General features: G+C 38.7%; 1 protein-coding gene across 1 annotated transcript; it reads left to right on the top strand.

Annotated features, from left to right (window-relative positions):
* Positions 1–23,584: 23,584 nt before the first annotated feature.
* LOC143581668 (uncharacterized) lies at positions 23,585–52,042 on the top strand. Its single transcript, XM_077064403.1, has 4 exons — positions 23,585–24,110; positions 24,935–25,467; positions 50,458–50,521; positions 51,520–52,042. The coding sequence occupies exons 1-4, from the start codon at positions 24,050–24,052 to the stop codon at positions 51,933–51,935; spliced, it is 1,074 nt and encodes a 357-aa protein (XP_076920518.1). The 5' UTR covers positions 23,585–24,049; the 3' UTR covers positions 51,936–52,042.
* The last annotated feature ends 20,047 nt before the right edge of the window (positions 52,043–72,089 follow it).

The raw sequence follows: 72,089 nt of genomic DNA, 5'->3' as shown, positions 1-72,089 counted from the left end.
ACAACTCATGTACTTGCTGGATGTAAGTTGAAACTGTCAGGTCATACTTTTGATATCGACCTCATACCTTTTACGCTTGGTAGTTTCGATGTCGTTGTCGACATGGACTGGTTATCTGAGAACTGAGCGGAGATTATATGTCACGACAAGATAGTCCACATCACTACCCCTTCCGGCGAGAACATTTCGGTCCAGGGTGAGAAGCGTGGCATGACCACCAGCGTCATCACCCTCATGAAGGCGCAGAAGTATCTACAAAAGGGTCATCCGGCAATTTTAGCGCATATTGTCGAGAAACCCGCGGAGGAGAAGCAAATCGAAGACATACCGATTGTGCGAGATTTTCCGGAAGTCTTCCCGGAGGATTTGCCTGGACTCCCTCCTATTCGACAAGTCGAATTCCAAATCGAATTGACCCCCGGTGCAGCACCCATAGCACGAGCCCCATATCGGCTTGCACCGGCGGAGCTTCAGGAGTTGTCCACTCAATTGCAAGATTTGTTGGATAAGGGTTTTATCCGACCTAGCTCATCACCATGGGGAGCCCCTGTCTTATTTGTCCGATAGAAGGACGGGACTTTCCGCATGTGCATCGACTACAGAGAACTGAACAAGGTGACGATCAAGAACCGTTATCCCTTACCCCGAATTGATGATCTGTTCGACTAGCTTCAAGGATCGAGTTACTACTCGAAGATCGATCTGAGATCTGGTTACCATCAATTAAGAGTGCGCGAAGTATTTCAAAGACGGCTTTCAGAACTCGGTATGGTCACTACGAGTTTTCGGTTATGCCTTTTGGCTTAACCAACGCACCAGCCGTTTTTATGGATCTCATGAATCGAGTATGCAAGGCGTACCTCGACAAGTTTGTGATTGTTTTTATTGATGATATCCTCGTCTACTCCAAGGACAAGACCGACCACGAAGAACACTTGAGGTTAATTCTGGAGTTACTAAAGAAAGAACAACTGTACGCTAAACTCTCGAAATGCGAATTTTGGCTTCGCGAGGTTCACTTCTTAGGACATGTGATCAACGAGAATGGTATCCATGTCGATCCCGGTAAAGTAGAGGCCATCAAAAACTGGGAAGCACCTAAGACTCCGACTGAGGTGCGACAATTCCTAGGACTGGCCGGCTACTACCGGCGTTTTATCGAGGGATTTTCAAAGATTGCTCAACCCCTCACCGCTTTGACTCACAAGGGTACTAAGTACAATTGAGGTGACGCGCAAGAATTCGCTTTTCAACTGTTGAAAACCAAACTCTGTAGCGCCCCTATTCTAGCCCTTCCCGAGGGAGCGGAGAATTTTGAGGTGCATTGTGACGCATCGATACAAGGTCTCGGTTGCGTGTTGATGCAACTCGAGAAGGTTATAGCCTATGCCTCTCGACAACTAAGGATTCACGAGAAGAACTACACGACCCATGACTTGGAACTCGGAGCTGTGGTATTTGCTCTTAAGATATGGAGGCATTACTTGTACGGTACCAAGTTTACCATTTACACCGACCACAAGAGTCTCCAACATATCTACGATCAGAAGGAGCTGAACATGCGACAGCGTCGTTGGGTCGAGCTGCTTAAGGATTATGATTGTGCCATCAAGTACCACCCTGGAAAGGCCAATGTAGTGGCCGACGCTCTCAGCAGAAAAGAAAACGATAAACCCAGGTGAGTGCGAGCATTGCAACTCACGATTCATGCCAACTTACCCGATTAGATTCGCGATGCGCAACTCGAAGCTTTGAAAGATGATAATCTTCCATCAGAACTCATGCGGGGCATGAACAAGCGACTCGAAACCAAATCGGACGGGGTCCGATATTTTGAGAACCGGATTTGGGTTCCACGATACGGAGAGTTGAGAACTCTAGTGATGGACGAAGCACACAAGTCCCGATATTCTATCCACCCTGGCTCCGATAAAATGTACCATGACTTAAAGGCACTTTACTGGTGGCCAAACATGAAAGCCGACATTGCCACCTACGTGAGCAAATGCTTGACTTGTGCAAGAGTCAAAATAGAATATCAGAAACCATCCGGCCTGCTACAGCAACCGGAACTTCCAATGTGGAAATGGGAACACATTTCAATGGATTTCATCACGGGATTACATAAAACACCGACGGGATGCGATACCATCTGGGTGATCGTTGACCGATTGACTAAGTCTGCACACTTCTTAGCGATTAAGGAATCGGACAAAACGGAAAGACTGACTCGCATCTACATGAAGGAAGTAGTGTCTAGACACGGAGTGCCTGTCTCAATCATTTCTGATCAAGATTCTCGTTTCACTTCGCACTTTTGGAAGTCACTACAAAGCGCACTAGGTACCCGCCTGGATATGAGTACAGCATACCATCCTCAGACGGATGGGCAAAGTGAGCGCACTATTCAGACCTTGGAGGACATGTTGCGTGCATGCGTGTTGGATTTCAGAAAAAGTTGGGAACCTCACTTACCTTTGGTAGAGTTTTCGTATAATAACAGCTACGACGCAAGTATTAAAGCAGCGCCATTTGAAGCGCTGTACGGACGAAAGTGTCGATCACCTCTCTGCTGGGCAGAGGTGGGTGACAGCCAAATCACTGGTCCAGAACTGGTACTTGAAACCTCTGAAAAGATTGTTCAAACCCGAAACCGCATGGCAGCAGCACGAGATCGCCAAAAGAGTTACGCCGACAAGCGCCGAAAGCCTCTCGAATTTCAAGTGAACGACCAAGTATTACTCAAAGTCTCACCTTGGAAAGGTGTGGTTCGCTTCGGGAAGCGAAACAAACTCAACCCACTGTACGTTGGTCCCTACCGGATAACCGAGCGCATTGGTCCGGTGGCGTACCGACTGGATTTACCAACAGAACTCAGTGGCGTACACAATGTATTCCATGTATCCAATTTAAAGAAATGCCTATCCGATGAAACCCAAGCAGTCCCTTTGGACGAATTGCAAGTTGATGAACAGCTACGCTTCATTGAAGAACCAGTCGAAGTTTTGGATTGGGAAACCAAAACACTCAAGCACAGCAAAATTCCAATCGTTAAGGTTTGTTGGAACTCGAGACGTGGACCGGAATTCAGGTGGGAACGCGAGGATCAAATGACAAAAAAGTATCCCCACCTTTTTGAAGGATTGACTAAACACCGAAAACCGCGAAACCCGGCAAACCGTCAGAAATCACCGGAGGTATGAATTAAATTTCGGGACGAAATTTCTTTCTACTAGGGGATGATATGACAAACTGAAAATTTGTCTTACTTTTTCAGACACTCATCACGACTTGACTCAAATTTTCGGGACGAAAATTCTTTAACATGGGAATGATGTGGCACTCGTCAATTTCAGGTTAACTCCGTTAACTCAAACTCCGTCAATTCAAACTTAAGATCACGGGATCTATAACGCACATCTCATTACATTTAAAATAAGGTTTTAAATGACGCTTGACAAATTACTACATGTGTAGTCTTTCGGGATTGCACCGAAACGCAAACGAGTTGACGCAAACCATTGGTGAATAAACGAAATACAACAAAACAATAATTATGTGATAATTATGTGTTAGACTTATGTGTTATGTGATAACATTGTATGAAACGTTAACTCAAGATGCAAACAAGTTACTTTAGGCTAGAAAAGTAATAATTAGAAGTTGAGGGGGCCTTGATGTAACATATTATTATTAATAATATTAAAAACCCTAACCCCTCCCTCTCTCCCTCTAACCCGATCGGCCAGCCCCCCCCCCCCTCCTCTCTTTGCGATCGGCAGCCCACACACACACATATCACCTTGTTTTGATCTTGTTCTTCATAATCGGAGCATCCTACACTCGTTTCTAAGCATCTCTCACGTTTCCCTTGGTTGTTTCTGCGTTTTTAAGGTATAAACATGAAACCCTAACTTTGTTAATCATGTATTTAGTGTTTGCATGTGTAATTTTGATTAGATGATGATTGATTATGTGTTAGTTATTGATATTGATGATCATATGTGATTTTGAACGGTGAAAGATTATTGAATCATTGATGGTTTGTAAACCCTAGAGAGTTACTACTGATTTTTGTGATTAATTATGCTCGTTACATGTTTTGAGATATTTCATATGCTTAGGATGCATGTTAGACGATTGTTTGTGCTTGCTGAGTTTTGGACAGCAGAGATTGTTAAACTTGAACGACATGTAACTTGTTGAATATAAAAGTAAACTGAGCTATTTATGAGTCTACAAGGTAGTACTCTGAGTCTAGTTTTCAGAAAGTCCAACCACGCCTAATTTGGAGGTGTTTTGGTTGCTCAAACGATTTAAATATGATTAAAGGTCAAAACTGGTACTGGACAGATTGTAAATTAAGTTTAGGCAAATGTAACTAATTGTTAATGTGGGAATTGGTTAAGGTTGTTAACACTACAGGGTACTATAATGAGTCTAGTTTCTATAAAGTCTAAGTTTGTAATTTTTGGACGAGTAAAAGTTAATCTTTATGATTTTACAAAACAGAAGTGCAAATCTGAGTTGTGAGACCTGCTGTTAAGTTGTTTTGTAATTAGCATATCTCATGAACTACAATACCAAATGGGTTGGTTCTACTTCTGGGAGTTAACTTGTTGAGTTAAGAACCTAACCCAATTAGTTTTACATTAATTGGATGTTTCATTTAACGGGGATAACAAATAATATTCTGTTGCGCATGAATTTGACTGCTGTGAGTTTGTTGTAATGTTTTGATCATTATGAGTAAACTATGTAGAATAAAAATACAATAAAATATGTTCTGGAAACCTAACTCATGTATGCTTTTGTGACAATTTTTGGTAAATTAATTGAGATGCTATGATCTGTTGGATAGAATAATCTTTCAAGTAGAATTCTGTCTTGATGAAACTAGCTGCTAAACTTTGTGAAAATAGATGAAACGTGCTAATTGCTAGATAATTGTTATGTTTTGACCAAATTGCCCTTGCGGGGAATAATTGCTATTAATGTACACCATTAACACTTGACACGTAAATAGTTGTTCACACACGTAACGTATCACTAATGTGCTTGTTGAGACACACACGATTCACAAACGAAACACGAAACGTATCTTGTGCATAGGTATTATGTGCCGAGTCTAGAGACTCGATAATAGTTCCGACACTTAGAAAATCTCCTTGTTGTATTAGAACGCTAGCGAGAGTTTTTCTGTGACGCGCATCACTTGGGTGACTTGTTTTTGGAATTCTTCGCAAACAGTGAGTTTCACATTTCCCCTTTTTAACTCTTTTAAACGCTTTTCACATGGGGGAGAATACATACTCCGAAACGCTTTTAGATTTTGTTATTAGATTATATATCACTTGTAAAGGCTAAGTGGCAAACGAAACAACGGAAGTCCTTCACACATCGAACCGTTTAGTATTGGATAATAGCGAGTCACTGTTGAGTAGTACTACTGGGTTTGACAAACCCCACCCAATGCTAAGCTCGACTGGAGGTCGAGTGGGTGTAATCTTGGCTAAACACATTACCATGGTCGGGATAGACCTGGTGGCAAGGCACATGATAAACAGTCAGCTTCGGTGTCGAACACTTAGTAATACTTGCTTTATAGGCTAGCTACCTATAGATATATAATTGATTTAACACTATCTGGTAACGCTAAACGCTTTATTTTATATAAACTTGTGAACTCACCAACCTCGTGTTGACACTTTTAGTATGTTATTCTCAGGTAGCCGAGGCGGGGGCGCGGTATAGGATCATGCATTAATTTGAACGTTACTGTTTATGCAAACTTGTTTTAAACTATTGTTATTGGGTTTTAAGTCGTCCTGCGTGACGCAACGCTTGGCTTATGGTTTTTACGCTTCCGTACTTATTTACACTTAAATGTTTTCGTGTTTTGAAAACTTTATTTATGGTTTGATTGTAACTAATGATTCCGATCCTGTTAGTTCACACCCTCTGACGGTAAAACTCCGTTAGTGGATTTTGAGGGCGTGACAAATATTGATTTGGAGTTCCATAACCAACTCTTTATTTGCAATCTCCAATTCGTTTTTCTTCTTTAACAACCCAAGAATTATGTCGGTTGATCTTGAACACATCTTTGGATCAAACCAGCCAATCCATTGACATTTTGATCCCTGTTATACCATTAAAGTGATTTATGTTGCGAAAAATAAGAAGTAATTCACCACCAACATTCCTTAATCGGCGGCTCATTGTTGTAGACGAAGGTAAACACTTTTTGTTCTTTATTTCTTGTAAACATGTATTAATCACCACTGATGCATCCTTGTTCCTTAATTTTGTACCATTCTCTATTCTTAATTTTTTGATATTTGCTTCATATAAAAAAAATGATGAAGTATGACAACAAGCTGAGATGATTAAACAAATTGAATGTGCTCCTCAACTTTATTTTTTCAAAAAAGTTATTAAAATTAAACTTTTGGTTTTGAGAAAAAAAAACAGAGAAAAAGAAAGAAAGGAATGCTTAAGGCTAAATTGGTTATGATGTGGGGTATGTGTACATATCTCCATATTATGATTTCTCTGTTTTTGTCTATTAGTTAGTTAGGTTTTTGTTTTTTTCCCATATCATTGTTTAATTAACTAAAAATTTTCATTATCGGGTATAAACACAAGCTGGTGTGCTGGAATAGGTTTTAGTTAGTTTGACCCATTTTTCTACTGTAGGAATATATTTTATTTTGAGTTTATACAAGTTGAAATTATAGTGTAATATATATGATATAAGTATTTTCAAAATTAAATAGAACTAAACTATACGGTTCAGTTTTATACGGTTGGTTTTCGGTATAAACCGTAAACCAAATCATTCTCTACGGTTAAAAGTTTTTGAAACCTATCGGCCGAAAAAAAGAAAAAAAAGTGAGTTATGAACTTATGAACACCTCTATTATGAACAACACATTGGTAGGTTGGCTTGGAAATTTTTGTTATGAACTTGTGAGTTAGTAGTAATAGCTATTTTGTGCTTTTATTTGGCAACTTCCATTTATTAATGTGTAACAGTAGTAGCTATTTTTAGGGATAGCTTGTTAGCCCGTTTATTAAAGCCCGTCCCAAATCCGTCTCAAACCCGTCGGGTATTTATCGGGTATTTACTCGTCGGGTTTCGAGGATACCCATCGAGTTCGGGTATTTCATTAATATAACCGATAAAATGTCTTTGGTTCTAAAATACATAACTAATTTTAAAAATATACATAACTAATTTTTTTATGTAACTTATAGTTTAGCATATTACTATTTGATTGTTTCTCTAAAGTTAAAATTAATAACTTCAATTTTAATCTAATTACTTTATGTAATTTATAATTTAGCAGGTTACTATGTCGGAAGATGAAAGTTTGGACGGTGATGATGTTATTTATGAGACCCACAAGTATTTACTGTTTCCCGCGGGAACTGAGGACCATCGCAGACTTCGTCGGTTTGTAGACATGAAAATGACTAACCCTATCTCGATTAATTGGGATCTTTTACGGGATGTAGGAGAGATTGAGAGGGCCGAGGGGATTCTAGGTGTGGGTACACCATGGAGACATCTTATAGATCTTGCTAGCCTCCCTTGTTATCGGGAGTTTACTTTAGAGTTTTTGTCCACATTTCGTTTTACCCCTCCAAACAATATGCATGCAGATAACAGCGTGGTGTTCCGTTTATTTGGCCAGAATCATGGGATGACATTACCCATGTTTGCTGTTGCATCAGGGTTGTACACAGAGGAGCAGGTTCTTTGTCCGGAGTTCGAGGAGGGTATATTTATGGAGAACGACCAAACTGTGACACAGTTTTGGGCTCAGATTGGTGTCGGCCCATTTAAGATAAAGGCAAGGTCGAGTTCGATTATAGATCCTCTTCATCGATACCTACACAAGGTCATCGCGTGTTCTATTACTGGTCGTGGGAATAGTAGGGATTGGTGCACCTCACCTGATCTGTTTTATTTATATTGTTTGTTGACGCCGGTTAATTGTAACCTTGCATGGTGTATGGCTTCTTACTTTGCTACTCTTCATAGCAAAAGGCAGGATGGTGAGATTATTTGTGGACCTTTTATTACATCCATTGGGCGCAATTTAGGTTTGCTCAACCCGGATTCTGTTCGTGGCATGCATGTAAAAAAGGCGAGGAGTTTAGATAAAAATACAGTGAAACGTGTGAACATTGCTACGGAGTTCCAAAACTTGGGTTTACGTTTCTCTGTGGTGCTTGGAGTTGTTTGGCAGCCTCAACAGCATGAGCATGTTCAGGACCAGCCCTCACCATGACCATCACATTCAGGACCAATACAATGACCCCGCTCAACAGCATCATCAATATCACCACAAACATGTTGTTAGAGGTCCGGCAGTGCCACACTAACTTATTCAGGATATCTAACATATTCAAGCGAGTCAGCTTTGGTTTCAAGAATGGATGGTTTAATGGGTCAGATCACAGGGTTTTAACCCCCATCCTACTCCTCAGCACCCGGGTCAGCAGTACCATCCATCTCAGTCTTCGGGTCAGCAGCACCATCCATCTCAGTCTTCGGGTCATCAACACCAGCCATCTCAGTCTTCAGGTCAGCAGCACCATCCCGCTGGGCACCCACCTCCACCAGCATAGGGTTTTCATTGGGCAACTTGTTTGTTTATGTGGACTTGTTTTTGTGTTCTCGGTTATGCTTTTATGGTTGTGATGTACTTGATTATGGATGTTCGTAGGGTGAACTCTTATTTTGTATTTATGTGGTATGCTATGTTATGTGGTATTGTTACTTCTATTACTATGTGATTTGTATGTGTAATTATAGATTTAAAATAATATAGTTAAACATGATAACATAATATAAATTGAAGATTAATATTACAAGTAACACATTCAAATGACACAACTTACAACTAATTTTGGATAACATAAAATAAATAGAGGTACAATATGATGCCAATACAACAAACGCTAAACAAGGTCGGGTTCCACGCGCCACTTATATAATTCATGAGCCATATGACGTCGGTAGTTAACACATACCTCATCAACGTTATATAAATTAATACCACTCATCTACAAATTTATCTCGTATAGTTCGTGTAACTCGTATGGGGCATGGTCGTATAGGCAGTCTCAAAAAATGTGTCATGGCAGAAAGTAGGAAGCTGTCATGTCATAAGAAAATTCAAATAATCTCGTATGGCCCATACTACTCGTATGGGGGGGGGGTTACCCGTATAAACATTCTCGTATTATATGGTCAACGGCGTCTGACATAAAGCTGACATCTATACTACTCATATAAGCTATACGAGTAGTATAGGTAGGGCAGGGTGTATAGATAGCAAATTCGACGTATGAACAGAGAAAGCCATTAATTTTTTTGTAAGACCAAAGTCCAATATTTATCTGATGTATTACTAATTTGGTGAAGCAGTGACACTGCTACGCGCGCCACATAAGATATGATGATACATTACATGTTGTGTCATGTGAGTGGATGGAGCCTTTATGAGAGCATTTTGTGTCATGTGGCGTCACGTCGTCATATGGCTTTTTAGCTAAAATGGTTGTAATGGATGGAGCCCCTTCCAATTATTACGTTGTTATTATTATTTTTTATTTTTTTCAAATAATGAAAATACCATTTCATTACTAAATAACTGAATTTCACATTAAAATTAAAAGCGACTGGAAATTACTCGTCTTCGTCTTCACCTTCTACGAACTCGTCTTCACTTTCCTTGTCTCCTTCTCCGTCATCTACGCTTGATACGTTTTCACTTTTGCCTCGAATTAGCCGAACCGACCAAGAATGTTGGACTAAATCCGCTGTAAGCGACTTATGGATCTCACTTGAACGCATTTGTTACACATTTTTCATCCACTCCTCCATAGTTGCTTGAGTTTGTTGTTGGACATTCCCTAGTATATAATGTTGACATATTGCTCTCCCATCGTCTTCTATAATCATGTTATGAAATATGATACATGTATACATAGCATATCTCATTTTTTTCCAATGTCCATGCACGACATGGATTTTTCACGTAATGGTAACGTTGGCGAAGAACGTCCCCAAAACACCTCTTGATGTCCTTTCGCGAAAACTCTTGTACTTTCTTAAAAATAGTCTCTCTTTTCATCCATTGGGTCTCTAAAGTTTTTGACAATAATAGAGTATTTCGGATATATCTCATCTCCCAAATAGTATCTGTGTTGGTAACAGTTATCGTTAACCCAAAACGATGCGAGTGGTGCCGTAGAGGATATGTAATCTTCTACCACGGGCGACACTCCAAAATGTTTATGTCGTTGTTAGACCCTGGGCTGCCAAAGTAGGCCGACCAAACCCAAAGGTCATACGAAGCAACTGCTTGAAGACTCACCGTAAGTACTTTCTGATCACTGCGTGCATATTGACATCGGTATGCAGGACAATTAGACCATTTCCAGTGCATACAATCTATACTCCCACTCATGCGGGGTATACCATGTTCTCTTTCATGCACCGAGTAAATCTGTTGCAAGTCATGCCAGGCGGGTCCTCAAATATTAAATAAACAGATTTAAAATAAATTTAAGTTAGATAATTTTTTTTATAAAATTAATAAATACCTTGACAAAAATACTCCAAGGTGTCTCATGTCTATTTCTATGACATTCGTGCAAAACACGGTATACCTTATTTATTACGTAGCGAGTTCACAGTTAATTGGCTATTTCCTATCGAGTAAACAATTAACCGAAAGATACTGATTATGACCCGGATATATCAGGGGGAATATACTAGTGGTATATGTATTATACTAACTAACATATTGATATTATATCCCTCGTATGTGCAAAATCGTTTACACGAAAAGATTTTCGTTTAACAACACGTTGTGATCTTAAACCCAAAAGCAAGTACCAAAACAAGCATTGTATCATCCGTTAAGCCGAAGAAAACTTCATCATCATCATCATCATCATCATCATCATCATCATCGTCATCATCGTACTCAGTATATCCCACCAATAGCAAAGCTATGATAGGGTCTGAGGAGGGTAAGATGTAGACAGCCTACCTCTACCCCATAGGGATAGAGAGGCTGCTTCCGATGAGACCCCCGGCTCGATAGTAGTTTTGCATCAAGCCTTGGACATAAGGCACATAACACTCAATCATCGGGACACCGGCTGATCGTTGCATGTACCCTTGTCTTTCGGCTATCAACGCCACCACATGATGCCTGATTAACTTTCCGCCACTTTTAACGTTATTTTCACAAGACTAGTAAAATAACGTTAAAATTAGTGCAATTTCACTTTTGCCCACCCAAGGGTTCACACATATATATACATTATATGCCCGCACAACACTAATTTGATATGTTTTAAGCAACTCGTGAAAATATTTTTGATTTTTACAACGAGTAAGTACGTTTTTCTTAATTTACAAAAATTAGTCGAAAAACACTCGTTTTTTACGTTGTTTGTCAAATCCGAACTATTTTTATCATCAAAAACCAAACCTGAACTAAATTTGGACTTGGGTTTCACATTGAGCATGCAAAACGATAGTGGCCAAAAGAGGGGCCTAACTTGATGGAGGCTGCAAACAAGTGGGGTCCACCCCTTGTTGTATCTTCTCGTATAAGCTTATTCCTTAATGTTTTTCACACTTTATCACAAACCAACTCAGCCTACTTCTACTACTCTTCAAATCCGACCCGAAACCTAAGGTAAAGATCCATTTTCAAAGAGTTTTATACATGTTTAATCATGATTTAAACCTAAAAATTCAAGTTTAATTAAAGAAAACCATGTTTAATCATATAAGATCTTTCAAAATGGTATTTGATCCTAAACATGGTTATAAATCAGAATCATACACATTTTTGGTCAAAAACATGGATTAGGAGGTTTATATAGTGTTTTTACGGTTTAAAAACTTGATTTCAAATCCTAATAGAAACCTTATGTTACAAGGCTGGATGATTGATATTTTATGCTTGGTTTTGTTGTACTTGATCTGTAAATACTTTATATAGCTAACCAAGGAACCGTAAACTTGAAAATATGGCTTAACCGATCGAAAATCGTAAAGGTATTAACCGAAAACCCAATAGTTTAGGGGCTTCTTAGGATTAGATTGTTACGTGTTTGTTGTTAGTATATGAAACTTTGCAGGGACATCATCGATCATATGAATTAGCCGATGTTCAAATTTGGTAATTTTTCGATAAACGGAGAATATTTGGCAATTTTATTACCGTTTATTGATAATTTATTGGGGAAAATAGCAAAGCAGTTTTGAAAATTATGATCTTTTGTAAAGAACTCAGAAATTTATTCTTAGATCACACATGAAATTTGGGATCCACTAGAGAATCCTAGATATGGTTTCTAGATTCTCGTTTAATCGAGTTTTAATAGCCAAATTATGCGCAAAACATTATTTAGCTAAAGAGTTAGTTTTTTTTGGGATTTTTTCAGGAAATATATGAAGATATTTGACCATTGAGAAAAATTATTGGATTTTTCCGGGTATCGTTTGGTATAAACGGAAGATTTATCGGTTAAGAATAACATATAAAATGAATTTTTATAAATAAATAGTTAGTTTAATAATTCTGAAAATAAGTTTATAAAAATCTACACATTTTAATTAGTAAATAAAAAATTCTCATAATTTAATCTCATTTATTTAAAAAGTTATAATAATTTAAAGGTTTAATAATTTTTGATAAAACCGGCGGCGTTATGTTTAACAAACTGACTGGTATATCAAAACAAAGTGGTCAATTATCATAGTTTTGAACAAATTAAGTAAAAAAAATGAACCTTTTACAAGATTTCCGGACGATTCGGGCGAATTGTATGCGTTTTGTACAATCAAATCCGTATAAAAATGAAAACGAACCCTGTAGCAAATCTGGACATCTAAACCCTAAATTTCATTTATAAATCGAATCATTTTATCAAACCGTACATTTTATATGTTTTACCTATATAACCTTCTATCCAGGTAAAATATCTAGAATTAGAATACAAAGGAAACCTTAGTGACCTGATTATAACAAAACATGTTGTGAGTGACCTGATTAGAACAGTTTCTAAACTTGGTTATTATTCTATTGAGTAAGATTGTTGTAAAGTTTGTATAGAGTGTTTAAAGTGTGAGGATTTTTGTAGATTTGGTGATTATATAAGAAAAATAATTGATTTTTTTAAAAAGTAGCTGTTAACCAAAGGCTAGTGGCACCATGACACCAACACATCGACGCTTTGTGGGAAACGCCCCCCCCCCTTCCAAAGCACCCAAAAGCCCCCGAGGGCGGTGTTCTTGGTGCTTTGCGGGCGGGAAGTGCCCCACTACGATTGGTCTAACAATATCATATTAAAGGTTTGCTTTGTTTTTTTTGTTTTTTTTATAACCCAACAAGATAAAATAAAATATGAGTTAAAAAAAGATAAATTTTTTTACTATACTAATAACTCTATTAGAATATATGGGTAAAGATATTGTACAATAATGTCTTAACGTACGATAGGTACGCGAGACGCTCAAAAGCAAAAAAAACAAAGGCAAAAGTACTAAAACGCTCAACCAAACCCTAAAACACTCATCCAAAAAACTAAAACGCTCAAACACGGTTTTAGTGAAAAAAAAGTAAAAAAATTGATCAATTAACCATCCAGAACTGTTTTTTTCGATTAACCAATGATTAATTGGATATGTATTGACGATTCCGAGATGCTGAGATATGATTTCAGGGATCAATTTCATGAAAAAGGGGATGCACGTACCTATTGTATGTTAGGATCCAATAAAATAATACATTAAGTATAATAGGTACACGAATCCCCTTTTTCATAAAATTGATCCATGAAATCGCATCTCAACATCTCGGAATCGTCAATACATATCCAATTAATCGTTGGTTCACCGAAAACACAGTTCTGGATGGTTAATCGATCAATTTTTTACTTGTTTTTCACGAAAACCGTTTTTGAGCGTTTTAGGGTTTGGTTGAGCGTTTTTGAACTTTTGCCTTTGAGAGTCTCGCATACCTATCGTACGTTAAGGCATTATTGTACAGTATCTTTTCGATACTGTACAATAATGCCTTAACGTACGATAAGTACGCAAGACACTCAAAGGTAAAAAGCAAAGGCAAAATGATGTGTTGCAAAACACATAGCGTTTTATCCCGTTTTTGTATTGTTTTGTGCTTAAACGTTAACGAATATAACTTGTTATTGAATGAAATTAAATTTATTATTTATTGTAGGTCCCATGGTTGAAGAGGGAGATAAAGCGAGTTAAATGTAGAAAGAATTAGCTAAAACGGAGTTCAGATGAAGCCGGTACGCATAAGCGAAGTTTAAACGAGTCAGCAGTCGATAAACGAAGACCCAAATGACACGGCCACGCCGTGCGACCACCTAGGCCTTGGTGGCCACATAGCACGGAGCCATAGGGGTGTTTCATGGCTGCCAAATGAATCAACACGACTATTTTGTCTTATATCGGCTTATATGGGCTTGTTTGGACATAGTTTGGCTTGTTTATCAAGTTTAATGATATATTTAAGAACCCTAAACCCTAAAAACGATTTGACCACCCTTCCAGCCACCAAAGATCTGTTCCAAAAGAAATACCAAGGAGGAGCAGCCGGTTCGTTATTTCAGCACCCAGTTGTCGGTTTTGAGTAAACGATTGTGAGTTCGTTTTGAGTTTTAGACATTCAAACAAGTTGTAATCAGATTCTAATGAACACGTTTATCATATTTATCTATTTTATCTGCTTTTCATTTTGTATGCTTGGCTAAACTTGTTTGAATCACCTAGGTTTGATGTTTAACAGTTGATTTATCAGATTTCGGGTGCTAATTTCGTGTTTGATTGTTTAGTTATTGTAAAGTTCATAATTTGTGATATTATTCCATGAACCTTGCTGCCATTAGATGTATTTTATGTTGCATGAGCCCTGGGTAGTTGATTATTGCATGAATTTGTTTCGTGTAGTCGTTAATTGCTAATTCGGTTAATACCGAGTGTGTTGATTGATTGTGGTTGACGCGTGCCACTAGGGTTTGTGTTTCTTTAATCATTTAGGTCAGTAGGATCATAACCTTTGAGTTGGACCAAAACCTTAGGGGTTAGTTTATCTCTTTGCCTTAGTTGATTTAGTTACCCGTTGCGAGATCACTTGCGGGTTTCTAGCTATCGACTAGGTTAGTTTGTAAGTTGAGTTATATTATCCTTATTATATAATTACCCCTCTCTTCCTAGGTTGGTAATTAGCTCAAGCCTTAGTGAGGATTGTGATTTTGATACGAACCAAGTAATAAATCATTAGGGTACGTAAATAAACAACCGTGAATTAAAAGCTAAGTAGACGTTATTAGGGTTTTCTGGTAAAACTGACCGTGGGGACCCAGTTGCTTTGATTGCATCTATCTTAATTCATCTTTAGAATCCGGTTTCAAACACTTGTTAGCACCTGATCTATCCTATACCCGTTAAGTCATCTTACCTAGGTAGTTCGTTTTCTTATTATCGTTAGTTTCGTTAAGTTTCACCGTTAGTTAAGTTAAGATAGTTAAGTTAATTTTAAATAAATAAGATAAAGAAATATATTATTCAGGCAGGACTTAGATTAGGGTTGATTATCTGAGCCGTTCTCACGTGTCTTTGTGTTTGACATCCGAGCTTCCATTAGACCGTGCTGCTACGCGACCGGTACACTTGCCTTTTGTGTGAAGCTTAGTTAGGATTGTTTGGTTTTATAAATCTAAGACTTAGTGTTGAATTGCGAGAATTAGTTATTAATATTTATATGTAGATTTCTGCACATCAAGTTTTTGGCGCCGTTGCCGGGGATACGGTCTAAGGTGATTGGAGAACGACCCGAGTTGAGGACTTGCTTTTTATAGTTTTGTATATATATTCAGATTAATATAGTTTATTTTAGTTTTCTTTTAAATAGTTTAATTTTAATTATTTTTCGTCCACTACTATCTGGTGCCCGTGATCCGTTTCTGTTTAAGTGTGCAGTAATGGAGACTTGCGGGAATGGTTTCAAAGAACAACAACGTTACACCATTTGGCAGATGAAGATAAAGAGGATTATAGATTGCAAAGAGAAAAATCGAGTGAAACCCCGGTTACGCTTGATGTTTGATTTAAAATCTTCTTCGTTATGAAAACTCATCCGGTGAATTCATTGAGCAAATACCAGATCCGGATGAGGTAGTGTTTGATTGGTTGCGCATCATTTATGATACAAATCCAAATGCCCCATTTCCGACCCAACAACCTTTAAATGAAATTCGCCTTGGTTTAATGAGTCAGTCACAACTTATTGAGCCGATTATCGAATTTGAGAATTTGGGGATGAAAAAGCAGCTAGAGGAGTATGTTCCCTCTTGGGAGGAAGAATTTAAGGATGAGTTTGGTGAACAGTTGGTGGACTTTGCCATTACGGATGAAGGCGAGTTTGACCCACTTGGTGATCTAAAGCTTCTTGAAGATTTAATATATAGCGAGCCAAGTGTGGGGATCGAGAATGAGCTTTGTAAGGAGAGCCATGAAGTAGTTAGTGATTCGGTCCTTCCGACACTTCACCTCGTTTGTGATAAACCAAAACACGAACCGTACTCAATCTCCATTCGGGACGTGTTAAGGTTTAAAAACTTGGCTAAAATAATTAGAAGGAGGATTTTTGGGCGAAGAAATCGTAGTGTGATGAAGAGATTCACTTCCCCGTTTCACTTCATTGAAACATTTTTGGGGGAATTCAAGAGTTGGTGGGCCGAGTTTAGTTCATATGGTCGGGCCCATGAGAGTTGTGCAATTGGTTTCTTAATGACCAATTGTAAAAGGAGAGTGTTGAGGAGCATCGATGGGAAGAGGATAAAGGAGAAGCCTCCAGATTGAGGTTTCGGGAGTGAGTCCGGCTGAAGACTATTCAATAAACTTAGCGCTTCCCAGGAGGCCACCCGGTAATATCTTTCCTTATTACATTATTTTCATTTTTATTTTTATTTCTGATACTCCAGTTGCTTCTTCTCTTACTTGCAGGTTATTCCTTGGTTGGCTGATGATGGTTGATGAGCTGGAGTTTTAAACAAGTGTGGTAATGCAATTTGCTTAAGGATTTCCGCTTTCGTTCGTTAGTGATAGCTTGATAGAGAGCACTGGAGTTTTATGCTTTCGTTCGAATAGGAGGGCGAGAAACATGATTCACCGCACTGCATCATCACATATACCAGGGGAGTCTGTTCCACTTTATTTTTCTTTATGTTTAGTTTTATCTTTTCCTTGTCTCACGTTGAGGACAATGTGAAATTTAAGTGTGGGGATGGCGAACTGACGTTTTCATTTTTAAGAAAAATTAAAGAATATTGAAAATCTTGAGAGTTAATATTAAAAAAGAAATTTTAGAAAATGTCCCTTAAAATTTGTTTTTCTTCTACGTCAAGCAAGAAATGATATTATTACTGTTGTGTTAACAAGCTCTCGGAATTTCTGAAAAATATAATATAATAATAAAAGAAGAGATGGTTTGCATATCTGATTTGGGATGTGTCGGTAGGCCCAACTAGCTTTGATAGTCCTCTACTCCTCTTTAGCAAATTTTATATATAATAATTTGAAAAACGGTGAAACCGAATTTCGATGCTTAGGGAGGATTACCATAATCTAAAAACTTTGAGATGGTAAGACTTAGATGCACTAAAACCAGCACACCACCACATGTCCATCTTTTTACGAGCTTAGAAATAGTTATATACTTTAGGGTGATATAAAAAAATGAAAAAAAATATGTTATGAAAGTTATGAGTATTCCGAAAAGTTGTATAAAAAAGAAAATGATTGTGAGAAAGTTAAGTATTGTAAAATGCCAAAGAAGCATTCTCAAAGTTAGTAAAAGAGGCCAAAGATGCACATACTAGACGGGACTTAGAGTTTACGTGTTACCAAGGAGATAGTGACTCTGCGGATACACTATTGGGGCTCAGAGGTTCTTAGTCAATAAATATCAAATTAGGAATTTATAGGACAAAGTCCAATAATATTTAGGAATAGCTCATACGACCTCCACATGACCATTCATCCATCAAATTTCACCGAGTGCATCTAATTAGTACCATCAACGAGTCCTTGGCTTATGGTGATTTGTCGAGCCGGTCTACTTCGACTCTAGTTCTTCTAGCTCTCTTTGTTTAAGATGGGGTAGGTGTAGCCTTGATTTTTGGACTTAAAACGCTTAATGCAACTGGGGGCTTGATTGGTTAGTGACTGGGTTTAAGTGGACAACAATGCCGGCAATCGCGGTCAATATGTCGAGATGTTTCTTGTGCTAAAATAATATAATAAACCGAGAGTTGTTATTTTCTTCTTGGGTATGATTCTGTGCAGTTTACTTTTTTAGGGACGAAAAAGGTTCAAGTGTGGTGATATTTGATGTGTTGCAAAACACATAGCGTTTTATCCCGTTTTTTTGTTGTTTTGTGCTTAAACGTTAACGAATATAACTTGTTATTGCATTAAATTAAATTTATTGTTTATTGTAGGTCCCATGATTGAAGAGGGCGAGAAAACGAGTTAAATGGAGAAAGAATCAGCTAAAACGGGGTTCAGATGAAGTCGGTACGCACAAACGAAGTTTAAACGAGTCAGCAGTCGATAAACGAAGACCCAAAAGACACGGCCACGCCGAGCGACCATCTAGGCCTTGGTGGACACATAGCGCGGCACCCTAGGGGTGTTTCATGGCTGCCCAAATGCATCAACACGACTATTTTGTCTTATATGGGCTTATATGGGCTTGTTTGGACCTAGTTTGGCTTGTTTATCAAGTTTAATGATATATTTAAGAACCCTAAACCCTTAAAACGATTTGACTACCCTTCCAGCCACCAAAGATCTGTTCCAAACGAAATACCAAGGAGGAGGAGGAGCTGGTTCGTAAATTCATCACCCGGTTGTCGGTTTTGAGTATTTTAACGATTGTGAGTTTGTTTTTGAGTTTTAGACATTCAAACAAGTTGTAATCAGATTCTAATGAACACGTTTATCATATTTATCTATTTTATCTGCTGTTCATTTTGTATGCTTGGCTAAACTTGTTTGAATCACCTAGGTTTGATGTTTAACAGTTGATTTATCAGATTTCGGGTGCTAATTTCGTGTTTGATTGTTTAGTTATTGTAAAGTTCATAATTTGTGATATTATTCCATGAACCTTGCTGCCATTAGATGTATTTTATGTTGCATGAGCCCCGGGTAGTTGATTATTGCATGAATTTGTTTCGTGTAGTTGTTAATTGCTAGTTCGGTTAATACCGAGTGTGTTGATTGATTATGGTTGACGGGTGCCATTAGGGTTTGTGTTTCTTGAATCATTTAGGTCAGTAGGATCATACCCTTGCTTAGTTTATCTCTCTGCCTTAGTTGATTTAGTTACCCGTTGCGAGACCCGTGCGGGTTTCTAGCTATCGACTAGGTTAGTTTGTAAGTTGAGTTATATTATCCTTATTATTGAATTACCCCTCTCTTCCTTATGAGTAATAAATCATTAGGGTACGTAAATAAACAACCGTGAATTAAAAGCTAAGTAGACGTTGTTAGGGTTTTCTGGTAAAACTGACCGTGGGGACCCAGTTGCTTTGATTGCATCTATCTTAGTTCATCTTCAGAAGCCGGTTTCAAACACTTGTTAGTACCTGATCCATCCTATACCTATTAAGTCATCTTACCTAGGTGGTTCGTTTTCTTATTATCGTTAGTTCCGTTAAGTTTCACCGTTTGTTAAGTTAAGATAGTTAAGTTAGTTTTAAATAAATAAGATAAAGAAATATATTATTCAGGCAGGACTTAGATTAGGGTTGATTATATGAGCTGTTGTCACGTGTCTTTGTGTCCGACATCCGGGCTTCCATTAGACCGTGCTGCTACGCGACCGATACACTTGCCGTTGGGTAAAGCCTAGTTAGGATTGTTTGGTTTTATAAATTTAAGACTTAGTGTTGAATTGCGAGAATTAGTTATTAATATTTATATATAGCTTTCCGCACATCAAAAAAGTACTAAAACGCTCAACCAAAACCCTAAAATGCTCAGCCAAAACACTAAAACGCTCGAAAACGGTTTTCATGATAAATAGTAAAAAATTGATCGATTAACCATCCAAAAATGTTTTTTTCGGTGAACCAATGATTAATTGGATATGTATTGACGATTCCGAGATGTTGGGATGTGATTTCATTGATCAAAATCATGAAAAAAGGGGATTCGCGTACCTATTGTACGTTAAGGTATTATTGTATTAGATCTTTTTCATATATATAAGAATATAAGAGTAGAAATGTAAAATCATTTTAAATTTAAAGAAAAACATTTATTAATTTTAGGGGCTATATGATAAATCTTTGAAAGGTCGAAAAAGAAAAATGCATATTGTTTAATGAAAATTATTACGTTCACGGTTCGTATGATAATTTTACTAAAGTCTAGGGTTTAGGAATGTAAATTGGTAAACGAAAAATTGGTCCACTAACAAAGGATTTGATGCCACGTGGCCCGTTCATGAATTACAACTATTCACGTATTAAGGTTCAAGGTTCGTATGATAACTTTAGTAAAGTCCAAGGTTTAGGAATGTAAATTAGTAAACGAAAAAAATTGGTCCACTAAAAAGGCGCCATGTGACGCCACGTGAACCAATCTTGAATTGCAACTATTCACAAAACGACCCATTTTTCTTTATATTCATTTTTATTATTTGAAATTTCTTTCTCTTTCAACTCTCACATGCCCGTTCTTCTTTTTCATTTCAACCTTCTTTTTTGTTGTTCAACCTTCTTCTTCTTCATACTCTTCATGTTTGTTACATTAGGATATTTATATGTATATGGTAGCGGTGGATTTGTATTTAATTGCTGGAATAACGCAATTAATGAGTAATGGCTACATGTAGATAAGCAACAGCTAAGGCAAGTCAAAGAAAAGAAAAAAAATAGCGCACATACCATACACCATCTTAGATAACTTTGCTATGATCCACATGTGTCGCAAATACACTTCCCCACACGTCACATTTCATATTTGCTAGCTAAAGAAAGCTATCTATGGTCTTAAGTAAGCCCTAGAGCTTGGTTCTCAAATATTTCCATCGTAGTGATTGCCTTCAGATTTCAATGTGTGTCTGACACCTCATTTTAACAATAGAAGGGACACTAGGTGGTTGTATTATGCTCAAGAGGAGAGTTTCCTTTCTATAAAAAGCCATTACATTGCTATTACGTGCGGAGTACAATAAGCTGATGATCTAATGGATATTTTTTTGAGGACTTTGAAATAAAGTGGGTATATAAGGGTTTTCTTATATTGATAAAATGGTTACTCTTGTAGTGAAGATCCAATGTTCCATAGTAAGACAAAACACATACATGTAAGATATCACTTCATCAGGGGTTTGGTAAGTAATAATGAGAAATATTTCGATGATTTAAGAAGCATGACATTTATTTTGAATCAAGAATTTCTCTTACTTATCAACGATATGGGATTTTCCCTACAAATGAGTGAGCCACTTTTGTGCCCATTTTTTTTATGTTTCCTTATTCTTGTACTTCGAAAAATCATGCATGCATTATAGTGATTGATAATCATTATCATAATAAGTGAAAGATATTGTGAAAGATATAAAAAATTATTGCTCTCTTCTCAACATGACATATCATAGAAAAAGATAACTTGAGTTCCCTAAAATTCTAATATGGAACTAAAAGAGCAATTTTAGAAATTCGTTCAGTTTTTGCATCTTAAAAGTAATTATCTTGATGTTCAATAGGCGAGGTATCATCCCATATAGTTTCACATATGTGATTGCCACATGATTGTCATTTCAGAGCTCTCCCACATATAAAGTTTCCCCTAGAGTGGCAGTCCACATTAATTTCCTTGTTAATAGTTTTTCCTACGTGGTCGTCTACATCATATGACCCAAATTTTCGACGAATCAAACCTGCGATCTTCCATCGTCATCGTCAACAACACAAACCATCCATAAACATGCCCCCCCCCCTCTCTCTCTCTCTCTCTCCCTCTCTTGTCGGATAAATCCCCTTTTTTCTCACTTGTCACCATTCCTATGCATAACTGCCCTTTGTAAAGGAAGAAGTCGCAATAACATGAACACACAAGTGAAATAAGTTACGGTCCCTAATGGTTTTATTCCATAAAGTTCATCTATTCGACTTTAATCTCCTCACACTATCAAAAACCTAAAAAACAAGAAAATACACTACATGTTTCTATATTCTAAACCATGTGTTTGGTTAGCAAAGTCAGTTTCTTAAATTAGTTCAATAGCAGAGAAAAAAAAACAAAAACATAAATCAAAGAACGAAACAATTGAACGAATGCCCATAAATTTATCTCGGCAACAATTTAAAACCCGAGCCTTTAAGGCCAATCTTACCTAAAATAAAACACCAATTAAAGTTTTATTTATATTAAAACATTTTAACAATTTTATTACACTTTTGCCCTAGTTAAAATATACAAAATACAAAACTTACTACAAACCCCCATCACCATCGCCACCGCCATCGTAGCCGCCGCCGCCGTTGTCGGCAAACTTCAACCATCCACAACCACCATGATCGATCAATACCCAGTACTCTAAAACCCTCAAATTATCATAATCCATCGCCAATTCTGCAAATTTCAGTGATTTGGGTTAGGGTTTCATCCGATTAATTACAGCTGGTGTTGATTATTTCATTTTATGTAGTATCTGAATTTGTTGAAGTTGAATGGTTGAGTTAATGATTATTTATTTTGCTTGTTCTAAAAATAGAATTTATTTGCTTTTTATTTATTTAAATTGATAGTTGATTCTGATGATTTAGATTATGCACATAATGTCATCCATTGTACAATCTGTCACTAAAAATAGCACCTTTGTATCTGTGCTAGCGATTAGTCAGATTGGAAATTTTATATGAAATTTTCAGTTTCATAGATAAATGCATATTTTTATATGTAATTTTCAGATGTATATATGTACACATATGTTTATACGTAATGTACATATATACACACATTTTACATACGTAATGCACACACATTTTATATGCAATTTTCAGTTTTGTATACATGTATACATATTATTATATGTAACAATTATATATACACATATACATATTTTTATACATAATATACGCTGAAAAGATACGTAATTTTCAGTTTTGTATATACATATATGTATTTTTTTATATTCAATTTTCAGTTATACACACACATATTTTTTAAATGCAAAATTTTAAAGTAGACTGGTTTTAACTCCTCTTCGATCCACTCAGGACCGAAATCACCCAAAATGGGTCGGAGTTGGCTGGAATTAGCTTTGGACTTAGGGCTGATTGGCTCCGATTAGGTCGATTATAAAAAAAATAATCAGTAGATCTCCGGTTTGCCGATTAGTCGCCAATTAGTACCAATTTTTCCGACACTGGATTTAACTTAATCATGTTTTCTTTATACTGGTGCATTTTTTAAAATCACATTACCAGATATATGAAAGCTTCTGTAACCCTATTTTCTTGATTATTGTATTTTATATGGAAGTTCTTTTATTGTGTTCTATTGTTTAAAGAAAGATAACAGTTTGACAATTTTATTGAATGCAGTTAAAAAGTTAAAAGTTTTCTGCGATAATCAGCTCAATGGAGGTCGACCCTCCACATGAAAGTGACGGAAGCACCACCGGATCAAAGGAAAGTGAGATTAATGTTGTGCTTGATAATGATTCAGGTGTCGGTTTGCCATACGCTCCTGAGGATTTCCCGACACCGGGTGATAAATGGAAATGGAAGGTGGGAAAACGACATGCAGTTTCAGGACACTTTATGGATAGATATCTCCCTGATCGTCTTTATGTAGAATATAAGTCAATGACTCCCGCTAATGTGACTAACTTTAGGGGTTTCAACAGCAAGGCTGCGGTTTAAACGGTTTTTGTTGGAAGCGTTTCCTGAGATGGATATTAAGGCCTTCTTTGCCTCGTTTACTTGGCGGGTTCCAGCTGGCCAAATTAAAGGTAATTATGATTATTCACTTGACATAAATATCGTATCTATAAAACGATTATATTGATGGTTACACTTACATGTAAAAAATTGGCTCAATATACATTGAATTTAAAGCTTTTGAAAGTTATACGATGAAAGTTAATAGAAATGTAATAATCATTGATTTGGTTTTAATGTTAGATAAATAATATATAGATCATATGAAGATCATGATATCCACAAATGTTGAGTTCTATTTAGTATTGATACATATATGTCAATTATTATTTACAATGAACTACGAGTCAATCCGTTTATCTTCGCCAAGAAGTTTGGATTTAGATGTTTGGTGGTAATTTTGTTAACGTTTATTTCATCTTGCATGCTTTTTTTGTGGTTTGTCTTTTTGCACAATGTGCCATAATTAGGTTATTTTATACATTAATCAATTTAAGAAAATTTGTACTCAATAAGATTTTCACTTTTAGTATATAGTTATAAATTCATATAACTACAGTGAAGAAAAGCTTTTTAATCGAGTTATTTGAGTAATTTGTTAGTAAATATAAGTATATAACGCGCATCCTTCATGTTCATTTATTGTAAATGTGAACTAATAGTATCTTGTAGTCAATACTTACGATCTAAATTACAAGAAGTTACAAAGATGATTATCATGATTCACTTCACTAATTATCAATTATCATTCATGTTACATGTTGAATTAATGTTTATTAATAATACTCTTTCTTAGAAAGATATATACACGTGTAAGCATTAAACATACTCGTTCGTATTACATATGAAGTATATATTTTCTCATCAATCAAATCCCTTGACCAAAATCCTGCAGGAAGCACAGGTATTGTCTTGAATTGCACTCCAAAGTTTGACCCCAGTGGTTGCAAGGCGGGAAACATAAACTGCTCCAGTTTACTTTCACCAACCGATCCCGACCCTTCAAACATAATGGCCTGTGACATTTGCTGCATCGAGCCTCGTTTCTGTCACGATTGTTGTTGTATACTTTGCTCAAAACCAGTCGATTCATCAACCGATGATGATAAAATCTTCATCAAATGTGAAGCTATGGTCAAAGACGGGCTCATCTGTGGTCACATTTGCCACATTGAATGTGCCCTTCGGTCCAACATGGCTGGGACCGTTGGTGGGACCATTTGTTTCGATGCGGAATATTATTGTAGGCGTTGTGATGCAACCACTGATTTGATTCCACATGTCATGAATCTTATTAGGAGGTGTGAGTCGATTAGTTATGGTGATAAAATGCAGAAGATTCTTAATCTTTGTGTTATTATATTGAGAGGATCCACTAAAACGAGTGCGAAGAATTTGTTCAATCATGTTCAATCGACTTTAGCAAAGGTATGGATAGTTACTGTCAAATATGATTATAACATTTATTGTTTCTGTAAGTATAATATAATCTTTTGATTTAGGGCGTTTATGCGTTAACAAAACATGTTGAAATTTTTTTTGATTTGTTTCCTTTTAGTTATTAATTAAATCTATTAAATGTTTTTATTATTTTATGAAAATTACACAAATAATCTTTTTAACTTTTTAAGTATTAAATAATCTTTGTAATTTACATAAATAGCCTCTCAGATGTAAAATGACTCGAATGCTTTTTTATTTGACAAACAAATGTAACGGAGTTGGCCAAAAGGACTGAAGTGATTAAAAATTTTAAAACTAAATCCATAATTTAAGAAACAAAAACGAGAGTATGTACTTAAGTAGTTAAAATTGGTCAACTCCAGGGACCAAAAGTGAAGTTAACTCATATGTTTATTATATCAAGTAAATATAAGAGGCTTAGGAGCAGTGGCGGACCCAGGATTTTTTGCCAATGGGGTCCCATATTTTCGGTGTTCAAAATTTTCGGGTCGGTCGTTGTTCAGGTCGGGTCGAGACGAAGAACATAATAAAAAACAATATCATAATAAAACTTTCTTTTCAATCATCACTACCTGAACGGGTCAAAATAGGTCGGGTTGACACATAAACACTTTGTTTTCCCTTTCTTAAACATTTTTGAGATAGAACCTAGATCCACCCTTTCATAAGCATGTGTTGAAAACCATTAACTTAAACTAGTGAAAAATAAAACTGATATTTTAAAGTGTTTGAATGTTTCTAAAAAAAACCATGCATAAAGTTGAAAACAATGATATGTATTTTAGAGGTGTTTGAATGTTTCCAAAGTTATCATTGCAACATTAGCAATCAAATGATTGATTAACACTAAAAATTAACACAAAAAACCAAAAACTGAGCCTTGTAAGACTTGAACCCATGACCTTTCAAAGATAAAATAAGCGACTTTCCACCAGATCACATCAACATTAATAGTATGGGTTCCAAGTATTAAATCTTATGGGGTCCTCAAAAAATTTAATATACCGCTTCTAATAAATTTTTAAAAAACATTGGTGTCCCGGGACCCCGATCCACACTATGTGGGTCCGCCCCTGCTTAGGAGCCTAGTTAAGCTCGGTATATGAAGCTCGGGCTTAAGCTCGTATGTTAAAGGAGCTCTAATTTAGGCTCGGGCTCGTTTGATCTTTTAGCAAGCTGATCTCGGGTAACTCACAAGCGGCTTCACTCATTTACAACCCTATTCATTTTAAAACTGTTAAACGAGTTGTGTTTTTCCAGTGAAAAGTCTATGTAAGAAGGTCAAACAAGTCGTTAACTTAATTAGAAAATGCGTGCATTGACTAATTCATTTGTTGTTGTCAGTTAAAAGGAAGGAAACACTCATGAAGATATATGGAAACAAGAAGACATATCAGCTGTTACTAGAGGTGCACAAATCGGTTTTTTTTGAAAAAACCGGTTCGGTTTTTAACCGGACCGGTTTTTTTTATCCAGAAAAAAACCGGTTCGGTTAATAACCGGACCGGTTATTAACCGGTTATTATTGCTGAAAACTCAAACCGGCCAAACCGGTTTGGACCGGTTTAGAAACCGGTTAGAACCGGTTATTAAACCGGTTTTTTTATAACCGGTTTTTAAAAACCGGTCTAACCGGTTAACCGGTTTTTTTTTTTTTTTTTTTTTTTTTTTTTTTTTTTTTTTTTTTTTTTTTTTTTTTTTGCTTTAGGGTTTAGGGTTTCGTTGTTAGCATTCTTTGCTTGGAAGATTAAAAACACATAACTTTCATTTATAGCTTTTACATTAAAAATACAAACATTAAATCGTTATCGCATATTCGTAACTCAAAAATACAAACATTAAAGAATGTTTAGACACGATTACATTAACAAGTTGATGTTTGTTACTCATTTTCTTCGCTACCCGATCCCGAGCTATTCCTTAGGTAATCGTCGTACGCGGCTTCTTCATCGGTCATTGGTTGAGTGTGTCCTTGATTGACCTCGTCTTCATACAAGGCCGCCTCATAGTCCATTTCCCCCTCGAGTGAGCGTTGATGTTGTGCCCTGTCTAAAGAGTCCAAGTAATCCTTGTAGCAAATCGACATCTCTACAGCTGGTGGAGTGAGTCGAGTCCTCCTAATCGATATAACCCTGCCAGAAACAGAAAAAGCAGACTCCGAAGCTACCGTGGAAGCTTGGACCGTTAGTAAATCTTTGGCCATGGCGGCGAGGATCGGAAACTCATCCTCCTTACCTCTCCACCAAGCCAGCAAATCAAGACTTCTAAATTCATCCGGAGTCATGTGTTTCACAAAGTTGGTACCACCATACCTTCCAAGTTCACTGCTTGGGGTGTTTACCCTTTGACGTTTACCGGCGTCTTCCCAAATCATGTAGTACATCCCCATTTCAAGGTCGGTTTGGGATTGGGATTGGGCAACAACTCTTAACGAGTCATGAATTTGGGAAGACGACCCGTATCTTGTAAGGTAAACATCATACATGTTTGCCAAGGTGGTGTTGAAATCATTCTTTAAAGTTTGGCTATAATAGGGGTTTTGATCGTCGTTTAACCCTAGCTCATCACAAATTTTTTCTATTAAAGCTTCAACACCACCAACATTGATGCAAGGGTTTAACGCAGCAGCACAGGTCAAAACAGCGGGTAGTTCTTGAAAATATTTTTTAAATTTTTCTTTCATTTTTACACCCATATCAAAATAAGGTGCACCCCTACAATGAAGGTCACTCAACTTTGTGCACATGACAGCAATTTTTGGTAAAGCAATGGGGCTTGTTGGATAGTAAACCCCGGATAAACTACTTGTGCAAGATTTAAAAATTTGAAGAACCTCCGTAACGATCTCAATCAATAACCAGTTTCTAGGATCGTACGGTGCACATTTACCCCTATTTGACAAAATTTGATGAAACGCAATTAACGATTGTTTTTGTTGGATGGCTTTCTCAAACATTTCACAAGTCGAGTTCCATCTTGTTGGACAATCCCAGTTAGGCCCCAACCATTGACAGTTAGCTTCTTCACAAAATTTTTTGTATCTTGAAAATGTTGAATTGTTGCTAAAAACATCTCGTAACATTCTTTTAAAATTGTTTCTTTGCGTTTCGATCACGTTTAACCCATCTTGCACGGCCAAGTTGATAATATGTGCAATGCATCGGCTATGAAAAAACGCTCCATCACAGATAGGTTTATACTTTAATTTTAAATGGCCAACCGCGGCCGTATTGTTGGACGCGTTATCAAACGATATTGAAAAGATTTTATCTTCAATCTTGTATTGTCGAATGACTTTATCCAAGAGTTTAAAAATATTTCTACCCGTGTGCGGGTAATCAAACAATTGAAACGCAACGGTTCGTTTCATCATTTGCCACGACCGGGGGTCAACCCAATGAGCCGTCACACAAATGTATGAGTCGGGCGAACCATTAGGTACCGACCACACATCCGTGGTTAAGTTCACACCAGTTTGTAAGTTTGAAAAGTATGAAATTAGTTCGGATTTAGCGTTTTTCCATGCTTTAAGCATATCTCTTCTAAGGGTCGAACGACTTACGTGTTGGTAGCGTGGTTGAACATACGTTTGCATCATCTGCGTGAATTGAGGGTTGTCGAAGTGGTTGAAAGGAAGTGATTGTTGAATCACAAAGTTGCCAAACTGTTGACGTACCGCTTCAAGGTCGTACGTAAACACCGTTCCTTGATTCGTCATCTCCGGCTGCGAACTACTTCCGGATTCGTCCTTCAAGACCTTGCAAGAGGGCTTTTCTACATGAGCTCTTAAACTGGAGTTTGCTTCTTTGTTATAAAACTTCAAACAATGTTTGCATCTAGCTTTTTGGGTTCCGTTAGACATTTCGCATAGGTCGAAATGTTGCCAAATATCTTGGTTTCGTTTCGTGGGGATGACCCGAACGACGGTTTCTCCCGTGTTCGAGGCACCCATGTTGACCGATGAAGCAGCACTTTGGGAGGCCATGATAATCGACTACGAATTAAGAGTGGTATACTCGAGTATGAAATAAACGACTACGAAAGAAGAGCGTTTGGAGTTGTATAATCGCGTATGAAATAAACGTTTAGAGCTTTTGGAGTTGTATAATCAAGTGTGATCTAACCAATACCCAACCTAAACTATATATAGATGTTTGTGGGGGTAAAATGGTAAAAAAACCAAAAAAAAACGGCTAAAAAACGGTCAAAAACACAAAAAAACGGCTATAAGGCCGTTTGGTAACGTTCGAAAACCGGTTAAACCGGTTAACCGGTTATTAAAAAACGGTTAACCGGTTTTTTTTTATAACGGTAATAACCGGTTATTTTAAAAACCGGTTAACCGGTTTTTTAATAACCGGTTATTAAAAAAAACCGGTTTTTTTTATAACCGGTTATAAAACCGGTTTTGGGTCCAAAACTTATAACCGATACGTAAACCGGTTACGTAAACCGGTCAAACCGGTTTTTAAAAAAACCGGTTTTTAAAAAACCGGTTTTCGGTTAAACCGGCCAAACCGGTTCCGTAACCGGTTTTTTTGACCACCTCTAGCTGTTACTACAGGTGTCTTGATTGTACTTTTACTTTTTTTTATATATAAAAGGGCAACCGCAATCAAAGCGGGTCAAACAGGGTTGGATTGACCCACAAACACATATATGTTCGTTTTGTAAATAATATTAGTTCACTAAACACTATTTTAAAAACATAGTTATGTCAATAATAATCTAATAATGTGCATCTTGGAATGAACCTATTTTATGTTTTATAATTGATGATTGTCAAGTTTCAACTTTCAACCCATCTGGGATAACATAACCCCCGATTGATGAGTAAAATGGGTCGAAGTTAACTCATCTGGTTTCTCAGTTGTGAATTTATGACACCACACGAACCTAACACAAAATTCACGTTTTTGGGTTTAGTCCAGAACTCCAGATGCTTTCTGGTCGAACCCCCAAACGCATTTAGCTAAACAGGTTTGGATCAGTTTCTGGTTGAACCCACAAACACAATTAGCTAAACGGGTTCGGGCCTGTTTTGGGTCTAACCGACAAACACAGGTAGCTAAATGGGTTTGGGTCTGTTTTCGGTCGAACCCGCGAACATGATTAGCTAAATGTGTTGTGTTTGGGCTGACCTGTTTAACCCGCTTTTTTTTATTTAATTTTTTTGTTATTTTTTTTTCCTTTTATAGTGTTTTTTTATTTTATAACTTAAAATGGTTGGATATTTTATGCCAAAATTTAAAAATTAAAAACAAAAATTGACATCATCTTCTATATTGTAAATGTACTTATTTATATAAAGTTGGGATTTTGTTGTAAGAGTTTAATTCTGTAGTATTAAGACGCAAAAGGTAATACATAATGGTTTAAACGGGTCGTGTTTATGTCAACCCATGAAATTGTGTTGTGCTTGGGTTCATTTGTCTACTTCATTTTCGAGTTCGGTCAGAATTTCAGGTTTGTGTTGGGTTTGACCCGCCAATCCACAAACTTCTATAATGTAAATGTACTTATTTTAATATTCGTTTAGTTAAAAATTTTATTGTCATCAGGAGAAGTTACACAGTGGGAACCAATGGAAGTTGAGACGATAACACCTCTAACCCAAATAACGTTTACGAACTTCGATTGCCAGATAGTGAAGAAACACTAACCGGACCCCGGGCAGATTACTGGTAACCTGGGGGTTGGATAGCAGTTTCCCACGAGGGGTTAGACCCTTGGAAGATGGTTCTTCTGATAACCTGCAAAACAGACACCGTGAGCTCGTCACTGAGAAGGGGGGGTTCCTCCTTGTAACCACCCTCCGGCGTGAGAATCAGACTAGATTACTCTTTAAATATAAAAGTATATTAAGAGATTGCTAGAGCAGATATCAGGTATAATATGATGATAATGTAATAAGATATGTTGAGATGAGATGGTCATACCATTTGGGGTATTTATAGCCGAAGGTAGGTTTCCAAGGAGGTATGGCCGGCTGCAACAGTGTTCCTGTTCATCAACAGTAGCCTACGCACGTGCCCTGCTGGTAGTTGGTGGGTAGGCAGCGGCTGATAGCGACCAGGCCTGCTGTATACTATTCCCTTTCCACCAACTGCCGGCTACGCACGTGGTATGACAGTAGTTGGTGAGTAGGCAGCGGCTTAATAGTGATACAGTACAGGAGCATGCTGCTCGCCATACTGTATCAGTGAGCTGTCGTATCCCTGATCAGATCTTTCGCCCATACCTCGTCAGGTACAGTAAAAGGTCCTTCAGTATAGACTGGCTTATTTGGGCGGGAGTATTCCCCCTCCCGCCTCTGTGCGGGATTGCTCCCGGCTTTGCTCATTCCTTCAGGTGACACTGAATGATCGAGAGCTAAGTACCTAGTGCGTGTAGCCATGCTGCGCGGGTGGCCTTCCCTCATGGCTTGTATCCGAGGCTGCGGGAACAGGCGGAGTCCACCATGGGAGGCATTTCCTGCGGGACCAGCTTGCATACTGCGCGTAAGGACGTCACGTCTCTGAGCATGGTTGGTCCTGCGGGTCCAGTTGGTCTCTGCGCAGACGTCCCTGTTTGAGTCTTGCGGGTCCAACTGGGCTCTGCTGGGACCTACCTCTTCAAGTCCCCCCAGTCCAATGTTCTTCTCATGCGTGTTTAATAAAGTGAGGTGAACTTTTGAACTTAAGCAAAGGGTTTTGAAAAGGGTTTTGTAAGGTTTTCCATGGGAAGTCCTTGTCACTTGCAGAAATGCCCGAGTTTCCTGCTTGGTCTTTGGGTATGATGCGGGTAGGTCTGTAACCTCCTCGCAAGTCAGGAGCATTGAGTCCTAGTTGTGTGGATTCTCCATGAGGTTTTGGTAGTTTTGAACATAGTGATCAATTATGTTAAAACCACCAATTCCATCCTGGAGCTTCAAACAACGTAGTTCTCAACGTTCCCGCTATGCGGGGATGTTATTTCCGTTTCCGCAAGCATTGCCCAGAAGATCCTTCCTGGTTTCAATTCCCAGCGGAGCGCTAGGTATGTGAAGGGTTTTGCCTTAACACTGTACCAGCGCTCGTCTTACGGTTACTTTACTTCCAAGGTATTCCTAGCGTCAATTCCCTGCAGGTGCTAGGTATGTGAAGGGTTTTGCCTTTACACTGTACCCGCACCTGTCTTATAGTTACTTGGTTGCCGAGGAATATTTGGCTTCAATTCCCTGCGGGTGCTAGGTATGTGAAGGGTTTTGCCTTTACACTGTACCCGCATCCGTCTAACGGTTACTTGTTCGCCAAGGATTACTTGGCTTCAATTCCCTGCGGGTGCTAGGTATGTGAAGGGTTTTGCCTTTACACTGTACCCGCATCCGTCTAACGGTTACTTGTTCGCCAAGGTTTACTTGGCTTCAATTCCCTGCGGGTGCTAGGTATGTGAAGGGTTTTGCCTTTACACTGTACCCGCATCCGTCTAACGGTTACTTGTTCGCCAAGGTTTACTTGGCTTCAATTTCCTGCGGGTGCTAGGTATGTGAAGGGTTTTGCCTTTACACTGTACCCGCATCCGTCTAACGGTTACTTGTTTGCCAAGATGTAAGGGGTATTTTCCCGCTTACTTTTTAATATTTTTAAATTTTGAATTTTGAAATTCGAAGAGTTGGTGGAAAGATAAGAACAGTCCAAACCTCTGAAACGTCGTGCGACGGTTTCTTCTGACTGTGTCAGGACGTGCAGGAAGTTATGGTGACGTGACAGAACATGGTCATTCCAGACGCTTTTCCTGGCGCGTGGGCACGATTTTTCGGGCGCGTGGCCGCGAAATTACTGGCACACGTCCTGTCAACAGCTGTTGCCAGCCTGCTTTTTGCCACGTGTCATAGTTTCATTGCACCTTCGATTTCTCTCTCCTCCGCATTAAATTCACCGCATTAATTGCGATTAGTATATAAAGGGGGAGAGGCCTCTTTGTAATCCACACTTTCACCTCTCTTCTTCTTCTTCTTAGTGATTTCCGGCAAATACTCCCCTTTTTCAGGCAAGCATTTTCCCGAAATCACTCTTCTTTCTGCAAAAATGTCTTCTCATGATGCTGAAGCTGTAGCCGACGATAGGAGTACTGCTGGCGAGTGCCAGTGTGCTCTACCTCTCGATCAGTACCAGTACATAGTCAGGAAGTTCATGCTCGAGTCTCTCGAGCCTGAGTTTCCTGAATCCCACCAGACTGTGTACGATGCCCCCAGTGGCAAGATCGGGGTATATGCTGCATTCTTTGTTTATGGGAACCTTAGGTTTCCATTGACAAAGTTTATGTATCGTGTTCTGGAGAGGCACGGTGTGCACCTGACCGAGGTGCATCCGATGGCGATTGCCAAGGTCCGGCACTTCGAGTGGGTGTGCCGGATTCTGGGTATTGAGCCCTACGTGGACCGCCTGATGACCTTCTATACTTGGAGGTGCGTCCAGGGGTGGTACACCCTGACAACCCGTATTAAGGGTTTGAAGATCTGCGTGACCGAGCGCAGTCTCCGATCGTGGAAGCGGGAGTTCTTCTACATCTCTGCCCGCGCCATCCCCATTGCTATGAAGTTCAAGAAGGGTCAAGCGCTTCCGAGCCTTCACGCTTCCAGCTACCAGGAGGCGGAATGGTTCGCGAAGATATCCCGGGTCCAATCTCCGGTTTACCGGTTTGCGGAGTCCGGGATGGTGCTGCTGGGGATGAGCCGGGTATGGAAGGATGCGTCCCGGTTTCCCATCCTTCTTGAATATGGTTTGAACTCTATTCCTTATGGTATGTCTTGTCTTTCTTGCTGATATTAGTTAATTTTCTAACTGTTTCTTTTTCTTTCAGAGGGGAATAATTTGGAGTCGCTCCTGTTCCCGCGGGAAGCTGACAGTCCTGTGCGGGTGGGCACTCGTGCTCTGGATGACAATGAGTTGCCCATCCTGGAGCAAACGGCGGATAGGTTTGTGGAGGTCTATCCGCCGGGCCAAGAGATCCTGAGCCACCGGCGGCCAGGTAAGGAGATATTCTATCCTGAACCCCTCAATGCTGTACCCGTTGCTGAAAATCCTTACGTCCTGTCTTCTGAGGAATCCACAGATGGTCCTCCCCTTGTGCGGAAGAAGAAGACTGCTGCCGGTGTGAAGGGGAAGGAGAAGGCCACAGCTGATCCAGTGGTTCTATCTGACACGGAGTCAGATAGTGAAGAGGTGGCGGGGAAGCCTGGTGGTGAGAAGACCACTGCTCCGGAGGCTACGACCGTTACCTCCGGAGAACCAACGAAGACGACGGTTACCGGTACCAAGAGGCCGGCTCCATCGGGTTCCTCCCCGCCCGTCCGTACGTTCAGGGTCAAGAAAACCCGTAAGTATAATCATAATGCCTTTGTAGATTTGTCACTTCATAATTTTCTTTTAACACTTTCTTCTTTGTGCAGGCGTGGATGTTGACGCAATCCTGGGTGAAACGCAGGGGAGTACCTCCTCGCCAATGACGGTAGGCTCGGTCAGCCTTCCTGAGGCGTCGACCCAGTCGCCTGCGCCTGCGTCCGCTGGTCCAGTTGCTCGTTCCGTCGAGCCAACTGTTCCGGCCGAGATGATGTCACCGCCGGCCGTGAGTGCGATTTTTACAGCATCCTTCACGGAACCGGCGGTTACTGCTGCTTTTAAGGAGGCGGCGACCGCGGCGGAGACAACGACGGCGACCACGGCGGCTGCCACCATGCCCGCGCCACCGGCACCGATGGCCGGACCATCAGGTACGCGCAGGGCTTCACGCCGATCTTTGCCACCTTCCCGTCTGCCTGACCTGTTGGATGGATTTCCTTTAGGTTCAGGTGATGGGTTTGGCGGCTATCGGCCTGTCATTGACCCTACAGGTGCGTAGGGTTCCTCTTTTTCCCTTATGTTTTTCATCATCTTTTCCTTACTGCTTTTGTTTCTTTTGCAGTGTCGGATTCCAATGAAGTGTATGTTCCTCGATGGAACATACGCCGAGGAACAACCCTTCGCACACCCGTGGAGTGCGTGGACTGGGCTCGCCACGCTGCTCCTCCGGGCGCGTTGGGGGAAGCCATGGTTAGCTACCAGGAGGGTAGGCTAACTAATGAGCTTCGGGTTCTCCAGGCCCGGATGCAGCCGCGCGTCGAGCTGCTTTGTCGTGAAAACGAAAAGTTGAAAGCAGCTCACGCCAAGGACATATCTGAGGCGCGTGCTCTTCGGGAGGAGAACCAACAGCTGGCGGCAGCTGCCGCCGACAAGGAGAAGGCCTTCAAGGCCCTCGAGGTTGAAGTTCAGGCGCGACTCGAGGCCCGCTCCAAGGCTGCCCAAGCTGTGAATGAACAGCTTCGGCTGGCCAGGGAGACTGCGCGAAACGCAACCGAGAGGGCTGCCAAGGCTGAAGCCGTTGCTGAGCCTTTGCGTGTGGAGAATGAGGAGCTCAAGGCCAAATTAGAGGCCCTCCAACGCGCTCATGATGCCTTGGCAATGGAAGATGCCAAGAAACTCCAGGAAATCCTGGACCAAAGGGGGGTGCTTGACCAGACCCAGCGGAAGCTTAAGGGCGTCGAAGAGGCTGCCGCTAAGGAAGTTTTACTTGCCAACCTTAACAAGAGCGAAGCCGAACGCGCCCATACCGAAGCTCAAGGTGCCCTCCGATGGCTTCTTCGAGAAGCGTTGCCTCAGGTATGTTTAGATTTATCTTCACGCATTTCTTTTGTAAGAAAAGGTTCTAATACTTGTGTTTTCTTTGTAGGTTGTGCGTCGGGTCTTTTCAGAGACCTCTTACGATGATGCTATGACCGCAGCCCTCAACGCTTCTCATGATGATGGGGAAAAGGCCGGCTTCATGCTTGGTCTAGGGTTTGTTGAGAAAGGCGTCCCGCCTTCCAACTTCCCTTTGTTCAATGTGGATACTGAAGCCATTTATGACCAAGCATTGAACCAATACGCCGCCTTCCCGCATCCAGTGGTGGAGAAGGTGGACGAAGTAGCTGCTGCTGATGATGGGTTAGCTGTCCTCAAAGCGTTCCTCGAACCACCCCGTTCTTCTGACGGAGCGGGTCCAAGTGGAAGCGGCCCTGAGGCTTGATCCTGAAGATCCCTTCCCATTGCTAAGACTTGTATAGTTTTTTATTTTTTCTTTTAGGCGGGTAGTTACCCGGCCATTCTTGTAATATACTCTTGAAATATTAATCTTTTTGCGTATAAGATTGTTATTTCCTTCTTTGGGTTCCTTGCTTTATAAACTTATGACTTGCATACTTAGTTTAAATTAGCAATTTTCCAAGTGTTTAGAATAAGAACCTTTGAACGTGGTTGATAGTGGGTTAAAGTTTCGCTTCCTCCTTCGTGATTGTGCGGGTAGAACCGTCACTTGCACTTGGTAGGATGGCTAAACTTTTAACTTTTATCTAACCTGCGTGTAGGTTTTTCTTACTTTTTGAGGATAAGTTAACCTTTGAACGTGGTTGATAATAGGTGTGAAGTTTTGCTTCCTCTTTCGTGATTGTGCGGGTAGAACCGTCACTTGCACTTAGTAGGATGGCAAAACTTTACCCATACCTGACCTGCGTGTAGGTTTTTCTTACCTTTTTAAGAATTTTGTTTTGAACCGTTCGACGCGCGGTTGTCGATAGATTAGTGTTCATTTTCCTTTCATGATTCATGCGGATAGACCGGCACTTTCATTTAATGGAATAATTGAACTCTTCTCCTTCAACTGACCGGCGTGAAGGTTTGCCACGTTATTGGGTTCGTGCGGGTAAGACCGCCTTCCCACGCAACGACTTCACGTAATGTGAATGCCGTCACCAGTGTTGGATAGTTTTAACCGTTCGACGCGCGGTTGTTGATAGGTTATTATTCAGTTTCGTTAATGATTCATGCGGATAGACCGGCACTTTCATTTTTGGGTGCTGAACTTTTTCCCCTTCAACTGACCTGCGTGAAGGTTTGTCACGTTATTGGGTTCGTGCGGGTAGGACCGCCTTCCCATGCAATGACTTCACGTAATTATGCGGTGAAAACCGGCATATTAGTGCCCAGAAAAGTATAAATGTAAAATCATCAGCTTCGATATTCTTAAAAGAGAATCATTTCCATTAGAAGTGGCTCTTGGCCTTTTCTTTACAAATTGGAATTGATTTACATGCAAACTGTGTAAATGAGCTCCCTTGTTGGGATGGGAGTGCCATCGAGCCGATACGCACCTGGTTCGGGATCTCGTTCTTTACGCAGCATGTAGTCTCGATATTGAAGCTGGAATTGATTCGTGTTTTCCCCAGCTGGGGTTCTATACGCACCCGCCTGCTCAGCCTTTATTACGCCACGAGGTGCGCGAGCGTCCCATCTCTGACAAATGCTTCGACCATATCTTTTACATCTATGCATTCTTCAGTGTTGTGGCCCTTTGTCTTGTGAAAGTCACAGTATTTGCTCCGATCTGCATCGTGACGATGTCGGATTATTGGCGGTTTTGGCCATGGGAGCCCTTCAGTGGCGAATATCTCAGTGACGCTTTTGGTGAGTGGCGTCCATCTGGAGTTCCGGTGCGACTGTACATTATCCCTTCCGCCCAACCGATTTTGCAAGCCGGATGAGGTGTCAAAGTTTACCCTTGACTGCCAGATGCCTAGCTTTCGTTTTTTATTTAATCGGGCGGTGAGGACATTGTCTTCTCTCGTCCTCTGGGTGTAGAGGTTTGTGCTCTGTGGGAGATCTCTACCCAGTTGCTTCTCTGTTTCCGCATAGCGTTTTGCTGCTGTCATGATGCCATCCCATGTGGATGGCATGCCATCTTTACCCGTTAGGGTACGGATGAGCTCTGGGTCATGTGCGCCCTGGATGAAGGCAGCGCGAACAAGATCTTCACTGATATTGCCCAAACTTAGCTTCTTTGAGTTGAAGCGAGTGATGAAGTTTGGCAGAGATTCGTCTTCCTCTCGTATGCATTTGAGGATTGTCCATTGCTCCTCGGTATACTTCCGTTGCTGGCTGAAGTGTTGGCTAAACTTTTGTTGGAAGTCTGCCCAGTCGTAGATGTGGTTGACCGGTAGACGATCGAACCATGCTCTAGCAGCCCCAACCAGCGTCATTTGGAACATGTAACACCACGTGGGTTCCGTCCAATTGCTGACGGTTGCCCCTGCTATGAACCTGTTCAAATGATCGTCTGGATCAGATATACCGTCATATGTGCCTATGTTGGGCATTTGTTTGGCACTCTTTGGGGCGATTGCTTCAGCAATGTCCCTTGCAAATTTGGACGTTCCTGCATTTGCAACGTTTGGTCTGAACGTTTTAGAGAAGTCTCGTGGACTTCCACCTGTGCTTTTTGGTTTGAAGGCTTGTCCAAAATGCCTTTTCGGTTGGGATTCCGTTTCCTTATGCTTCCCTTTTGCCCTATGGCGAGGGTTCGCGTCGGAGTCGGATTCCTCCGAGTCATCCTCCCAGTATTCGAATTCGTCGGCCTGTTGCACGGAACGCAAGCGTTCGTCCAACTCAGCCTGGAATTCCTTTTGTCGTGCCTCCGCCCATGCCTTAACTTCATCGAGAGTTTGGCGGGGGAGTCTTCGTTTCTCAACCTGGGTATCAGTGGATCCCAGTAGGCGATCATTTACTGCACTTGCCCCAGCTTTGGTAAGTGGGGTAGTGTTCGTAAAATTTACTTCACTTGCCCCGGCTTCGGTAGCCGGGGTAGTGTTCGTAAAAACTGTGTTGCCGGTATTCCCCCTAGTAGCAGGGGTTATGGTTACCGGAATTTCTCTAACCATCTTTGTAGAAGTTTGAAAAAACTGGAGAAAAATAAAGTTCTAGCTTTATGCACGGATGGCGCCAATGAAGAAACACTAACCGGACCCCGGGCAGATTACTGGTAACCTGGGGGTTGGATAGCAGTTTCCCACGAGGGGTTAGACCCTTGGAAGATGGTTCTTCTGATAACCTGCAAAACAGACACCGTGAGCTCGTCACTGAGAAGGGGGGGTTCCTCCTTGTAACCACCCTCCGGCGTGAGAATCAGACTAGATTACTCTTTAAATATAAAAGTATATTAAGAGATTGCTAGAGCAGATATCAGGTATAATATGATGATAATGTAATAAGATATGTTGAGATGAGATGGTCATACCATTTGGGGTATTTATAACCGAAGGTAGGTTTCCAAGGAGGTATGGCCGGCTGCAACAGTGTTCCTGTTCATCAACAGTAGCCTACGCACGTGCCCTGCTGGTAGTTGGTGGGTAGGCAGCGGCTGATAGCGACCAGGCCTGCTGTATACTATTCCCTTTCCACCAACTGCCGGCTACGCACGTGGTATGACAGTAGTTGGTGAGTAGGCAGCGGCTTAATAGTGATACAGTACAGGAGCATGCTGCTCGCCATACTGTATCAGTGAGCTGTCGTATCCCTGATCAGATCTTTCGCCCATACCTCGTCAGGTACAGTAAAAGGTCCTTCAGTATAGACTGGCTTATTTGGGCGGGAGTATTCCCCCTCCCGCCTCTGTGCGGGATTGCTCCCGGCTTTGCTCATTCCTTCAGGTGACACTGAATGATCGAGAGCTAAGTACCTAGTGCGTGTAGCCATGCTGCGCGGGTGGCCTTCCCTCATGGCTTGTATCCGAGGCTGCGGGAACAGGCGGAGTCCACCATGGGAGGCATTTCCTGCGGGACCAGCTTGCATACTGCGCGTAAGGACGTCACGTCTCTGAGCATGGTTGGTCCTGCGGGTCCAGTTGGTCTCTGCGCAGACGTCCCTGTTTGAGTCTTGCGGGTCCAACTGGGCTCTGCTGGGACCTACCTCTTCAGATAGAATCAACCGAACTCGAGCAGCGGATCGAGAAGACACTTGCCTCACTCAAACAGTCTCAGGAAACCGAGTACAAAATCGCTGAAAGTGTCCTCACTACCCAAAAAAGCATTATTTTAAATCTTTATCAAGAGCTCAAAAAAGAAAAATCAAAACTTGCAAATTGTTCACCATCAGGCGACCCGTCACTAGTTCATAATGTTTTCAAGATAATGGATCAAATCAAGAATGAATTTAGAAAGATCACCGCAATGCAAAACGTCGGTAAAGGGTTTGGGAAAACGTCCAAGTATGTGCTGAAAGAGCATTTTGGGGTGCAGGTGAGCAACTGAGACTCGGGTGTTTGTTATTGTTTGTTGTTTGTTTTGGAGCCAGTTAGCTAAAGATTATGTTCGTTGTTGTCTATACTTGTGTTGTAGTTTGCTAGACTGCGTGTGTTTTTCAAGGTTTTACATGGTCTTGGTCTTTGGATGTGAAAGCTTGGTCCTTGTAGCTTCGCATTCAAGATGACAAGTTTTGTTTAATCGCGATGACGTTTATGGTCTTTGAGATATTTGTTTAATATCTTACAAAACATCAACCAAGGCTTAATTTTTTTATTGCTGCTTTTTGTTTCGTTCTTCGTAGCATGATATAATTCGTATCATCAACCGTTGTTTCTATGTACAATGAATCGATTTAGGTTTCTAGAAAATTTTGCATATCATGTTTGGAACTTGTAGAAATAGGCTTTATTGCATATGAATAAGTGGCTTTAAGTTGAATGGATTCTTTAGGTAATAAGCTGTTACAATATGAAACATTCGGGTCGGTTCAGATGCTGAGCCACACGAACCACCTATGTTCTTGTTAGGTTAAGTGCAAATTTTGGAAGGATGGTCTGGCTCCACTAGGATTTTTTTTATCTTTGTGATTATTCGAGCACGGTACCGGTACCGAAAATCTCCAGAAATGGGTTCCCGTACCGAAAGTACTTGGTATGTTACCAATACGGTCAACGGCTTTTTGGGATGCTGTTGAGTATTTTCCAGGTGATGTGATTCGTGCATGGTGTCGAATTTTTTCTAGGGCTTGTCGGGATGCCAAAAACGCAATCGAACGGGTCTTCCAGAAACCCGTTATTCACCTATATTGGATGTTCAACAGAATAGAAACTCAGACCACTATATTCATTATTATTGAAAACAAGGTAAACCAATATTGGTCCAATCTTTGTTGACAGAATTAGAATAGGGCTAATTTGGGGTTGCAAACGAAAATTGGTGGAGTTTAACTCAGGATAGTGAAAGTCCTTCGGGTCATGGTGCATTTTAGAATATGATTTGTAAGCAGTTTCTGCAAACACTCTGTAGAACCCAAAATACTCAATTATATGATGTAAAAAGAGACCATATGCTTAAGGCTGTTTTTACGAACAAAATTACGACCAAGTGAACTGGATCTTGACGTAAATGTTTTCACTAATCCGAAAATCTACTGCTGTTGTACTTTGTTCAATCTTCATGACTTCGTCTCCCAACTCCTACGGAGACTCTAAAGCGTTCTTACTCAGGTAGAATTATTTGTTTGTCTGTTTATGCGATTAAGTAGTTATATAACTTTGTGAATTGCATGTCCGATTGAAGAAGAAAGAACAAGCAGAGGTTTACCGTTGCACTTGACATGGTGAGAGTTTTTGAATTAATCTGAATTTTGCTTTATTTCTGATGATGATGATGATAATTATGATAAACAATGTTATTTGTTCAAGTTTAAAGGAATTACACTTCGGTTTTTCAGCTCTAACAATTCAATAGAGTGGAGGTGTTCAATCCATTACACCCAAATTTACACGATCTCTACATCAAATGATATCTTTTTGATGGGTTAAGGTCAGAACGGGTTTGGGCCGGATTTAATTAGTTACGAGTCACAAGGGGTTCACTCAAAAACTATTTGAGATTGCCGATTTAGTTAATGAACCTTATCCTTATGTTTGTTGTAATTTATGCACAACCAATGCTCTATAATTTTGCCTTTGATGTGAATAGCCAACATCCTAATTTATGACATGGTAAAGAAATAAAGATATTTAGCTATAATGGATCAAAGAGAAAATCCATTAAATGCGATGCTCTATAAATTTGGCTCTGATGTGAATAACGGTGTACAAGAGTCTCCTTGAATAGGATAGAGGCTAAGTTGAAGTTACTATAATTACAAAGCTACATGAAAAATTAGTTGAAAGTATTTTGAAGTTTTATACATTTGGGGAAATATTAAAGAGTCAAAATTACGTTTATGGTTAGAGGTGACTTTTAGGTCAAAATTAAATTCTGACTTTTGAATAAGAAATAAATAAGTCAAAATAATGTTTATGGTTCGAGGTGACTTTTTGGTCAAAATAAAATTTTGGCTTTCAAATAATAAGACATAAATTGAATCAATAATCTAAATTTCCCTTCTGACCAAGTTGTTATTGGCTAAATTTTTGTCATGCTTTGCTTATTATAGGAGATGAACAAGGGCAAAAACAGGTAGTAGCATTGACCGGATATGCATTATCAGCCTACTACTAACTCTACTTATGCAGAAAGAAGAGAAAACCATAGCCGTATGAAGACACTTTTTTGTACTTAAATTACAACCTTCTGTAATATAACTACTTGCCTTCTATTACAAACATGTTAACCAAAATCTTTTGTTTCTATACTATAGTTCTATCTATGCATTTCAAGTAGGCTTTACCCGTAGCAACGCTCAGGGTACTACAACTAGTATAAATACAATTATGAATGTCCAAAATTAATGAACGCATTTTCATTATAATTTTTTCCAACATTTCTCTTTTTATAACTAAATAATATTGAAGTTTCATTTAACATCAAACTTCTAACAAATTGTTACTCCAAGTTCATATAAACATTCAAATAGTTATTATTTACTTATTATATGGTTTTCAAATCTTCAAATATATATTACAATATACATTATTCAAGTATATATAATACTATGAATTCAATACTTCAACAAGTTAAAAAGTAAAGACATGATACAACACACATACAACGTCAGTTTTGTTTCAAACAATCACGCACCCTCCAGTTTCACATGGTTGTGAATATTCTACAGCAACCGCACGATATACATTCGGACAGACAGGACATACGTTTCGGACAATATACATCCGGCCAGACGGGAGAAGGGTACTCTATCTTGATACTATCACATGTAGAACTACTACTGGCCGCATCTGAATTTTTCAGCGGTCCAACGTAAACCATTTTAGCTATTTTCCCGATTTTGGTAACACGTTTTACGACACTCACCGGATCAACATCTCCAACAATGACCAACATCTGTTTTTTCGAGATCAAGTGATATTATATCGATGCCTGAAAGCTTTGTCACAGACTTTAGAACTTCGGTCCTGCACTTTTCGCAATGCACATTCACATATATCTCAATTTGCTGATACATAGAAGTAAGGTTTTATTAGCTGTTAATAAGAAGAAAAAAAAAAGAAGAAATAACAACAAACTTTAATGTGAATCACGTGTGCTAATTAGTAATTACCATGATACTTTAAACGTGTATTTCTTTCTTATTGTCATTTTTACTATAACTTGGGTATTTATAGTATCACATATGTGCTTGCAATGTGACATCTCACGTGTAAGTTAACACGTTTAACTTAATTTGGAGTTCTAGTTTCATGCATAATCAAAAATGTCAACACATGTTAAATGTATTATCTCGGGTAACAAATGACCGAAACGACGTGGGATGCGTTAATATAATTTCTCGTTGCATATCAAGTTAAAAAATTATAAATTAATACATAACAAAAAAAAAAAAAAAGCACTGCAAGTCTCCTGGTATTACCTTAGTAGACATTTTGACGCCGATGACAAGCTAACAAAATGAAGACACGATGCGTATTGCAAAATGAACACACTTAATGCACTATATATATGTTTCAATTGCATGGAATAAATATTAAAATTGCCAATAGGCACATGCTTCCAAGTTGGCATTCAATGAGAAGTTTTCAAACTCAAAGGACCAGAGAATAAGGGGGTAAGAGACATTCTTTAATGCAACTAGTTACACTAAGTGGCAACCATGAAAGTAAGCACCAATTAAAATACAAAGTTAATAATAATATCCAAATGTTTATATCAAGAGGATAATTGTTAGACGCGGGCTAACCTAATAAAAGAAAGTCAACTTGCAGTTATATCGTTGTCTTTGAAACAGTAGGTGGTCGTTGTAGACCATCAGATGTATGAAGCGAACTTGTCAAATGGCATCAGCATCAAACGATGACATGTTCAATTTATTCTCCGTGTTAGAACTTAATAATATCTAAATGCTTATATCAAATATTCCTTCAAGGTCTCATGTTCAATTTATTCTTTAGAAGTTAATAATATCTAAATGCTTATATATATATATATATATATATCCAACACACTGATACAACTTTGTTGATTTTTATTATTTGGTAATAATTTAGTAAAACACTTTCAATGATAAATTCATCTAAACGTATTTGTTGCCTGGTTGGTATAATCAAAGATTAAATTGCAATGTTAATGTACAAATTTGATTACCCTTGGAGTTTTGCAAGATTCGATGTTTTCTACAGATCGACCGCAGGGAATCAATGTGATGCTTCATGAAGTGTTGCATCCCTTTGAGGCCTTGACAACCGTAATTTAATCGGCATGTTCCAAACGATGTGATTTAACCGGTTGCTAATTAACTTTACAAGTTTACGTAATGAGACTTTTAACTTTTGGTCTTTGCAAATGAAACTTTAATGTGTGTAGATCTTTATAATATATCAATCAATCAATCATACCTAGTTAAGGGGTTGTTTGGTTCATTCAGATCTGAATGAGTCATGTCTGAATGAGCCTCTGTCCCATTCAGCAGCAACAACAAGTCTGAATGATTCAGACATAATTTTAACCATTCAGATGTCTTTTAGTTTAGAACCAAACAGTCTGAAGTCTGAATGAATTAGATATTTACATCTGAATGGTTCCATTCAGATGTAAACAAACAGCCCCTAAGTCTCACCAACAGCAAAGCTATAAGTAGGGTATGGGAAGGGTGAGATATTGTAGACATACCGTACCTCTATCCAACAGGATAAAGAGGTGGCTTCCAGAGAGAACCTTAGCTCTGTAATACATATGTATGAGACAATATAAAGTAAATGAAATAATAATAATAAGGTAAATAGAACCAATATCTATACTATATAATAGATAAAACTTTCTTATTGCCACATGTCATAATCATATTAATTCTTACAAAAATTTTCCCTCCTCTCTCTCATATTAAATACATTTATCTTTATTATTAATAATTTTGTATTTTAATTTTTCATTCATCTCTCATATTAAATACATTTTTTTTTCTTTTCAATCATTCAAACTCTTAAAAGACAAATTAACTATTGAAGTATTCTCAGTATTTATGTTAATTCAAACAACTGATTTTTTAACCGGTTAAAGTATCAAACATGGTTCAAGTCAAAACAATTTATTATTATAATGAGTTTCGATCCACGGGTTGGTTTTAAAAAGTAACCATTTACAACATTTTTTTTAATTTTCTATTTAATCAACCCATCTTTATTTTCAGTCCATCATCTTAAAAATCCACAAAAAATATAAAAACTTTACTACATGTTTTGGTTTTCATGCTGTAAAGACAACTTCATACATTTGGAATACAAATGTTAAACGTTAACACACTGTTAATCAGACAATGAATTGACTTTTATATCCTTATATTCTTCATATGGTATCTATCAGACATAAAATGATACGTTATAAGAAAATATTAGTTTCTTGACTTTTTAAATAACCTCAAAATATAAAGTTGTTAAGTCATAGGTTAGTTCTAAAAGCTGATGTTGAATTGATGCTGATTAAAATATTAACTAGAAAATTGGTCTATGCAATGAAATTAAGCAACATGTGAAAATACAATATGATAACCATGCTATAGAAGCCGAAATCATATCCGGAAATAATATTGGAACTCACAATTTTATTTTATTTTTTTTAAATCCTACACCTTTAGATAAAAGTACTAATGTTAGAGAATGAAATTTTTACTTAATTTTTGTTTGGAATGAAGATTAACAAAAGCGAATGTCAATCATCGTAAATTGTTGGTTTGTTTTTTAGACAATTTGTTTTAACTCATGACCAGTTATTTGTTGCATTATCTAGAGTTAAAATCAGAAACAATGAAACTACTAGGTTTTGAAAAAACAAGTAAGTTTACAAATAAAACTACACATATTTCGTATCAAGAAATATTTAGAGATTTATAAATTTTCTATTTCCATATTGTATAGTGTGTAATTTATTATACCATATAATATATCTTTATATCTGTTGAACATATTTTTTTTGTATGTGACATTATGTTATTATTTAAATAAATTTATTTATTATAACCCGTGTGTTACACGGATAGCTAACCTAGTCTTTACAATATATAAAATTGAAAATAGATACTCCATGATTTATAGTGGATATATGCATATATCAGCCAGAAGATATATTATAATCACTTGGTATCTTAGCAGTCATCTTATACTTTAAATAACTACACAAAACTTTTACATATTGGTTCTCGCATCATTTGCTATGATTATTTATGTATTTAACCCTCTACTACACATGAATACGTTGAAATGAGAACAATCTTATATTTGAAAGTTGAAACAACCACATCTACCTCGTTCATTTCTAAAAAAAATGAGCATTTACGGTCGAAATCACACTGACCACAAAATTTTTGACCGTGTGATTTTAGTAGCCTGAAAAGACACGGGAAAATAAAATAAAAATAATAGTCGGTCGCAAAGATCGCAAAAATTATGACCTTTTCTATTTGGTCGAAAGTCGCAAAATAGAAGGAAACAGAAAACAATTAAAATTTGGTCGCAAACTGGTCTCAACTTACGACCATATCATTTCGATCTATTCCTTTAGGTTGCATATTTCACAACCATTTAGTTTCAATCACAAATTTTTCAGCTCTTCCATTCCCAAAAACGCATAGTTTCTCCTCCAAAAATGACTTCTCCGGTCGGGGAATACATTAAATATTTACCTAAACCGGTAGGCCTTTGAGCGAATCCCACGTCAGCTCCAAGACGTTGGTCTCTAACTAGAAAAGTAAATGCTTGAGCTTGAGAAGCTTCTGGTCCAGTGGGTCCATAAAACTCACTAGGATAAGCCGTATTATTGAACCAAACAAAACAACAAGCAATGAAACCAAAGACAGAAGTAGCCGCTAAACTATAAGGCGAAACAGTTACAAAACTAAGGGAGACACTAAAAAAATAGTTAGGTCATTCACGTTGATTGAAGGTTTAAGAGTAAAAACTAAATTAAACTATATAAAAGACCAATTATTATGTTTTATGTATATACAATTTTCTCCGACGCAATGAATTTCCTTCATGACGCTAGGGGAATGCTATCTAGCTATACTATTAAAGCAATAACATTTTTTGACAAATGACATCTTCTTATTGGTCAATTTGTATATATTTCATATATACTAAGCCTTCTTACAATTTCTTGATATTAAAATAATTCAACACTAAATTATTATATTTTCTCAATAAACCGTTTTCTTTCTTTTATTACTAGTTAAGCACTTAATGCCAATACTAATGGGGACCCGTTTTTTTCAAATAGATTATCATAATTAATTTCACTCTCAGCGACATTGCTATAATAAGAAATTGGATTTCAGAAATCTCTCTATCAAAAAGGGTTTAGAATCGATAATTGATTTATTGTTTAAAATAGCCGACTTCTCAAACTTGGGTCCAACTTTCGTTCCAATTTTTTCCCTATCGACACGAATTGCCACTCTATACAATTACAAAATCGAATCCATTTCAGTATGAACTCTAATCGACGAACCCTAGACGATTCGTTGTTTGCTAGTAACTGATTTTCATCTAGATCAATTACTAACTGAGTTGCTAATATTTTTCTCGATAAACGTCTATTCTTTATAAGGTTTCTATTTGCAGTTGATCTATGAATCTATTCCATATTTGACTGAACAACTTCAATTTTGTCTTTGAAAGATCAGTGTATAAATTTTTTTTGATTATTTCATTATAATTTACTATAAAACGATTACAATAGAGTGGCAGGCAAACGGGCAACAAGCTGGCAGTGTATATCCGAAATGTTTTTGGTTTTATTGCAAGTTTTGTTGTTTATCATATTGATTCACTAATTTTATTTTTTTATTTTGTAATGTTGTGTCATTTTTTAAAATAATATTTGACAAATAGTTAAATAATTCCGTGCAGGATGTTGATGGAAGAGCAACAGATGTTTACATCGGATGCTCGGTTGCTCTTGGTTCACCTATTACATATGTCACTACACTTGAGTAGCAAAATACAAGGGTGCACACTTGGGGAGCACAATAGGTCTTTGGTTATAAATAAATTTACATGGTCTGAATGAATATATATGTTTTTAGGTCTAAATAATTAGTCACAATGTTAGCTCCTTTTATGATTGGTTTAGATTATATTGAATGAACTTTTGCACTATGATGATAATTGTGCTTTAAAGGTGAGATTCCCAAATTTGTTTTTTGTTTTTTGTAAGCTATGCATTTGTTTTGTGTTATATGTTGTGAAATGTGAAGTTTTTTACTATTGTTGGTTTTGTGTTTACATGATTTAGCATATGATTAAAAGAATACTTGAGAACTTTCTAATCTGTAGATTTAGGTTTTACTTAGAAGAATATGACAATATAGCACAAGAAGCAGTTTTGTATATATTTCCTTTTTTTTTAATTTTGTTTCATTATATTGAAATTATGAATCTTTTTAGGGCTGAGGAGATGTGATTGTTTACTGTTGAATTTGTATTGAAGAGATGTAATTGTTGATTTTAGGGTTGAGGAGATGTAATTGTTGATTGTTGAATTTGTTTTGAAGAGATGTAATTGTTGATTTTAGGGCTGAGGAGATCTAATTGTTGATTATTGAATTTGTATTCACAAATATTTTAAACAGATATAAACAAATATTAGAGTCGTAATGATAGTTAAAACTTACGTCACATATTTGAAGCTTTGTACATATTTTATTTTAATTCAAGTTAAAAGTGTTTTATTGACATTTTGAATAACATATTGAAGTTTTTTTTTTTTTTTTTTTTTTTTTTTTTACAAAAAGGCTGAGTTCGTTTTCGATTGCACAGAACAAGACGCCTTTTCAAAAGCATCTTGAAGAAGAGGCAAAGAAAAAGGTAAGGGTATCTAGCATGTTAATAATAGCATTGAAAGTCAATAAATGATTTATTTGTTCATTCATGACAAGCTTAAAAGGAATTTTAAGGAGTAATAAACCGGAACTGACATTAATAATGATAGTTGAATAACGTGTGGACAGCCTCAAAGGTGTTTTCTTCTTAATCAAAGTTTTCATATGATTTGTCTTAGCAGGCAAGCAATTGAGTTATGAATATTGGTACATAAGGTGTCCATTTACATCAGATGCATTAAACGGGTTGAACCATATTTTAAATTAGTCTTTTTACCCGAACTATTTTTATCCTTACATGTGAAGTTTAACGTGCACTATGTCAGGACCGATCAATCAACACAACAATCAGTCTCGTAACCAACAACATCGTGTTGACAATACGGTTACGAGTTCCGCTTTTGTGAAGATCCAAAGAATATCAAAGACGGAATCAATAATACTCAAATTGTTGCTAAACAAACATAAATGTAACAAACACACAAAGTAACTCAAAAGATTTCCATTAATATTGTGAAGGATAAAATGAAAATCGATTAGGGTTTCCATGTGGAATATATGTTTGTATTTGGAACTTTTCTGTACAAAGATATTCTTTTCATGAAGTTAAGTTCGTATGTTAAAGGAGCTTTAATTTAGGCTTAAGCTCGTTTAATCCAGGCTCGTTTGATCCTTTAGCAAGCTGATCTCGGGTACCTTACAAGCGGCTTCGCTTATTTACAACCCTATTCATTTTAAAACTGTTAAAACGAGTTGTGTTTTCCAGTGAAAAATCTAAGTAGGATGGTCTAACAAGTCGTTAACTTAATTAGAAAATGCGTGCATTGGCTAATTCATTTGTTGCTGTCAGTTAAAGGAAGGAAACACTCATGAAGATATATGGAAACAAGAAGACATATCAGCTGTTACTACAGGTGTCTTGATTGTACTTTTACTTTTTTTTATATATAAAAGGGCAACCGCAATCAAAGCGGGTCAAACAGGGTTGGATTGACCCACAAACACATATATGTTCGTTTTGTAAATAATATTAGTTCACTAAACACTATTTTAAAAACATAGTTATGTCAATAATAATCTAATAATGTGCATCTTGGAATGAACCTATTTTATGTTTTATAATTGATGATTGTCAAGTTTCAACTTTCAACCCATCTGGGATAACATAACCCCCGATTGATGAGTAAAATGGGTCGAAGTTAACTCATCTGGTTTCTCAGTTGTGAATTTATGACACCACACGAACCTAACACAAAATTCACGTTTTTGGGTTTAGTCCAGAACTCCAGATGCTTTCTGGTCGAACCCCCAAACGCGTTTAGCTAAACGGGTTTGGATCAGTTTCTGGTTGAACCCACAAACACAATTAGCTAAACGTGTTCGGGCCTGTTTTGGGTCTAACCGACAAACACAGGTAGCTAAATTGGTTTGGGTCTGTTTCGGGTCGAACCCGCGCACATGATTAGCTAAATGTGTTGTGTTTGGGCTGACCTGTTTAACCTGCTTTTTTTTTATTTAATTTTTTTGTTATTTTTTTTTTCCTTTTATAGTGTTTTTTTATTTTATAACTTAAAATGGTTGGATATTTTATGCCAAAATTTAAAAATTAAAACAAAAATTGACATCATCTATACTGTAAATGTACTTATTTATATAAAGTTGGGATTTTGTTGTAAGAGTTCAATTCTGTGGTATTCAGACAAAAAAGGTAATAAATATTGGTTTAAACGGGTCGTGTTTGTGTTAACCCATAAAATTCTGTGTTGTGCTTGGGTTCATTTGTCTGACTTCATTTTCGATTTCGGTCAGAATTTTAGGTTTGTGTCGTGTTTAACCCGCCAATCCACAAACTTCTATAAAGTAAATGTACTTATTTTAATATTTGTTTAGTTAAAATTTTTATTGTCATCAGGAGACGTTACACAGTGGGAACCAATGGAAGCTGAGACGATAACACCTCCAACCCAGATAACGTTTACGAACTTCGATTGCCAGATAGAATCAACTGTACTCGAGCAGCGGATCGAGAAGACACTCGCCTCACTCAAACAGTCTCAAGCAGCCGAGTACAAAATCGCTGAAAATGTCCTCACTACCCAAAAAAACATTCTTTTAAATCTTTATCAAGAGCTCAAAAAAGAAAAATCAAAACTTGCAAATTGTTCACCATCAGGCGATCCGTCACTAGTTCATAATGTTTTCAAGATAATGGATCAAATCAAGAATGAGTTTCGCAAGATCACTGCAATGCAAAGCGTCGGTAAAGGGTTTGGGAAAACGTCGAAGTATGTGCTGAAAGAGCATTTTGGGGTGCAGGTGAACAACTAAGACTCGGGTGTTTGTTATTGTTTGTCGTGTGTTTTGGAGCCAGGTAGCTAAAGATTATGTTTGTTGTTGTCTGTACTTGTAGTTTGCTAGATCGTGTGTGTTTTTTTCAAGGTTTTACATGGTCTTGGTCTCTTGGATGTGAAAGCTTGGTCCTTGTAGCTTCGCATTCAAGATGACAGGTTTTGTTTGATCGCGATGACATTTATGGTCTTTAGGATATTTGTTTGATATCATACAAAACATCAATCAAGACTTATTTTTTTATTGTTGCGTTGTTTTGTTTCGTTCTTCAGAGCATGATATAATTCGTATCATCAACCGTTGTTTCTAAGTACTATGAATTGATTTAGGTTTCTAGAAAATTCCATGTTTAGAACTTGTAGTATATGCTTCATTACATATGAATAAGTGGCTTTAAGTTGAATGGATTCTTTAGGTAAGTGGCTGTTGCAATTTGAGATTAGTAAAAGATGATTCTGAGTTGGCTCAGCATGTGAGCGGGTTCATATTATGAACCACACGAGCCGCCCATGTTCTTGTTAGGTGAATTGCAAATTTTTTAAGGATAGTCTGGTTTCACTAGGATCTTTAATCTTTCTGGTTATTAGATATGAGGTCGGTACTGGTACTGAAAGTACTGCTACCGAAAATCCCCCAAAATGAGTACTATTACCGAAAGTACTTGGTACGACGGTACGGTACCAATACGGCCAACGGCTTTTCGGGATGGTATTGAGTATTTTCTAGGTGATGTGATTCATGCATGGTGTCGGGTTTTCTCTAGGGCTTGTCAGGATGCTACAAACGCAATCGAAAGGGTCTCCAGTGCAACAAATATGTTATTTACCTATATTGTATGGTCAACAATTTAGAAAATCAGACCACCATATTCATTATGTTAGAAATCTTGTGTAAACAAATCAGAAAGAAGAATAGAATTAAACAAAGCAGTAAACCGGGCTTGTGACAATTCCTTTAAACAAATTCACGTCCTGTTCCCAGGGTACTCCGGTTTGAAACAGAATCGTAGCTCTGACGGACTCGATCACTTGCCTGAAACAAAAACGAAAACGAAAACGAAAACAATATTGTTGCAACAAAGAGGAAGATGAAGTGTGTAGTGTTGGTGTGTCTAAAACTGAAGAATGGTCATGGTATTTATAACCAAGAATCATAATCATATAATCAATTCTGATTTATGACCATTAAAGAATATTAAAGAATAATAATATTCATATAATGACCATTAGTGCAGAATTGAAAACTGAATAATAATAATAATCATAATCATAATCATTATGATCATTAATGGTATTGACCAGACCAACAGATTTGGGCTTGGGTTTTTGGAACTGCATTCGTGTCTACGGGACGTGCAGGCACGCACGAGTTCGATGAATTTCTAGTCCAGAAACCCAAATTTGCACCCCTGCGCGCGCGCATAGGACTTGTGGTAAAACATGCCATAAAGATTCAAATGAGTGGTAAAGGCTCTACCTTATATACCACTCATTATTTTGTTCCCAATCCGATGTGGGACAACCTTTACCACTTCCTTATGAAGACGTCATTCACACACACTTTTACTTAAAACTTCCAACAATCCCCCACATGAATGGAGGTCGAAACAACAACATTAATCCGATTTGATTTCAGCAGTTGAATCTTGCATACAATAGGTAGGTGTTATCCTTTGAACCTTTGCTTATGAAGCATACTTAGCCGACTGGCTCTGAGTAGATAGTGATATCTTTGTCTTTGAACTCGTCTGCCGTTTGTGTAGACCCTCTCCAAGACAAAGTCAAGTCCTCATAGTTATGTTCGTTATGGTCACGAACATGCGCCTGGTTCTACAAGAGCTATTAAGTATTGTGCCCAACAACAACCTTCAAAGCTACCCCACTTCTCTCTCACATAGGTGATTCACCATGTATGACTACCTTGGTCGAATCATTAAAAGCTATATGCTTAGCCTCACACTTGTCACTTTAGGAATGGACTAGGAAGGTTATCTAGCTATGTAGTAAACTCCCTCTTAAATTGTAGGGTTATCCCCCCCCCCTCTCCCACAGTGACCACACTAATTCATACAATTAGCTTTTCCTATTGAACTTAATTCTTGGGATCTCCAACCTGTTGAGTTAGGTTTCCTTCGTGTGAACTTTAATTTTTCAAGGGCTTCAGTCCTATTCCCATGGACGACTTCTGAACTAACTCTCTACTTAGGCCTTTTGTTAGCGGATCCGCAATATTATCCTTTGACTTCACGTAGTCAACAGTGATAATTCCAGTAGATATTAGTTGTTGTACCTTATTATGTCTACGTCTAATATGTCTATTCTTGGGATCTCCAACCTGTTGAGTTAGGTTTCCTTCGTGTGAACTTTAATTTTTCAAGGGCTTCAGTCCTATTCCCATGGACGACTTCTGAACTAACTCTCTACTTAGGCCTTTTGTTAGCGGATCCGCAATATTATCCTTTGACTTCACGTAGTCAACAGTGATAATTCCAGTAGATATTAGTTGTTGTACCTTATTATGTCTACGTCTAATATGTCTATTCTTACCACTATACATTGTGCTATGAGCTCTGCCAATTGCCGATTGGCTATCACAATGTATACAGATGGCTAATGCCGACTTAGGCCATCTTGGTATATCCTCAACAAATTGATGTAACCATTCTGCCTCTTCACCCGCTTTATCTAGGGAGATAAATTCCGATTCCATCGTGGATCTGGCTATAACCGTTTTCTTTGATGATTTCCATGATATAGCAGCACCTCCAAGTGTGAATATGTAAGGCTCCGTTACCGGTAGCCCTACTTTGGTGTTGGATTTACTCATAAACGCAGTTCTAAATATCAGAGTAAATTAAAACATTCGCGGAACATTAAAACTTCAACCATAATATGTTACATAACCTTCAAATCTTGTCTTATAAAACATTCATAGTCAATTAAATAAAACATAGTCTTTAAAACATCACAACATTTCTTCGAGATGCCAGTATCTTCGATTCCATGCCATGTGTCTTCAATCACCCGAGCTGCCTCAACCTATTTGCCTGCGTGCATACTAAAAGTCAGCTACGCTGGGTGAGTTCTAGTTATTTACATAACTTACTTTACATACACATATACGTGCCTGAAGGTACGCATTACATACTTAACCTGTCCATCAATCTTTCATACACATTCATAACTAACCTTACGTTATAAAGAGCATTCGCCCTAGATACCTCGGATATTATTAGGGTCTGGTACCCTCCATTCTCGGATATTATTAGGGTCCGGTACCCTTCATCCTCGGATATTATTAGGGTCCGGTCACCCTCCATCCTCGGATATTATTAGGGTCCGGTACCCTTTCTTCCTTACCTCCTTAACATACTTTCTATATACATAATCGTAAGTTTCGCACATACATACATCATTCATTCTTTATCTTACAACATACATATAACATCAATCATTTCCTGGCAGTACATGCAATTCCGAAGATCGTTCATATACCGGCAAGAAATCATTCATACATTTCACATAATATATATATGGCATACACTTATCACTTAGGATAAGTGTATTAGCTAATCACATCGAGTATGCACACAGCCCCGAAAACATAACAAGGAAATGGGGCTAGAAACTCACCTGAAGTTGGTTAGTTCACCGTTAATAGTTATTCCTTTCTTCAGTTGGGCACGGCTAACTGTATAATAATTAGATGCATCAATTAACTATCACTACTCATCTCGCGTTTCCAATCTAATTATTACCCTCAACGAACGGGGGTCCGGGGTAAGCGCCCCTGGCAGCGGGGTCTAGGGGCGGCAGCCCCTAGCAGGTTCTAAGGGGCAGAGCCCCTGGATGGGGTCGAGCTACCAGGTCAGCTTGGAAAAATTTTTTCCATTAACTGTCGTAACACATTTTCCATTAGAATTCGTATCATTATTAAATTCGCTAACTCAAAGTTCAAGGGCCTATTTGTAATTAATTCATTCTTTTATAAGTCCAAGGATCAATCTGCCATTCATTCAAAGTCTAGTTCGTTAATATGTTCTTTAAGGAATTGGAGTTCGTTCGTTACTTCTGTCTTCCATAACGAATTGGCTAATTCGTTATTTCATAACGAATTGGCCTTTTTAGCGAATTGGTCCATATTCATCTGGTCTGTCTAACGAGTTGAACTCCTTGGCGAATTGAACCCTTATGACGAACCAGTCCTCATAACGAATTAAACCTTATAGCGAACTGGTCATCAGCCGAATTGGACTTCACGAACTAAAGCTAGTTCGTCAGTCTTTCCTTAACGAATTAGTACAAGAATCAAAGCTAGTTCGTTAGACTTCCTAATGCGAATTAGCTAAAGAATCACCCTCCGATTCGCTAAGTTCCCATAGCGAACTAGGGTTAGGTCAGGGAATGTCAGAACATTCCCTGACACCCTCCTTAACCTCGTACCTACTTTTCCGGCGCCGTCGCCGGAAAAACGAGACCCGGCTCGTTTTTCCATCGTTTTTCACTGTTTTTCATCCCGTTCGATCCAGATCTGAGCTAGGATGAACCCTAAGCTCATCTTAGGTTCGGTTTATACCCGATTCTATCCGGATCTCATAGCTTAACAGTTTAACGGTGTCGGCTCGTCGTTTCATGACTAAATCTAACGGGTTTAAGTTCATAAACATCATACTATTATTACCTCGGGTCGGTGCTCGTTTCCTTGGTGATTTCGGCTTGAGAGAAACAAGAGAACTAGAGAGAAGCTTAAGTGTGTGTTTTGGGTAGTGTATGGAATATGTGTGAAATGAAATTAAATGGTGATTAAGGGTTTATATATTTATGGATCATGGGCTTAAGCCCATGGTCTTTCCTTCTTTCTTTCCTAACCCAAGTCCATAACCCATATCCATTTATCCAACACTAGCTCAACTCGTAATCTATTTATCTAACCCGGTAACGACCCACTATAAAATAGACGAAATTTATTTTATTATTATATCCAAAAGTAGGATGTTACAAGTCTTTCCTCCTTAAAGTGGTTTCGTCCCCGAAACCTAACTATTACATAAACAGATTCGGGTAAAACTTGCGCATCTTATCCTCCGCTTCCCAAGTGGCATCTGAACATTTGCGATGCTTCCACATCACTTTCACTAAAGGTATAACCTTGTGACGAAGTTGTTTCTCCTTGCGGTCGACTATCTCGATCGGTTGCTCAATGTAGTTCAATTGTTCATCAACCTCAATGTCCATCAATGGAAAGTGAGACGTGTCATCAGCTAGGCATTTCCTTAGGTGAGAAACATTGAAGGTTGAATGAATTCCTTCTAACTCTTCGGGCAAATCCAGCTTATAAGCCACTTCACCCACATGATCCATAATCTTAAACGGTCCAATGTACCTCGGGCTCAACTTCCCTCTCTTTCTAAAACGGATAATTCCTTTCCAAGGCGAGACCTTGAGCATCACATTGTCACTAACGTTAAACTCAATCGGTCGCCGCCGCTTATCAGCATACGACTTCTGTCCGTCTTGAGCCGTTTTCATTCTTGCTTTGATCTGATCGAACTTTAAAGAAGTTTCTTACACAACTTTTAGGCTTCCCATCTCTTTCTGACCAATATCTCCCCAACACACCGGGGTCCTACATCGTCTACCGTAGAGCATCTCAAACGGTGGCATACCAATACTTGAATGGTAGCTGTTGTTATAGGAGAACTCTGCCAGATGCAGATGATCATCCCAACTTCCACCAAAATCCAAAACACAAGCACGTAGCATATCCTCAAGGGTTTGGATCGTCTTTTCAGACGGCCCATCGGTTTGAGGATGATACGCCGTACTGATGTTCAATCTCGTTCCCATAGCTTCATTGAACTTCTTCCAAAACTTCGAAGTGAATCGAGTATCTCTATCAGACACGATCGATAATGGCACTCCATGCTTGGCCACAAACCTCTTGTATGAACAAATTTGCTAACATTTCTGACGAGATGGCCTCTCGTATGGGCAGAAAGTGAGCACTTTTGGTCAAACAGTCCACTATCACCCAGATGGTATCATGATGCTTAGATGTACGAGGTAGCTTAGTTATGAAATCCATGGTGATGTGTTCCCACTTCCATTCTGGTATTTCTAGAGGCTGCATCTTCCCATAAGGTTTCTGGTGCTCTGCCTTGACTTGCAAGCAAGTTAGGCACTTACTAACATAATCTACTACATCATTCTTCATGCCTGGCCACCAGTAATCTCTTTTCAAATCTTGGTACATCTTCGTAGTTCTTGGATGAATCGAATACCTTGACTTATGAGCTTCATCTAAGATTCGACCTATGAGATCTCCATGGCGTGGGATCCACATACGGTCAAACCTAGTTTTAACACCATGAGTGTTTTCCATCAACTCGTCTTTCTGACCGAAAATTCTCTCCTTCTTCACTAGTCCTTCATCTAACAACACTTCAGACTGTTCTTTGACGATTTCATCAAACAGACTTGAGTTCATAATCAACTGGTATGACTTCACTGTTGCAAGGACTTCCTCGTTCTTACGGCTTAGCGCGTCGGCGACCACATTAGCTTTACCAGGGTAGTACTTAATATCGCAGTCGTAATCCTTTATCAATTCTAACCACCTCCTCTGCCTCATGTTCAGCTCTTTCTGCTTGAAGAAGTACTTTAAACTCTTATGATCTGTGTAAATGGTACACTTAGTACCATACAGATAATGTCTCCATATCTTGAGAGCATGCACTACTGCTGCTAGCTCTAAATTATGCGTCGGATAAGTACTCTCATGGACTTTCAACTATCAAGACGCGTAAGCTATCACCTTTCCTCGTTGCATCAACACACAACCTAACCCACGATGCGAAGCATCAGTACAAACAACCAAATCCTCATCACCATCGGGTAGAGAAAGGATTGGAGCTTGCGTGAGTCTCTTTTTTTAACTCCTGAAAATCCTCTTCTTAAAACTTACCCCAACTGAATACTATCGACTTTTGGGTCATACCGGTCAACGGTGCGGCTATCTTGGAGAAACCTTCGATGAATCTCCTATAGTAGCCGGCTAACCCTAGGAAGCTCCGTATATCAGTCGGATTCTGTGGAGTCTTCCAGTTAGTTATCGCTTCAATCTTAGCTGGTTCAATGGTAATCCCTTCAGGATTAATCACGTGACCTAGAAATTGCACTTCTCGCAACCAGAAGGCGCATTTCGAAAACTTAGCATATAGCTTCTCTTTCTTCAAAGTCTCCAATACCTCTCTCAGATGCTCGGCATGATCAGACTCGCTCTTTGAATAAATCAATATATCATCAATGAAGACGATAACTGACTTATCCAACATCGGCCGACACACCCTATTCATCATGTCCATAAATGCTGCAGGAGCATTTGTTAGACCGAATGACATCACAAGGAACTCGTAGTGTCCATACCGCGTTCGGAACGCTGTCTTAGGGATGTCTGCCTCATTCACCTTCAATTGATGGTAGCCTGATCTAAGATCTATTCGTGAGAACCAACTCGAACCTTGCAGTTGGTCAAACAGATCGTCAATCCTTGGCAAGGGATATCTATTCTTTACCGTAAGCTTGTTAAACTCGCGATAGTCTATGCACATTCTCATACTTCCATCCTTCTTCTTCACGAACAACACTGGTGCGCCCCATGGGGAAACACTTGGTCAAATAAAACCTTTGTCGAGGAGTTCATGCAGTTGGGACATCAATTCTTTCATCTCGGACGGTGCTAGACGGTAAGGCGCTTTCGCGACGGGTTGGGCTCCTGGTACTAAATCTATATGAAATTCTATCTCTCGCTCCGGTGGCAACCCCGGAAGATCCTCAGGGAATACTTCTGGGTAGTCGCACACGATAGGAACATTTTTCATCTCTTTCGTCTCGGCCGTAGTGTTGACAACATACGCCAGGTAGGCACCGCCCCCTCGCCTTAACAATCTCTCGGCTTTCATCATCGAAATGACATTAAGCCACGAACTTTCCTTATCACCATACACCGTCACCGCACTACCATCCAAAGACTTTAACCTTATTATCCTACTCTTACACACTATTTGAGCTTCGTACTCAGACAACCAAACCATTCCCAAAACTACATCGAACCCTCCTAAGGTCATAACATACAAGGTAACCGGGAACTCATGTCCCTCTAACTCTATCTTACAGTTCTTAACCATTTTCATTATTTTAACCGAAGCGTCACTAGCGGTTTCTACTATAAAAGTTTCAGACACTCGGCAACATTTCATTTTTGCTAATTTACTAAATGGTGTAGCTACGAAACTCTTATTCGCACCCGAATCAAATAATACTAAAGCAGAAATACCGTTTACTAAAAACGTACCAGTTACAACATCCGGAATCTGTTTAGCCTGTTCCTGGGTCAGCATGTAGGCTCTAGTCCTTGGCCTAGCTTGATCGGTATCCTTCTTTCCACTACCTCCAGCTCCACCATCAGTACACTCCCTTGCCATATGACCCGTCTTACCACACTTGTAGCATGCGGGTTTCACATCACACTCATTAGCATAGTGCCCCACCTTCCCACACTTATAACAGGTATTTTTCCCAAGCCTACACCCTCCGCCATGAGCCTTTCCACATTTGTGACACACATCCGAACCAGTGGCCCACTTGCACTCTCCACCGTGCACCTTCCCACACGTTTTGCACGTCTTTCTCTCCCACACCTTCTGCTTCTTGTCCTTAGAGTTCCACAACTGGGTACCCGGTCGTTTAACAGGAGCGACCCACTTCTTGTCTTTCTTTTCTTCCCCCACCACAACATCGTCCGCAGCCAGATCCTCATAAACCATCTCTGCGAGTTCGACAACAGAGTCAAAAGTAGCAGGTTTATTCGCCCTGACCAGCATGCGAACCTTTTGTGGCAGTCCCCTCACATAACACTTGATTCTCTTAGCCTCGGTGTTGACCATATCGGGTACCAACCTAGACATTCGGTTGCACTCGGTAGTATTCTCACGATGTGTCATCGTCCTAGCTTTCAAGTTCAGAAACTTCATCTCCGCCCTCTCAACTTCGGCCTCAGCACAGAACTTCTTCATGACTAACTCCTTCAGATCCTCCCACTTCGTGGCCTTAATCTCGTCCCGAGTCTTCCTCTGCTCCACACTTTCCCACCAATACATCGCCTCTTCCTCAAACGATTGGGTGGCATAACCGACAGCTTGATCGGGGCGACACTCGCTAATGCGGATAATTTTATCAATGGCGGTTATCCATTGAAGGGTAGCGATTGCGTCTCCCAAACCAGTCAGCTTCGGCGGGTCACAACCCTTAAAGGACTTATTGTTACAACCACCTCGGCCCCTTTTCCTGTCATCGACCTTCACAGACTTAACCTCACTCGAGGCCTCTCTTTTCCCTTCATCGTCTTCCCTACCACCTCCTCCCGCTCCTTCAACTGTTCTTTCACGGCTTCCAGCAGATCTCTCGGGATTCAGGTTCTTCACAGCAGTGGCTACTACTTGGACAATAGCTGCTTGGATTAAGGGATCTAGCTGAACCCCTTCATTGTTGTTAAGGTTTCCTCCAGTTGCGCTTCCTTCTTCCTCGGGGTTGGAAGCTGTTTCTACTGAAGGTTGTTGGACACGGCGAGGCCTGCCACGATGTCCAGTGCGGCCTCCTGCTCCATCAACTGCCCTAGATCCAGCCATCGTATTCTGGAAGGAAAACACAAACGTCATCACTCAAGGAACTATTTAGTACAAGGATAGTAAGGCTAACAGGTAATAACAGTGGCCAACTGTGATTAGCTGATCACGTTACTTTCCGTGTCCTACACACTTCCTCTTATGAGTCTTATTTGTGCTGGTTCTACGCTAAATAGTTAACCAATCGAACAATCAATTAATCCTATCCCTATCATTCACATATTCTTTCTTTAGCAATGAAGCTAACATTTACATACATATTTAATCATACACTTTACCGTTACTGAGCTTGCTTGAGTGACACATGGCTATCTCGAACTGGCATCTTCTTTCTTTTCTTTCTTAAATCCCATTCTCTGTTCGAGTCTAAGCATGTATGATGCTTAAATCTCTCGAACTTTGCTCTGATACCAACTGTAACAACCCAGCTACCACCACACCATAATATTGTTCGCTTTGGCCGGGACGTACCACCATCGCCTCACGGAACCCAGGTGGTCACCCATCCTCATACTTCTCCCACCTGAGCACGCTTAATTGTGGAATTCTCCTCTCATCCACTACCATTAAGCGCCCAAAACGCGTTATGATGGGGAAGGTATCCACCTCCTTATAAAGAAGGCTTAGTTCTCCTTCCCAACTGATGTGAGATGTCACAATCCACCCCCCTTAGGGGTCCAGCGTCCTCACTGGCACCACCGGTCCGACCGTGGCTCTGATACCAACTTGTAAGGCCACGTTACCGGTAGCCCTACTTTGGTGTTGGATTTACTCATAAACGCAGTTCTAAATATCAGAGTTAATTAAAACATTCATGGAACATTAAAACTTCAACCATAATATGTTACATAACCTTCAAATATTGTCTTATAAAACATTCATAGTCAATTAAATAAAACATAGTCTTTAAAACATCACAACATTTCTTCGAGATGCCAGTATCTTCGATTCCGTGCCATGTGTCTTCAATCACGCGAGCTGCCTCAACCTATTTGCCTACGTGCATACTAAAAGTTAGCTACGCTGAGTGAGTTCTAGTTAATCACATAACTTACTTTACATACACATATACGTGCTCGAAGGTACGCATTACATACTTAACCTTTCCATAAATCTTTCATACACATTCATAACTAACCTTACGTTATAAAAAGCATTCGCCCTACATACCTCGAATATTACAAGGGTCCGGTATCCTCCATCCTCGGATATTATTAGGGTCCGGTACCCTTCATCCTCGGATATTATTAGGGTCCGGTACCCTTCATCCTCGGATATTATTAGGGTCCGGTCACCCTCCATCCTCGGATATTATTTGGGCCCGGTACCCTTTCTTCCTTACCTCCTTAACACACTTTCTATATACATAATCGTAAGTTTCACACATACATACATCATTCATTCTTTATATTACAACATACATATAACATCAATCATTTCCTGGCAGTACATGCAATTCCGAAGATCGTTCATGTACCGGCAAGAAACCATTCATACATTTCACATAATACATATATGGCATACACTTATCACTTAGGATAAGTGTATTAGCTAATCACATCGAGTATGCACACAGCCCCAAAAACATAACAAGGAAATGGGGCTAGAAACTCACCTGAAGTCGGTTACGTTCACCGTTTATAGTTATTCCTTTCTTCAGTTCGGCACGGCTAAAGTATAATAATTACATGCATCAATTAACTATCACTACTCATCTCGCGTTTCCAATCTAATTATTACCCTCAACGAACGGGGGTCCGGGGTCAGCGCCCCTGGCAGCGGGGTCTAGGGGCGGCAGCCCCTAGCAGGGTCCAAGGGGAAGAGCCCCTGGCTGGGGTCGAGCTACCAGGTCAGCTTGGAAAATTTTTTTCCATTAACTGTCGTAACACATTTTCCATTAGAATTCGTATCATTATTAAATTCGCAAACTCAAAATTCAAGGGCCTATTTGTAATTAATTCATTCTTTTATAAGTCCAAGGATCAATCTGCCATTCTTTCAAAGTCTAGTTCGTTAATATGCTCTTTAACGAATTGGAGTTCGTTCGTTACTTCTGTCTTCCATAACGAATTGGCTAATTCGTTATTTCATAACGAATTGGCCTTTTTAGCGAATTGGTCCATATTCGTTTGGTCTGTCTAACGAGTTGAACTCCTTGGCGAATTGAACCCTTATGACGAACCAGTCCTCATAACGAATTAAACCTTATAGTGAACTGGTCATCAGACGAATTGGACTTCACGAACTAAAGCTAGTTCGTCAGTCTTTCCTTAACGAATTAGTACACGAATCAAAGCTAGTTCGTTTGACTTCCTTATGCGAATTAGCTAAAGAATCACCCTCCGATTCGCTAAGTTCCCATAGCGAACTAGGGTTAGGTCAGGGAATGTCAGAACATTCCCTGACACCCTCCTTAACCTCGTACCTACTTTTCCGGCGCCGTTGCCGGAAAAACGCTTTTTCGTCGGAAAAACGAGATCCTGCTCGTTTTTCCACCGTTTTCACCGTTTTTCGTCCCGTTCGATCCAGATCTGAACTAGGATGAATCCTAAGCTCATCTTAGGTTCGGTTTATACCCGATTCTACCCGGATCTCATAACTTAACGGTTTAATGGTGGCGGCTCGTCGTTTCGTGACTAAATCTAACGGGTTTAAGTTCATAAACATCATACTATTATTACCTCGGGTCGGTGCTCGTTTCCTTGGTGATTTCGGCTTGAGAGAAAAGAGAAAACTAGAGAGAAGCTTAAGTGTGTGTTTTGGGTGGTGTATGGAATATGTGTGAAATAAAATTAAATGGTGATTAAGGGTTTATATATTTATGGATCATGGGCTTAAGCCCATAGTCTTTCCTTCTTTCTTTCCTAACCCAAGTCCATAACCCATATCCATTTATCCAACAGTAACTCAACTCATAATCTATTTATCTAACCCGGTAACGACCCACTATAAAATAGATGAAATTTATTTTATTATTATAACCAAAAGTAGGATGTTACAGAATACATACCCACTTGTTGCTCTAGAATCATTCGTGTAAGATATCCAATTTGCATTACAGTGTCCTTCGACAACTACTGGATATCTATTATAATGTAACCCGTATTCCTCAGTGTATCTTAGGTGCCGAAGTTACCGAATCACACAGTTCCAATGACTTGAACTTGGGTTGCTTGTGTATCTACTTAGCTTGCTCACAGCATATGCTAAGTCGGGTCTAGTGCAACTCGTAAGATACATCAAGATGCCAATAATTCTTGAGTATTTCAACTGATTAACGGGTTCACCTCTATTCTTAGCTAGATGTTGACTTGTGTTAATTGGAGTTCTAGCTACATTAGAGTCATTCGCATTAAACTTCTCAAGAATTTTATTCACGTAGTGGGATTGACTTAAAACAAGTCCATTTTGGGTTCGTGTGATTTTAACTCCCAGAATCACATCCGCAAAACCCATGTCCTTCATGTCGAATCTTGCTTTTAGCATGTTCTTTGTGGACGTTATGATATTTTCATCACTTCCAGCAATGAGCATATCATCTACGTATAGACACAAAATGACATATCTATCGGATGTGTCCTTCATGTATACACATTTGTCACATTCATTGATTTTGAACCCAACATCAAGCATGGCATAATCAAACTTTTGGTGCCACTGTTTAGGAGTTTGTTTCAGTCCATACAAGGATTTCACAACTTTACACACTTTCTTTTCTTGCCCAACGGCTATGAAGCCTTCAGGTTGTTCCATGTAAATATCTTCCTCCAAATTTCCATACAAGAAAGCTGTTTTTACATCCATTTGGTGAACTTCCAAGTTTCTAATGGGGGCATGGCAAGCACCAACCTGATAGAGGTTATTTGAGTAACTGGCGAATACGTATCAAAGTAATCTAAACCTTCTCGTTGTTTATATCCTTTGATCACCAACCTTGCCTTATACTTATCGATGGTGCCATCAGGTTTCATCTTCTTCTTGAAGATCCATCGATATCCTAGTGGTTTACACCCTTGAGGAAGATCCACTAGTTCCCGTGTATGATTTTGTAAGATAGAGTCTATCTCACATTTGATTGCCTCCCTCCACTGAGGTCCTTCTACGGAATTCACCGCTTGTTGGTACGTTTGAGGTTCCTCTTCTACCATGTAGGTAAGGAAATCAGGGCCGAAAGATTTTTCAGTCCTTTGCCATTTACTCTTTCTGATTTCAACCTCCTCTGCCTCAAATTGTTCCCGAGGTTCTTCTTCAGTACCCTCGTTTTGAATACTTTCTTCAACCGTTCTAGAATAGCTTGATTTTCCTTTATCCAAACATGGGAACATATGTTCAAACCATGATGCATCCTTCGATTCTATTATGGTGCCATTGTTTATTCCAGTGTTCTTGGAATCATGCACAAGAAATTGAAATGCACCACCAGGACAGGTATATCCAATAAATACACAATCCACGGTTTTGGGTCCTATTAGTAGGCGTTTTGGTGGAGTCACCACTACCTTGGCTAGGCACCCTCACACTCGCAAGTATTTATACGATGGTTTATTTCTCGTCCATAATTCATATGGAGTTAGATCTTTCTTCTTATTGGGTATCATGTTCAAGACATAATTCGCTGATAAGATTGCTTCCCCCCACATGTCTAGGCTTACCCCAGAAGTTATCATCATGGCATTCATCATTTCTTTCAAGGTTCGGTTTTTACGTTCCGCAATGCCATTTGATTGAGGGGAGTAAGGAGGCGTGAGTTCATGTATGATTCCTTCTTTTTTCACACAAGTCAATAAAAGGTGAAACATATTCACCTCCTCAGTCACTCCTTACTCTTTTGATTTTTTGATTTAGTTGATTCTCAACTTCGGCTTTAAATATGATAAACTTATTAATAACCTCGTCCTTACTCTTAAGTAAGTAAACATAGCAATACCTTGTACTATCATCAATGAATGCAATGAAGTTCTTGTTCCCACCACGAGTAGGAATTGCTTTTAGATTACACACATAAGTGTGAATCATCTTGAAGGGTTCGGTAAATCGTTCAATCTTTTTGAATGACGATCTCGTTTGTTTTGCTTCGACGTAAGTTTCACATTTATTATTTGAGTCAATATCGAATGTGCAATTAACTTTAATCAAACACCGAATGGAATTAAAATTAACATGGCCTAGTCTACTATGCCAAACATTAGAAGACTCAAGCATATAAGCAGAACTAGTAGCGTTTTCATTCATTTCATTAAACACGATTACATTCAACTTGAACATACCATTGAGGGCATAACCCTCACCAACATACAAACCATTTTTGGTCAACACGACCTTATCAGACTCAATCACCATTTTGAAACCAAACTTGTTCAACTGCCATCCCGACACAAGATTCTTACTAATTCTGGGAACATACAACACATTTGACAAGGTGAGTTCCTTTCCCGAAGTTATCTTTAAAACCTCATTCCCCTCACCTTTGACTTCGGCCGTAGCGGAGTTTCCCATAAACACCTTTTCTCCATTTGTCACCTCCTTGAAAGTGCTAAAGAGACTTTTGTCAAAGCACACATGACGGGTAGCCCCCATATCGATCCACAAATCTTTGCTATTTTGCCCAACCAAGTTAACTTTAGTGACCATAATCGAGAGGTCCGTGACCACCGCAACAAGGTTCTCAACCTCACGAACCATGTTCACTTGTCGAGCATTTTCTTTCTTTGGAAGCTTGCATTCATTGGTCCTATGGCCTTGCTTTCAACAATTATAAAAAGTTCCTTGGAACTTCTTTTTCTTCCTAACTCCCCCCTTAGGACCAAGGTTGAAGTCTTTCCCATGATTCTTCTTTCCACCGTTTTTATTACCCTTTGAAGATTGGTCATGTTCAACAACATTGGCCTTTGTTGTTCCAGGACCGTCAATCCTTTTTAATGCAATTTTATTATCTTCTTCAATACGAAGACAAAAAATAAGATCTTCAATGGTTATCTCCTTTCGCTTATGCTTGAGATAATTCTTGAAATCGACCCAACTTGGTGGTAGCTTTTCAATAATACAAGCAACTTGAAATGTCTCGCTAAGCGACATTCCTTCCGCATGAATATCATGAAGAATAACTTGCAAATCTTGGACTTGACTCATAACAGTTTTTGAGTCTATCATTTTAAAGTCCAAGAACTTAGCCACCACGAATTTCTTAGTACCGGCATCTTCCATTTTGTATTTTCGGTCCAAAGACTCCCATAATTCTTTGGCATTCTTGGCCTTACAATACACGTTATAAAGTGCATCCACCATGCCATTCAAGACATAGTTCCGGCACAAGAAATCCGAATGATTCCAAGCCTGAACCGCGCTCAATGATTGCGCATCCATTGCCCCTTCATCGACTTGGGGAACAGTTTCAATCAAGAACCTCGCGAGGTTCAAAGTGGTCAAATAATAGAACATCTTTTGTTGCCACTGTTTGAAATTCACACCAGTGAACTTTTCCGATTTCTCAGCATGAGACGTGACTGCAGCAGGCCGCTGAGCAACCAAACCGGTTGTGACAGGAACATCGGAAGTGACGATTGCAGAAACGACAGTACTCATGGATTGGGATTCCATTCTAAAACGAAAATACAAGAATAATAATAAGTAATCTGTTTAAGATTGTTAGAAATCTTGTATAAAGAAATCAGAAAGAAGAACAAAATTAAACAAAACAGTAAACCGGGCTTGTGTTTAACACAATTTCCTTAAACACATTCGTGGTCTATTCCCAGGGTACTCCGCTTCGAAACATAATCGTAGCTCTGTCGGACTCGATCACTTGCCTGAAACATAAACGAAAACGAAAACAATATTGTTGCAGCAAAGAGGAAGATGAAGTGTGTAGTGTTGGTGCGTCTAAAACTAAAGAATGGTCATGGTATTTGTAACCAAGAATCATAATCATATGATCAATTCTGATTTATGACCATTAAAGAATAATAATATTCATATAATGACCATTAGTGCAGAATTGAAAACTGAATAATAATAATAATAATAATAATAATCATTATGATCATTAATGGTATTGACCAGACCAACATATTTCAAAAAGGGCTCGAGTTTTTGGAGCTGCATTCGTGTCCGTGGGAAGTGTGGGCACGCACGAGTTCGATGAATTTCTAGTCCAGAAACCCAAATTTGCACCCCTCAGGGCACGCGTAGGACTTGTGGTAAAACATGTCATAAAGATTTAAGGAGTGGTAAAGACTCTACCTTATATACCATTCATTATTTTATTCCCAATCCGATGTGGGACAACCTTTACCACTTCCTGATTAAGATTTCATTCACACACACTTTTACTTAAAACTTCCAACACATTATTATTGAAAACAAGGTAAACCAACATTGGTTCAATCTTTGTTTCACTAAAAGTCCTAGATATGTATTTTCAGGATCGGGATTGATTATAAAATTATTAGTGGGTTTGGCACGTATATGGTATTAGTGGTGGAACTAGAGCGTTTCAATTGGATGGTCACTATAGTTTTTCTTTTTATAGATACTAATGGATATAAGTTTTCTTTATATTATCTCAAACTAGGTTATTGACCTGTGGACGTCACATATGGAAATATAGATAATACCAATGAAACTTATGTTGAACCATCTTCCCACTCCAGCGAAGCCCGATTAATGTCCTGAAAGTTAAAGCATTGTTTAACATACACGATTGGTTCTGGTTTATGATTATCGTGTTCAAACTTCGAACCAATTTGTTTAATAAGTGGATTCTCTTCTCAAGAGAAGGATACTATTTTTTCATTGCAATCGAATATAAATGTGATTGAAACTTTTCACTTAAACACAAAACATCAACACTATTAAATCACTCAATTGTAGTGCGATCACTAATAACAAAGACAAAACGGCGTGATCCACTACGATATTTCTATTATACAACGTTCGACATTCCTGATTGTGAAGCAATTTTGAAGGATTTGGAATAAGTATTTGTGCTTATGATAAATTGAGTCGCCGAATGCATTGATAAAAGAGTGGCACACTAAACTAACAGTGATTTAATGAAAAATAATTGAATAATCAACCATAAGTATACTTAATAAATAAACAATATAAAAAAGTATAGATTTTTAATTTATACATTCAATCAAAAATTAATATAAACACAAGTAACATATAAATCATATTAATAACATATTAAGACATCTAATCTCATCACTTGGTCATAAAAATTACAAAACTGAATACAACCTACTTTGTGTTGATACATAAAGACCTAGAGTGTGGACATGAGAAACAAAGTCATTCCGACTCGAATTGTCAATGTTCGAGAAGTCACAACATAAGTTTAGGTGTGAAACTTATGTCGTATGCACATTTAAAAAGATATAGACATATATAAACTTAGAGATTAAACAACTAAAAACTATATAAACAGATAAATGTAAATATAAATTATACATTAGTAACAAAATATAAGTTTCTTTATATACAAATTTAAAATGACATGTTGCTCATTTGTTTATGAAAAAAAAAGACGTTCAAACTCATTTGTCATAATCACCATATCATAAGATAGCCCCTCGCTCATGAACCAATTGGTTGATGCCAATATAAACTCCTCCTCAGGGAAAGACATGGTAGGAAAACTACGAAGAGTTAAATATCTCTAAGCAGAAAATTTTGAATATCAAGTAACACCATGTTATAGAGTTGTGCCTCCGTAAGTATTAAATCTGTAACGTATAATAACAGGTTTAGAAAACATTATACATACATCATCAAAGTTAATTTCGTTTATATATATTTTATTAATAAATTCTAAGTAATTTTGTATATATCAAGAAAACAGAATAATTTCATACCTTTATTTTCCTGATCTTTTTTTTGTTTGTAACCTAGTACATCACACATGAATAATATAGCATTTGTAGCTTCAATAACTATAATTAAAAACGAAATGAAAAGAACTATAATAATCCACGTACAAACAAAATAGCGAACCTTACTTTAAGTAGTTGATAAGTGAAACTGAACATCAACTTCTCCTGTAAACGAATGCTTTGTGGCGGAGTGTAAACTTGGAATAATTCATATGAACATTGAGTTATATCAAGAACTTTTAATGCTTCTCAACAGATAGAATAGTGGCTGAAAGACTTAACCCCACTTTGAATGATTTTGACTGATAATGAACAAATGAAAATTAAACGAACCAATATATATAAAATCAAGATTTACCTTATGTGTTAACTGTTAGGGGGTGTTTGGTAGAGGGATTTGATTGGGGAGAAATGAAATTAGAAATATTTCTTTTGTTTGTTTTCCACTTTTCATTTCTATTTCTCTTTCTATTTCTCTAAAACTAGAGAATTCCATTTCTCTTTAAAACAAAGAGAAATCCATTTCTCAGCAGCCTCCTCATAGCATGTCACCACCCCGTCTCCGGCCACCACCTCGTCTCCGACCACCACCCCGTCTCCGGCCACCACCCCGTCTCCAGCCACCACCTCGTCTCCAAGTCTGCAACTGCCACCCCGTCTCCGCCGTTCGCAGTGGTGAACACAGAGATGGTAACCGGTTGATTGTGGTCGCAGGTGGGTGACAGTGGTGGTGGAAATCGGCGGTGGTTGCAGGTGGCTTCTGATTATCATCATCATCATCGCCACCACAACTACCACCACAAAATCTCCAAAGAGGCAGTGATGACAGATCTGAGCCTCTTTTTTCTATATCTTATGTTCCAAAAATTTGAATCTTTTTAATTTCTTGTGTACTGTGGTTGAAGAAGGGGGTTTGGTGGCGGTAGCCGGTGGTGGTGGGCTGTGGTTGAAGAAAGGGCTGTGGTGGTGGTGCTGGTGGTGTGGGGCTATGGTGGTGGGGCTGGTGGTGGTGGTGGGGCTGTGGTGGTGGTGCTGTGGTGGTGGTGCTGGTGGTGGTGGGGCTGCGGTAGTGAGTGGTGTCAGGTTGGGTGGAGGTGGGGTTGGGTATGGTAGAGTTCTCTGTTTATTTTCTCGTGTACCAAACAAGAGAAATGATTCTCATTCTCCATACCAATTCTCTTTCTATACAATTCCATTTCCATTTCCATTTTCTCTCCATTTCCATTCTCTGTACCAAACACCCCCTTAAGAAATTGAGATTATCACCATGTTTCAGGGTCGATGCTTTTAATACCCTGAAAAAAACTTATGGGTTAGTGCTTTAAACACCATACAAAAAGTTTTCAAAGTATTAGAATAAGTAAATTGCATTCCATTGATAAATAAACATATTATGGTGCTAAAATTTATATCATTTCTTAATAAGATAGGTTTGTAGTTACTCCAACATAAAGTAGCTTCTCAAAATGATTGAGCCTTAGAAACGTTGCTTTGTTGCTTTCTCCTATTATAGATAAATCCTAAAAGAAAGAGAGCAAATTATAAAAATTTAATAAAACATAACATTCAAAACAATAT

Source organism: Bidens hawaiensis, unplaced genomic scaffold (genome assembly GCF_021521415.1).
Source record: "Bidens hawaiensis isolate Kalapana, Puna unplaced genomic scaffold, B.hawaiensis_p1.1 tig00031134_1, whole genome shotgun sequence".
Classification (NCBI taxonomy): domain Eukaryota; kingdom Viridiplantae; phylum Streptophyta; class Magnoliopsida; order Asterales; family Asteraceae; genus Bidens; species Bidens hawaiensis.
The sequence above is the reverse complement of the archived record's forward strand: the minus strand, read 5'-3'. Positions and strand labels throughout refer to the sequence as shown.

Bases quoted from the DNA above. Each gene is read 5' to 3' on its own strand.
- LOC143581668 (XM_077064403.1), top strand. From the start codon at position 24,050: ATGGATATTAAGGCCTTCTTTGCCTCGTTTACTTGGCGGGTTCCAGCT. The intron at 24,111-24,934 runs GTAATTATGATT...AAAATCCTGCAG, and splicing joins TCCAGCTGGCCAAATTAAAG to GAAGCACAGGTATTGTCTTG. The intron at 25,468-50,457 runs GTATGGATAGTT...TGTTGCTGTCAG, and splicing joins TTCAATCGACTTTAGCAAAG to TTAAAGGAAGGAAACACTCA.